The sequence below is a fragment of the Mustela lutreola genome, chromosome 13 (genome assembly GCF_030435805.1).
Source record: "Mustela lutreola isolate mMusLut2 chromosome 13, mMusLut2.pri, whole genome shotgun sequence".
NCBI classification, from domain to species: domain Eukaryota; kingdom Metazoa; phylum Chordata; class Mammalia; order Carnivora; family Mustelidae; genus Mustela; species Mustela lutreola.
This window is the reverse complement of record NC_081302.1, coordinates 79,884,361-79,943,956: the sequence shown is the minus strand read 5'-3', so window position 1 is coordinate 79,943,956 and position 59,596 is coordinate 79,884,361. Positions and strand designations below refer to the sequence as shown.

Genomic DNA, 59,596 nt, shown 5'->3' with positions numbered 1-59,596 from the left:
CATCCTGGATTGAAAACTCTTTATTATTCTCTGGAATCCATTACCTTATACCATTCTAGTGTTACCTAGAACTCTTATTTGTGTCACTAGCGTTTGCCTTACGGTCTTATTTCTCTTTATTCTTAAGTATATGTAATTTTATCTTTAGCAAGTAGTTTTTTAGGAAAAACTAGAGTGAATTTTGTCTTGGACGTAGGGCTGTCTGTTTTCGTGGTGGTGGGGAATGTTTTGTATTTTCTCCAGTGTTCTTAGAAATGATGTTTCTTTTTGAAGCCTTACCGTTTTACTTTCTATAGCATCTACAAGATTTACCCTAAATAATTTGGGTGGATCAACAGCTACAACTACTACCCCATCAACAAGCCTTTCCTTAAGGGGAGCCTTAGCTCGTTTGTTAGGTTCACTCTTCCAGAGTTCAAATACAGCCACATCAGGTAATTAATGGTATTCATTTTCCGAAATAGTAAATATTTATATTTAAATTTACTTTATCTGTATTTTGACCTTTGGAACAGACCACTTTGTCTCTTTAACCTGAATGTTTTTATTTAGTATGAAAACTGAATTATAAAATAATGGTTTTCATGCATATTTGGATATCTTAGCCATATTGTAGAAAAAAAGTTTTCTGCTTCTCAGTATTGACTGACTATTTAAAGAAACAAAGAAGGGCCTGTTTAAGGAGCCTATAAACTATTCTAGAGAAATATATCAATAAATGGTAGTTGTAGAGTCTTGGATCATTTGGTATCTAAGTTTGTTGCAAATCAACTTGACCTTTCAAGCCCTGGTTTTAAGAATGGCTTTCCATTACAGGCATCAGGAAAGGGTATTAGCGTGCTTCGAAGAAAAGGTTTTAGAACATAAGTATTAAATTTATTCTAGTCAAGCAAAATACTAAAGTATCAATTCAATTGGCAGAGAATACTTCATATTTTCTTTCTTGGATTGATTTTTCATTTCTTTCTTATTTTGAAATTAGCTTCATGTTAAGGATTCTGTCGATGTTTTGAGTATTAAAATATACTATAAATATATTTATATATAAATATAAGTGAATAAATAATATAGGAAACATGATACTATATATAATGTAATATAATACCATGTAGGAGTGAGAAGAGCTTTCCTCTGATTTGAAAACATTGTATAATTATCTCACATAGCAATATAATATCAATAATTTCTCTTTAACAATTTATGTGTTAGGAAAAACATATTTTTTGGCATTGAAACATGTGAAAATCATAGCATTCCCAGTAATACATAAGTTCATGTATAATGGCTATTTAATATCAGAAGTTTTACTCAACACCTCGTAGGTGTCTAATACTTGGTCGTGTGGGAGAGATGAAGGAGTATGACCTAGTGTTTTCTATTAAACAGCTCTTTCATGTCCTCCGTTCAGGTACTAAATTTAGTGAAGAAACTCTGGGTCAGTGGAAGGGGAAAAAAGGAGTTGGTGAAGATAATCTGTAAAAATTTGTAGCATTCAGGTTTGCATTATCTTTCAGATACTTGTCTTTGTCACTGTAGTCTCACCTTGTAGGTATTCAAAATATCTCCTAATAACTGAATCACTGGATGACTGTAACATACATTTCTTTGTAGGATAAGTGTTTAAACATCTCTCCTAAAGAGTCCTAGGAGAGCAAAACACAAAAATAACAGAAAGGGGAGGTGGAGGATTGTTTTTGTGTCTTTCTAATGAGTTTTTAGGCCTGCTACAATTTTTCTTAGGCTCTAGACACACGTCAGTGCTTGATTTATGGTTGTGCTAACTAAACATACCCCTGTTTTTTATTTTTCTTTAATGGACATTCATTTAGCTGTATTTTATTTTTCACACATTGTCAGTATTTAAATCCAGTCTTCATATATCCCGTGCTTTTATTCAGTGCCTCTACTGTTTCCTCTGTTTAAAGTAAATAGCATCTGTCCAAAAAGAACCACACTTATGTGAGCTTGGTAATGCATGGACTTAGATGATTTACCAATGCGTGGTTTAAAATTTTGCTACTTGATTTACAAGCATACCTTCATGACTTAAGATTAACTGTAGTTTAGCCCCTTCAATTCCTTTTGTCAGTGAGGTAGGATTTAAATAAATGAAGTCTATTTCTTTCATTAAATATTTCTTGAAAAAGCTTGGGAGTATGAAATTTGATGTTTGAACTATAAGGCTTCTAACTCTCAGTTCTTTAGATTTCATGAATAATGAAACTATTTGCTTTATAAGATTTATAATATTTGCTGAAATCTTATAAATCATTACCGGATTATTTTATTATGTAATTTATTTATCTGTTACCAGCTTTCCTGAGGTATAATTGAGAAGTAAAAGTATAAGATATTTAAAGTGTAGAGCATAGTGATTTCATATATACGTGCACATTGTAAATGCCCATCAAGTTAATTAACACATCCAATACTTGATAATTTAAAAAGTATCCAATTACAAAGCATGACTAGAGGACAAGAAGTATTCACCTGGAAATATACAAACTAAAACTGCTTTTTCAGGAGGATTTAAAAAAAAACAAGTAGTATGTTCACATTTATTGAATTAACAGATAAACTCTGACCTTTTTAGTAAAGACAAATTAATAGACCCATAAATACAGAGAACTGATGGTTGCCCGAAAGGGTAGGGAGGACAGGCAAAATGGCTGACGGGGAGTTGGTACAACCTTCCAGTTATGGAATCAGTCACAGGGATGGATATAATCCGTGGTATTGTAATAAGGTTGTATGGTGACAGATAGGGTAGTGACACTTGTGGTGAACACAGCATGTATAGAGTTTTCAAGTCACTGTTGTACACTAATGTGACATTGTGTGTCTACACTTTAAAAAATTACCTAAAACGTAAAGAAGTTAAAATTATATTATCCAGACTACATACACCATTAAATCCCAGCTTTAGACTTATTCCATGTTATTTGCTTAAACCAATTATGAAGAAAAATGGGATCCAGCTTGAAAGCATTTGAGAATTTTGTCCATTGATGGAAAATCATTGTAAAGACTTTGTAAATTATAATTGGTTTATTTGTAGGATTTGGACAGAATGCTTTAGGCTTGACTTTGGGAACCACAGCAGCTACTTCAACTGCAGGCAATGAAGGTCTTGGTGGTATAGATTTTCGTACCTCATCGGATAAAAAGAGTAAGTAATGTTCTGTTCTAACAGTAACTTAAATTTCTGTGTCAGTAAGATTTTTAGTTACATGTTCAGTAGTAAAGTTTTTACTTATACATTTACTTTATATCTCACAAATTTTTTGTGTATTATGTGTTTAAGATTTTATTTTCATAGAAAACTGAGTTTTGTTTATGCATACAGTTATGTAGCTATCAGTGTGTGTATTAATATATGATCTTAAGTTGGGATCATGAACACATGTATGGTATATAAGTTGATACTTGAACAACATGCTTTGAACTGGTTAGGTCCACTTATATGTGAATTTTTTCCAGTAAAAGTGGTGTCCTGTAAATGTGTTTTCCTTACGATTTTCTTAATATTTTCTTTTCTCTATCTTACTTTATTGTAAGAATGCAGTATGTAGTACATATCACATACAAAGTGTGTGTGAATAGACTTTATATTGTCAGTAAACATTCTGGTCAGCAGGAAGCTATTAGTAAAGATTTTGAGGAGTCAAATTATGTGTAGATTTTCAACTGCCTGGGTGTTTAGGACCCTTAATCCCTGCATTGTTCAAAGGTCAACTGGATTGCTTTGTAACCTGTTCTTTCTCATATGTTATATCGCCAATATTTGTCAGTTCAGTAATTCTTTAGGAGTGTTTTATTGCTGCTTAAGTCAGCTTTATGAATCGATACATCATTAATCAGCCGTCCTTCCATTAGTGTTTGTATTCAGTTCGTATATTCTAGGAAGTATCAACATATTTAGCATCTTTATGGGGAGAGGCAATGTGGTATTGTAGCTTAAGGGGATAGACTTGAGCTGAAATCTGGCTTCAGATCCCCTCCACTGTTGATAAGCTCTGCGACCTTGTTCAAGTTATTTATCCCTCTGTGTTTAGTTTCTTTATCTGTAAAGTGGGGGAAAAGAACAGTAACTACTTGACATTGTTGGTCCAAGGATTACAGTTTATAAGACTTCAGTAGAGCCAGGCACATAATAAATGCTCTCTATGTGTTTGTTTTTCTTATAAATTTTCATTCATAATTTTTAATTATTTTTTAAAGACAACCTGGAAACTGAATCACTGGCTTAAAGAGAGGGGAGAGTTTTGGAGACTCTGGTAAATATTGTAAAATTACTTTCTAGAAAGAGTTTACCAATTGATTACCCACTCGCCAGTATGAAAATGCCGTTCTTCCTGTGCTCTTGCAATGCTGAATATTCTTGTTAAAAAATTACCAATCCAGATTCATTTTGAATGATGTTTTGGTTTTGTTGATTCCCTGTGCATGATTTTTTGTTTTGTCGATTCCCTGTGCATGATTTTTTGTTTTGTCTTGCATTGCCTCTTCTGCCTCTGATGAAAGCATGTTTCACGTATTGCATTGAATCCTCTGAAGAACTTAGAATGAGTAACAGATGAAGGAGTCCATATATCTGTGTAGGAAATTTTTATTTGGATGTGGTTCTTATTATGTAGACGATTCTAGGGTGACGTACTGTTTTAAAAGCTGGCTATCCTAAAATCCTTTTAAACTTAGAAAATTTAGGATAACTTTGAATGAAAATTGATTTTTATTTTATTTTACTTTTTTTTAAAATTTTATTTGACAGAGAAGAAGAGACAGCTGGAGAGGAAATACAAGTGGGGTGTGGGAGAGGGAGAAGCAGGCTTCCTGCTGAGCCAGGAGCCTGATGCAGGGCTTGATCCCAGGACCCTGGATCATGACCTGAGCTAAAGGCAGATGCTTAACAACTGAGCCACTCAGGCACCCCGAAAATTGATTTTTAAACGTAGGGGTCTGTCTCTTGTTTTTACTTAGTTTTCTTTGTAGCCGCATCAAAATTAGAAGGAATTATCTTAGATGTTTTAGCAGCTTGTTTTTTAATCAGCTGAAGCAGTCTGGTACCCTTGAACTACTTTGATTTTAATTAGGAAACTGGTTCTCTCTTTATTGTAATTGCTTATAGGCTCCACGTGAAAGACTTGATTGAGGCAAAGGAGTAAGAGAAATATAAGGAGTTAATCTCCCTTCGCGCCCTCCCCCCCCATGCCACTCCACCTTCCCCCATTGTCTTCCTCTTGCATTGTGCCTCAGAGTTGAACCAAAGGAGTATGTAGAATAAGTGCACATGACCTGATATAGCACATCCAGTTCCTTTTAACCTGCTATACGTGTCCAGGGGTTCCTTATTCTAAAGGATTTCTCTGTTTCCCTAGCAGCTGCATCAGTAGCCTGGACCTGCTGTATTGGGTTTGATAGATGAAGAGGGGTTGGAAGCAGTGGTCTCTAAGTGGGGGCAGCATGGAGTAAGATCTAGAGACAAGGATGATCTTTACTCTTTTGAAGAACTGCTGGAAAACCGGCGAGCCGCAGCATGGGAAGATCGGATTCCAGATGTCATAAAGGGAAGGGCCGTGTATGTCATCTTAACGAGTTTTGTAATTACACGGAGGACAGTTGAGACCCACTAGGGGTTTGATGTGAATAATAGGACATGAGATACGTGTTTGAAGAAGAGCATTCTGGCAGCCATGTGGAAGATAATGTGCAGGAGGGCAGGAACAGAGGTGGAGTGCTGACAGTGAGCTTTGACAGCAGTCCACAGGTATTACAGATGCCAAGCTAGATGGACTAGTCAGGGCCCACGGTCGGCCAAAAACAGGCCTAAGTTTTCTATACGCAGGTTTGTGTGTATAGAGACTTCTGTAAATATAATAAAAATGGAATATCAAAGAGAGAGCAAAATAGGACGCTAATGAATAAAAAAGTTGAAGTCTGTGGGAAAAAAATTAAATCCCTCCTTTATCTTACGTCCAGTCAAAGGCTTGCATCGGTAGAACATGGATATCAATTTCAGAAATGTTAAACTATGAAAGACAAATATCAACATACAAAGTAAGGAAAATTAAATTGTAGTTAGATTAAAAAGGTAAACAAAAGAAACCCTATGGACAAAGGCAAAAGGTAAAGGACAGGTTGGAAGTAAAATACTTGCTGTTTCGATGCTTTTTTTTCTTCACATTTTAACATCTGAAATTGAGATGTATCTTGAAATGAAGGTCTCATTTTAGAAATAGACACATAAAGTATATGTATGAGATAATTAATATGCTTAATGTTGAAATAGCTCTGAGAAGTCAGTGAGAAACATACCTCAGATATACCTCAAATAGCCTGAATAGACCATTCACTCAAGGAGAAATAGACTTGTCTAATTAATATTTGAAATGTTTTACTTAGTACTGTCAGAAATATGAATTTAGATGATAATGAAGTGGCATTTCTCACCTATGTACTGGCAGTGATTGTTTCAGAAAAATGTCCATTGTTGTAGATGGTGTGACAGAAAAATTACTTATTCGTAGTAGGTGGGAAGATAAATTGGAACAGTTGTTTTAAAGGATCAGTTGATAATACCTAGGTTTTCCTTGATGTAATCTTTGACCTATAAATTCCTCTTTTTGTGGAATACAAATAAAGTCATGCACAAGTATTTGGAGATAAAGGCATTCACTGTAGCAGCATTGTTTATATAGTACAGGCGTATATGTTAAGAAGCGGGTTCGGCATAAAGTTTCTGATACAGCTATGTCATCAGTATTCTGTGGTCATTTAAAACCATGTTAAGTGACATGAAAAAGACTTAATTTCAACATCCTGAGAAAATATGTGCACATAACTTATGGTCATCCCGATCACGTTTAAAAAAAAAAAAAAAAAAAAAAAAAAAAAAAAAAAAAAAAAAAATGTGTGTGTAAGTGCCAAAACGGGTTGAAAGAGGAACCATTAAGGTTCTGTGATGGGATGAAGTTTTGTGTGTTCCTGTATTTTCTTCATTAAGCAGGTCTTATTTTGCAGTGTGAAGTAAATTCTGGAAAAGCAGAAAGTGAGTCACTGCATTTTGCTGACGGAGCAGTTTTACTTTTCTACTTTTAGACATACACTAATAATGATACCCACTAAATAAGTGTTCATGAGAAAGCTGTTGATCTATCTGCACACATTAAAAACATCATCTTAAAAAATTGCTGCTCTTGTAAAATATTTAGAGACATCCAGGTAGTCTGACATATTTTAGTATTCTAAACTGATAGAACCTAAGAAAGCATCCAGTAGAACTTGCAGGAGGTCAACTGTGCCAAGCAAGAATATTTTTCATAGAAGATAGTTGAAAGAGGAAGAATCTTGCCCTTGAAAGAAAGAGATACAAATCAGCTACGTAACTATCTGTTTATGTGTATACAAACATGTCCCCATAGTATGTTGTTGGAGTTTGTGAGAAGTGACCTCACATGATGTCTACGAGGCTGTCCGAAAAATGCTTAGAAGTTTCTGTTTATACCTACGTTTGTGTTAAATTAAAACTTGAATTTGGAATACATTGTTAAATGACCTGTTTTTACATAAAGCTTCTTGAATTTTCTAGGTGATAAAACAGGAACAAGACCAGAGTAAGTTTACAATTTAACTTTTAAAGTATTTTATTTGAAGAATTTTATTTGTTAATTTATAGGCAGGTGGTCTCATCGGAAGTAAAAGAAACTATATAGACATTTAGAAGAAAAATTCTTTGAATCAGTGTTTGTCTAAAGTAAAATAATAAACATATGCTCTGGAAAGATTTTGGAAGGTCAGATCTTTAATTTTTAGTCATTAGGAAAGTTTATAACCAATGCTTTCTGGAATACTTTATGCTCAGTTTTAGGTATATATACCTTTTTTATATAAACTACTATACCAGTCCCATTTATTTTCTGATGATGAAGAGGGAGAAAAGCCTCTATCTATAATATACATCAGATAGGTTTGAAGATCACTATTTTTACTAGCACTTACATTTTCTCACCTAATTTGTATTACATTAGATAAAACATTTGTAAATAAATGATCAAGTTCATGCCTCCAAAATATCTTCTGTATACTTTAGCCCTATTTCATAAATGAGAAAGCTGTAGGAGACTGAGGTTTGCTTCAGGTTCTATCAAGGAAGTAGTAGCAGATCTGTGACTGAATTTTAACTCATAATTCCATTACAGCATGCCACATTTCACCTCTTCCTATTCTCATTAAATATTTATGATTCCCTTAGTCTATCCCTAGGTTTTATTTTGTTGAAGAATAAATTGAAATTCTAAAAATCAAGTAAAATATAATCAGAATCTCATTATGAGAAGTTTGTAGACTTTCTTTAATGAATGCTTTAATATTTTTGAACGAAATAAAAGGTCAGTCATAGAGTTTTTGAGCCAGGGGAACTTAGTTCAATATTTAATCTCTTGTATTTTCTAATTTTTTTTCTTAAACATTTGGTCAGATGCATTTATGTGTACTTCTGATAGGTGCCAGTCCTTTTAGAAGAGAAATCTCCCCGTCAGATGAATTGTTAAAGCTATTTTAAAGGTCAGGAAACAACATTTTTTTATAAAGAGATTTGAAATCAACCATAAGAGCTATAAATGGGGAATATTTGTTTTACCTCCTCCCCTTTAACACTTCCATAGTGGAACTCAGCTGTCAGCTTTTTAGAACCTCAATGGCTTTAATCTATCTGTGGCGTTTTTCTCAGGGATAGTAAAGCACTGAAGGATGAAAATCTCCCTCCTGTCATCTGCCAGGATGTTGAAAACCTCCAGTAAGTGTGTCAAATGTAATTAGATATATCATGTTGAAGAATGTTAGAATCTATTTTAAGGGGAACATCTCTGTTGGTAAAAATTTTAATATTTTTATAAACAAAGCAGAATAATGGGAATTAAAATTCTTTTATTGTCAATCTGAGAAAAGCATGTGAACTGTGGATGAATTTTTAATATTTCCTTTTTAAAAAACACTAGGACTCTGACCAGCCTATAGTCAATATACATTTTTCCTTTAGGAAAAAGGTATATTTTTTTCGAATTCAGTTTTATGTATCTTTTTAGGAAATTTGTGAAGGAACAGAAACAGGTACAAGAAGAAATTAGTAGAATGTCTTCAAAAGCCATGCTTAAAGTACAAGAAGATATTAAAACTCTGAAACACCTTCTGTCACTGGCTGCCAGTGGATTACAGAGGAACACCCTCAGTATTGATAAGTTGAAAACAGAAACTGCTCAGATAAACTAACTTAAAGTAATTTTATGGTAGGGTTTTGTTTCATTTTATTTAAGTCTTATAGGTTATAAGACTTGATATAGATGTACTGTAAGAAAACTGTATAGCATGTGTGCTTTTTAAAAAAAGATTTTATTTATTTAAGAGAGAGAGAAAGAGAGCATGAGAGGGGGGAGGGTCAAAGGGAGAAGCTGACCCCTTGCTGAGCAGGGAGTGAGTTGCAGGACTCAGTCTTGGGTTTCAGGATCATGACCTGAGCTGAAGGCAGTCGCTTGACCAACTGACACCCAGGAGCCCTAGCTTGAGTACTTTTAAGTTGCTATGATACTAGTAGTCACTAGTTTGTATTGAGTTCTGATTATTTATGAGGCAGTATTTTAAGCAATTTATATTAGTCCAGTTTAGTTTTCATGACAGCTCTATGGGTTACAGCATTGAATTTTAGAATTCAGAAATCATGACCACCTCTTTTTGGCTCTCAAATGCACTCGTGTCCACAAACAGCCTGACTCTGCACTAATCCTTGGTGCTACCCTCTCCCTCTTCTCTTTAAAGAGAAAGAGCTACTCCAACAAATGAACTAGCTTCGGGCAAGATGATATTGTGTTAGAGGGCATACTGATGAGCGTGAGATGGCCAGAATTCCACTGTTCGTGTGAATTTTAGGTGTATGTGAAAATTGACCTGGATATATGACCCATACTAGTGTAAGTGGTACTTGAAGCTAAAAGAATGGATATTTAGGAGAGCAGAAATAGGCATGAATGAGAAAAGATATCTTCCAGGAACCTAACCTCAAGGATTCTTGCCTCCTCAACTTCACTGCTGGGTCCTTCCCCACGGTCTGTTGGTATTCACCCCTTCCCTTTTGCTTGCCACCTCTCTGGTCTGTGTCTTCACTGCTTCACGTCTAACCCAGTAGAATCAACACCCCGCCTTCCTACTCTGCTCTGAAATCCGGTACGACCATTGTCAGGTTAATTCATCTGTGACTCTGCTTTCCCTGGGAAGATTGGACCAGAGAATCAAGTCCATACTGATTAATCTAACAGTCTGGGTCCTCTGTGGACTCTTACACAACCTGTCCCCTCAGCCTTCACCCTTGCTTTTTCTTTCAGCTGTAGCCATCGGTGTATTACTGAAACATCATAGGCATGGTGGTCAGAGCTGAGGGTATAATTAAGAGCAAAAAGCAAGCCCTGCCCTCATAGAATGTATAATGTAGCAGAAAAGCCAGACATCGCAGTCTCCTTGCTTCCCTCCACGTTCCAGCCTGTCCCCATTGTGCTACAGCTTCCCCACCTTCATCCAGAAAGCCCTGCCCTGCCATTTTCACCCATTCAGACCTCTTCTCACACTAAGTGCTGAAGACATTCCTTCTCTTCACCACTGAATGCATAATTGGTCACAGAGAGTTATTCAAATGCAGTGTCTTCCTTTGGGGATGGCAGCCGCCATTAGTACTTATTGTGGGACAGGCTTCTCACAGAGCTGTGCCTGGAGTCGATACCCAGGACATACTTGCTGAGTCAATAAAAGAGTGGATTTGGTTATGATATCCTGTTGGGAATAGCTGTCTTCTTCATTAAAACCAAACTTAGAACCTCTAGGATTTTTAGTTCTTCAAGAGAAATGTCCACAGGGGAAGACAGACAAACTAGGCTCCAAGAGCAGCAAGGATTGACCTTTCCACTGGGGGTTCCTGGCTTTGGTTTTCACACCCATCCGTATTCTGCCTCTTGTAGTTTGTGATTTCCACTTCGACACTTGGGCCCAAAACCCCTCCTTCATTGCACTTGGCCTGGCTGACACAGACTCTCTGCTTCACCTCCATACAAGTGGGGAAAATCAATTTTTATTGAGAAGAACTCATTATCTCTGTAGTGCCCTTTTTATAAAGCACTCAGATCATTTCAAACACATCATAACTTGTGTTCTTACAGTATCCCTGTGAAGTAAAGATGGTTTTTATTAGAGAAAAAAATTTTTTCAATAAGAGCATTAAAATAGGTAAAGTAGAGGGGCACCTGGGTGACTCAGTCATTAAGCATCTGCCTTCGGCTCAGGCATGATCCCAGCGTCCTGGCATCTAGTCTCACATCGGGGCTCTCTGCTCAGCCGGGAATCTGCTTCTCCCTCTCCCACTCTCTCTGCTTGTCTTCCTTTTCTTTCTCTCTGTCAAATAAATAAATAAATAAATAAATAAATAAAATGTTTAAAAAAAGGAAACAACTTTAAAATTTTTTCTTAAAAATAAGAAAAAGTAGAAAACCATTTAGAGGAGACCTTCCAGTTCTATAACCTTCCAGAGCATTTAATGATATGGGTATCTCCTACAGTGATAGGGGTGAAACAAAGATGTGTATGGTGTTTTATTTTGTTTTGTTTTGTTTTAAGTAAGCACAAGAAAACACTCTGACATAGAGGAAACCACGCAGTAACATAATCGAGCATCAGGAATTAAAGTAGGTTGATAGTCACTGAGAAATGTGTATAGTAAACAGAATTAATAATGAAGGTTTAAGTACTGTATAAGAAAACCCAAATTTAAATCCCAGTTAAGTTACTCCTTTTCACAAATGTTTGGTTCATTATAACTATGGGAACACACACACCCGGTAGGCATCTTGCATTAGGAGGGAGATTCAGGCGTTGGTCTCTTGTTCCAGACTTGAGGTTTAAAAAAATGGGATACAGATACTTATATATGATACCAAATATAATATATTGCTCAAGTTGTTTCTTTGTGAAAAACATCTTAATGTTTTGGATTCTGAGAACAACATGTATTCCATGTCTGAAAAGGAGACTAAGGAAGGCAAAATACAGAAAATGAAGAAGGAAGTCCAAATCACTGTCAGCCTAAAGTCCGTAAGATAGTGACATTAAAGTTTTGAAGAACATCGTCATTTTTCTGTATATGCCTACAAATAAATAGGTACCTATTTACGTAGGTACTTAGACATGCAGTCAGCTTACTAATTCTGAGTTTGCCACCCTTTCTTTACATCAGCTGTATGTTGTGGACTTCTTACCCTGAAAATAGATGCACCATGATATAGCTGTATAGTAGACGTGTTGTGCTAAAACTTACGTAAACACTCCCCTGTCAACAGACTTTAATGTTTTGTTTTCAAGTTTAAGACATTTTGCTTAACTTCCCTCTAGAAAGATCATACCAGTACATACTCCCAGCAAAAGGGCATGCTACTATTTTATGAAATACAGGTATTATCATTTAGGCATCCTGCATTTTTAAAAATCTTGACTTTAACAGAATTCTTTTGTTGTGCTTGAAACCCTGAAGTGTTAGATAGGCAGTTGGCCTAAAGCCAAATGTTGGCCCATCGTTTAAAGCTTATATGTCCACTTCCATCACACACCCAGAATTTTGTCTTTTAAGAAATCAAAAAAGATCAGGGATTTGTTTGTTAATAGGTTTGCATGAGCAGGGGTCTTCCCATAAAGCTAAATTACTGGTTATAGAGTATTTGGTAGTGGTGAGGGTTAGGCAGTAAAGCAAACAATTCTTAATATTGAAATGAGATCACAGAGGGGCCTCTCATCCCTCACACCGTCTGATCTAATACTCGGAAGTGTCAGAATCTCAAATATCTGGATTGTAAGCGTTCTACTTTGGCATTTACCTGTTAGATCAAATCCCCAGACTCTGGCCACATGAGAAGTGTTATTCTTTCAGTTATTTGAAGAATTGTCTGAAACTAGTTTAATGAAATACTTGAATAAGTAAGTGACTCTAATAGGGCCTTAAAATTGGTTATCACTCAGGCACCTGGGTGGCTCCGTGGTTCAGCATCTGCCTTCGGCTCAGATCCTACATCGGGCTCTCTGCTCTGCGAGGAGTCGGCTTCTCCCTCTTCCTTTGCTCCTCCACCTTGCTCTCTCGCTTTCGCTCTCAAATAAATAAATAAAATCATTTTTTAAAAATTATGGTTTTCACTCCTTTTCCAACTTGAGAACTGAAACTGGAGTGCTTTCTTAACATTACTGACTGCAGTCATGGGGGAGGAGTGTTCTACTTTCCACCACAGCTTCTTGAAAGCAGGCTGTCAAATTTTCCCATAGAAATGATATTAAACTTGGAAAGTTGTAGTCATGACCAAGAATCAGCATCAAGTAGACCAGGCCTGTACGTTAAAAGCAAAGATAAAATAGCTTTAAAAAGTATAATAAATGTGAATCTGTGTTTCAGATCTAGATCTATAAATACAGATAATGGACCTCTAAATTTAACGTGGTTGTCATCACCTCTAAAATTACATTTATGTGTGAGTGCACATATGGCATATATACGCACACAATTTGTGATGTATATAAATACTAATCCTGTTTTACAGGACCTTTGTTATCATTCTTTTCAGGACTGTTTAAGCTGATCCCTATTTTCGATTTGAAGCTGTAGTGTGTGGAAACAGAGCTACATGTAGTTTCATTGATTATCACTCTCAAAGTAGCCATCTTGGAATTTATTTCAGAAATCACAAAGGATTGTAATCCAGTTTAGAATCCGTTCGTCCTTATATCTTCTTTGCTCTCTTTCTCTCAGTGCCAAGGCCAGTTTTGCAGGGGAGGGAAGTATAAAAAGACAGTTACCCTTCAAGAAATCATGGGGAGATCAGAACCCAGGCTTTGCTTTGGTTATATCCTTGGTATTTCCAGGATTAGGGAAGGTTTACCCAAGAGGTCTGTGTGTGGCTCTTTTACCTGCAGAAGTTTTAAAGTATTAGCTCCTGAAATGAACTCCCTCGTCTGCCCCACCCCCAGCAGGGTCCTTCAGTCCCCACTCAGGTGAGGCTCTGATACAGCGATGATAAGTGCATTGAAAATGACCCTCCCTATAATTTTTTTAAGTGAGAAGCATCATTAATGACTGGTGATTATATATGTGTGTTTTCTCCAGGCTAGTGGCGACAGGGTGGATTTAACAATTGCTAGGCCGGGGAAATCCCAGCCTGGTAACCCTGTCCAGGACACAGGAGCTCAGGGTAGCAGCCAGCACCATGCACAGCCGCTGTACCACAACAGACCCAGCTCACACAAGATGAGGCCTCGAGTTTGCATGTTTTCATTCATCTGCCCTCAGGGAATCCTTGTGACAAACTGGTAAGATTTAAATGAGGGCTGTTACTCTGTTGGAAAAGGTGAACACAAGGTGTTTGGGGGTGTGGAATGTGTGTTTGGCTACCTTGAGAGTCCCTGTACAGTCTGTTCCTCAGCCAGTAGGGGTGGTTTCTTAGTAAGAAGGTCCCTCTGCCAGATTGATGAGAAGTGTTTGATCTTCTAGAAAGACTTCTTTGTTTGGTCCTGCTTGAAGGTGGGATTTATCCTGGTTTGCTCATTCAGTTGTAACAGGAGGTTATGTAACTGAAAAAAAGACAATGACCAACAAGTCCATACTTAGCGGTTGGGCAGGTTGCCTACAACAACAGAATTCTCTATGTGAATATGAAGCAGAAATCATACTTTCTGATACGTACATGCAAAACACAGAAAGCATTTCTTTTTATGTTACAGTTCATAGAAATACTACCCTAGATCATTTTAAATTCCCGTATGTTGAGCTTTTTGCTGCATCTTTCATATTTCAGTGCTTTGATAATATATTCCTAGGTCATTTATCTGTGCCAAAAATTCTGCTGCTGTCTCACTTTGGATGCAGAAATCAGTAGAAATCAAAAAACAGTGGCACTTTACTGTGTTCTCAGTGTTATTTACTTCATTTGATCTTTCATTTGAACTCAACTTCTAGTAGGCCAGAATTTTTACAGTGATGCTATTTACCAACTGTGTGAAAATCACACATCGGAAACTTCCTATAGATTTTTTGTTTGTTTGTTTGTTTTTACTTCCTATAGTTTTTAAGTAGACCAGTAAATAAGTTTTAATTTAGCAAAGCAATTTAATTTTACTTAAGGAGAATGACTTAAGAAACACATGTTTAGCTTAAAGTGGCTTCTTAATGTAAGTACAATTTGAGATAATAACTCTGTAATGTCACAGGAGCCCAAGAAAGCATTATTTATTTATGTATTTATTTATTTTTAAGATTTTATTTATTTATTTGACACACAGAGATCACAGGTAGGCAGAGAGGCAGGCAGAGAGAGAGAGAGAGAGAGAAGCAGGCTCCCCGCTGAGCAGAGAGCCCCATGCGGGACTCGATCCCAGGAGCCCAAGATCATGACCCGAGCCGAAGGCAGTGGCTCAACACACTGAGCTACCCAGGCGCCCCAAGAAAGCATCATTTCAAGGCACAAGTATTTTTGGCCCATCAGGTTTATCTTGTTTTCTGAGCTGAAGTATAGACTTGTCAGTGGTCTTTGTTAAGTTAAAACTTTTAAAAAATTATAAGCACAAACTTCATCTTATTTTTGAACAGAAAATGAAATGTGTGAAGGGAACCTATAATTTTGCTTTCACAATGATGACTACGAAAAGCAGTTATTGTTTCGAAAAGGAATTTGAATAGGAGTTGTTCATATCGCTGGTCCTTGCTTTACAAGTTACATATATATACATATTCCTAAAGAATCATAATTAAGGCAAAAGTTGGTAACTGAATCCATGAATTCTACAGAAAGTGGAAATATGGGTGCTCAAAGACAATGCTACAAATTTAAGACTGTCTTAAGAACTACTTAACCATTTCAGCGTTCATATAGAGGACGATTTATGTCCTTTTGTTTGTTTTGGGCACAAATATTTTTCTTTTTACTAGTTCCTCTTCCTTAATTTTAAGTGGTGGTGTTTTAAATAGCAATGCTGAATTCTTACTCTAGGTGCTCTGTAAACCTGCTTGTTAGAACAGCCACATGAAATGTAATTTTAAGCATTAATTTAGCAATTTACCATTAACATACAGCATTTGTGATGTCAAATCCTACTTTAAAAAAATAAAGGTCTCCTAGGGAGAACAAATACAAATTCATCAAAACAACCTGTTCAGAGGATAATCATTGTTAAAAATTAAAGCACACATTACTCTATTACTAAGCCCCTGCGTGGCCCCTGCTTGGAAACATTCATACAGTGTTAAGCCCTTAGAAGTTTCCATGAAGTATACCAAGAGTAATCCCTGAAGTTTGGCTAAAATGCATACATCTCAGCCATATGGAGGAATAAAACAACCACCCCTAATTGACTCGATACCTGACAGACACAAGCGTTGAAGTCAATTTGCTCCCAGCTGAGTTTACCTGGATTGTCTTCATAATAACGTGGGTCTTACCCAGTTTGGAAGGATGCGAACATAGATGTCATATGCTATGATACCACCTGTGGACGTTTACAGGTTTTCTATGAGGTCAAAATTCTAGGAACTCTAGGCTATTTAAGTAGTGCCCTCAAGAAAATTTCAGAGTGTTGGTTTCAGGAGCAGAGAAGAGCAGACACCCCTGCCGGTGCAGGGCTTGACTGACACGTCGTACCTGTCCGCTCTGAAGCAGTGTCACTAAAGGAAATGTTACAGTTCTAGCAAAAGAATTCATCTAGTTCTGCTGTTGATATTGTTAGTCGTGGTAATAGTTATCTTGTTATCTACACTATGCTGTTACAGTATATGTGTTATGGAACCTTTTGAGATAGGAGCTTCCATTATTACACCTAATGGGATAGCACCCTTGTAGTGTGGATGCATATAGCATCATGCTGTATGAACATACACAACTACATATGAATACATGTTTATGTATATACACTATGTGTGTGTATGTGTATTTTTTTTAAACTTGAATCACCTCAGATCCCAGTGTGATCATGCGTAGCTATATAATTTGGAGCAAATTACATGAACTTTCCTTTTTTTTTTTTTTAAGATTTTATTTATTTATTTGACAAACAGAGATCACAAGTAAGAAGAGAGGCAGGCAGAGAGAGAGGAGGAAGCAGGCCCCCGCTGAGCAGAGAGCCCGATGCAGGGCTCAATCCCAGGACTCTGAGATCATGACCTGAGCCGAAGGCAGCGGCTTAACCCACTGAGCCACCCAGGCGCCCCTACATGACCTTTCTAATAAGGCTATTCCCTTGTTTATAAAATGGGGCCAACCATAGGATTTACACTCCGGACCATTGTAATGAAATGTAATGAAACCATGTAATGAAATAATACATGTGAAGCCATTTGCTTTACACATAGTAAATCTTCAATGTTAGTTACTATTGCTATTTTAATATTAATATTGCATAGGTACACCTTGTTTTTTATAGCATTCTAATTTTAAAAAAGGGTGGTGTTTTAAATTTTCCTTTTCTTCTAGGATGTCCCCATAAATAGAAACAATCAATATCGGTAAAAATTGCTTTTTCCTGAGAACACAGTTTGTTGGAAAATTGTTCTCTTCCTTAACTTTTTCAAAAATTCAGTTATTTCATATCCTTATAGATTTCCGTGAAGGTTGTGAAGATCAGTTTGCACCCATTTCATGACCGAGCATTCTCATGATTAAGAAACAGAAGATAGATCTATATAGCTTTTTTCTGGCAGTTAACAAAATCCGCACTTTACTTTTGTACTGTTCTGTCACCATTTCTCTCAAAGAATAGAGGAGAGAGAGAAATAAAATTAATTAGCTTCTCTTCAGAATCTTAAAACTCAAGTGCATTATTGACCTTTGTAGAATTGGCCCTATTTTGACTTCCATATGTCAACAGTCCTGAGTTTTTTCTTTTCCATACATAGTCATATGAAAATACAGCCGTCCAAAGTCTGACATTGTGATCCCCAGTGTTCGGTGTCATGTTTGTACCATGAGGAACTGTGTATTATTTCTACAGAAACTGATTTTAACAGTGACTTTATCATTGCCATGGTATTTTTTCCTTCAGTTTCCTTACTTTACTTCAGCTATGTATTATTTATTTTGCAATGAATTTTCTTTTCCTGTGTTAGGATCTTACCCAGTGTGTTACATGCCAAGAAAAACACATTACTGTAAAGAAGGAACCACCTAAGTCCCTGGGAATGACAGTGGCAGGGGGCAGAGGAAGCAAGAGTGGTGAACTGCCCATCCTTGTAACCAGTGTGCCAGCTCATGGCTGTCTGGCACGTGATGGACGCATCAAGAGAGGTAAGATAGGAAGGGCTGGGAACAGTGAAACTCTCCCATCTTCTCCCTGCATGCTACTCATGTTTGAAAAAAGTAACAAATATTCCCCAAATTTTCTATTAAATATGATTTTTTAAAAATCTTCTAAAGTGTCCCTTCCATATATATGTGTAAAACCTTTCTCTAAGGTTAGAAAAATGCCTAATGGGAAGGAAAATTGCTGCAGTTTGATGATGTTTCTGTTCTTTTTTTTTTTTTTTTTAAGAATTTATTTATTTATCTGACAGACAGAGATTACAAGTAGGCAGAGAGGCAGGCGGGGGGTGGGGGGGCGGGAAGCAGGCTTCCGGCTGAGCAGAGCCCGATGCGGGCTCGATCCTAGGACCTGGGATCATGACCTGAGCTGCAGGCAGAGGCTTTAACCCACTGAGCCACCCAGGCGCCCTTTCCCTTATTTTCTAATGTTTATTTAGATCATTGCATTATTTTATGTTGGAAAAAACCCTCCAAAAAATAGAACACTCATCTTTTCCTTCCTAACCTTTTATATAATCCTCGTGGCCCTTTTTTTTTATTATATTACTTGGCAGGGCAACAAACACTTTTTTTTCTTCCTTAAGGAAAAGATGCTCAAATCACAAGTTTCATTTCTTTGTGTAGACCCAAGGATCTCTTCTCTTTAAGTATTCTGATACATTCACGCTGAGCAAACTCTGTAGGACTATATCTATAAAACTGTGTAACTCTAAAACAGTTTATGTTAAAAATTCATTTCTAAGAGCAAAAGATCAAATAATTTTTGAGCAGGAAAGAACTACAGAAATCACTGAAGCCCAAAGAAGAGAAATGAACATGCCCAGGTCCTGCACATTAGCAAAACGAGGTCTAATGATTTGGACTTCCAGTCACATCACAGTGCCTCAAGCCACATTTTTTCCTATATATGATGAAATTATCTTAAAGTTTTGAGTTGTTTTGGAATGTTTTCCATGAATTGGATTTTTCCCTCGATATCGTAAGAATGACAGAGATGTGAAAAAATTACAAATAACAGGATGTATAGGGAAGATAATGACTTGGTAGCTCATCTCATTTTCTTGTTTATTCCTTTGGACAGGTGATATATTGCTGAATATCAATGGCATTGATTTGAACAATTGAAGTCACAGTGAGGCCATGGCTATGCTAAAAGTCAGCGCCGCGTCCCCTGCTATTGTCCTGAAAGCACTTGAGGTCCAGACTGTCGAGGAGGCAGCCCAGGCTACTGAAGAGCAGCCAGGCACCTTCAGTGAGAATGAGTAGGACTCCAGCTGGTCCCCGTCGTGGGTCATGTGGCTTGGGCTTCCAAGGTACTGACAGCGTTTTTCAGCAGTTTCGTGGAATAATCATAGTGACAACATTTCTCAGTATGGAACACAGTAAATTCATTTGTCCAGGGTGTGAGGGGGAAGGTCCTGGTCAGAGATGAAAGTGGCAATGGCATATCAAGTTATAGAAGAAAAGGGTAATTTTTTCCTTAGGTTATTATATTTTAAAAGATAAATTTAAGGGGCCTCTAGGTGGCTCAGTCGGTTAAGCATCCAACTCTGGATCTCAGCTCAGGTCTTGTACTCCGGGCCATGAGTTTGTAAAAAAGATTTTTTGTAATTTTTAAAAAATTAACATTCTTAAAAAATAAACCCTTTACCTTATTAAAGGTAAATTTAATATGTAAGAACTCAGCTAAAAAGACTTGGTGTATCTGTTTATAAAAATGAATAAAGCCACTCTGTTCATGACTATTAAGAAGGTTCTCAAGTGGGCCAGCCATGAGATTTGGATGTTCATGCTCTTGCTTTAGAAAAGCTGTCATTTACCACACGTGTACATGCTTAGATCGTGTGCATTTTTCACCAGAAAAAACAGGTCAAAGTGTGGGGCCTTTTGAAAAGCTTTACTAAATCCCCTTTCTTAATCTTGTTAACTCTGTCTAAAAAGGCAGGATGTCAGAACTCAGTTTTCATTGAACATGAGAGACTCCTTCAGCCAAACCACGGGTGTCCGAGAGTAGGTCTTCTCACCACCTTCGGGACTGTAACCCACCAGGACATTCTGTAGTTGGTCATTGTCTGCTCATGAAAGTGTTTCAGCTCCTGGTGAGTGTTGTATATACTTCGGTATTGAAGTTGGAAGAATGTGTATTACTGTCTTTGTTTCTAGATCACTTTAGAGGAATCCTAAAACTGAACTATGATGAAACTTTCTGATTCTGAGCCAAGTAGGAAAATGACTGATTTTTTTAAATAAAAATAAACAATAAGAATGCCAGTTTCTGAGACATCTAGCTTCATTTGGATGTAATTTGTAATAACTAGCATTTGTATAGTGCTATGTGAGATATATATATATATATATATATTTTAAAAGTACTTTCACGTAAAGAATAGCAGAAAAATCCAGGATGAATGGAATTCATTTGTCTATCATCAAACTTACTGACTTGTCCTTGTGGTAGTGAAAAAGACCAAAAAGGCCTGAAACAGTAACAGAATTCGTATCTCAAGGCCCTGTAGGCATAGATTGGAATGGTTGCTATGAAACCATGGCCGTTCTACCTAATGGTGAGGGCTCAGCCAGCAGAGGGAACTCATTTATCCTCTTGAGTACTCAGCCCGATACACTGACCTGTCACTTGAAACCCAGCACGTCAGAAAGGCCTGGTACCACACCAATGGGGGAGAAGTGGTCTCCTCGGCGGCGCAGGAGCCGAGCGTGTGCACACCACTGCCGGTGGCCAGGCCATGCTGGCGCTCCTTTAGTTCTTGTTACCTGGTGTTCTGGGTGTCCAGCTCCCCTAAGAAGTCCAGAAATGCTCACCGCATTGATCAAGGACTCCCACTCCTAGTGGCTTTTGGCCAGCCTGCCGTGTGGGAGCAGGCCTGTCTTGGGCAGGACTGCCAGGTAGCAGGTGGACAAGGAGTCTCACTGGGCTCGGACAGGAGCTGGCAGCCCAGGACCCAGGTTCCCACTTGGGTTCCTTGGGATTTTGGTTTGGATGCGTACCCTGTCCTCTGACTTCTCTGCCTCCATGTCTGTCCCCAGGGCGGAGCATTTTCAGGTGAATCACAAAGAACAATGATATTTCAGATGAACAGTACACGGGATAATGAAATCTATTTGGGGGGTCTGCCTGTATTGAAAGGGTGTCTATCAGTCCAAGGTCACTATTCTGTGGACTCCTGGGGGTTGTGTGTTGTGTGCAGACCAGTATACACAACCAGGTATTGGGAGGGCCACTGCTCTGTGGGTACCAGCGGCTCTTTCCAGCACGTCGCACACCACACAGGGTAGCAGCTCTGCTCTTTCTCAAAAGGGAAGGTCATTCTCTGCAGTTAGCTGGCGGTGTACCAGAGAAAAGAGTCATTTGTTTTGTGTTGTGCTGTTTCATTGTTTCTTTTAGCAGAAGATTCAGAAAAACGAAAATACCTATATCGTCTCTAAAAAAGTTTGAAAAGAGGGGAATCACTCTTATGTTCTGCAGACACACACAGAAGGCCATATTGTAGTTTTCCAGGCAGAGGAAAATCCAAGTTGAGGTGAAGTGGCCAAGACAGAGAGAAGAGCAGTGGTTGCAGGGACTGGGGGAGGGACAGAGCAGTGAGCGATGAGGAGCGCGGGTGTCTCTGTGAGGAAACGTCGTAGAATGACATGGTTGTGCAACACTCTGGATGGACCTAATGAGACCTCCATATCCCACTGCAAAGGATGCGAGTAAAATGTTATATAAACTCAAATTCTACTTTATTTAATAAATAACATCTATGAAGTAATTATAGAGGTGAACACAGAAAACAAATACGATAAAGAAGGAAATGATGTCATGCTCCAGTCATGCTCTGGAGCTGCAGCAAGCACAAGCTGCTGCTCGGGGGCCGAGCCTGCTTGCTCCATGGAGGCAGGGGGCGGCAGCTTGGGGGCCTAGCCTGCTTGCTCCACGGAGGCAGGGGGCGGCAGCTCGGGGGCCGAGCCTGCTTGCTCCACGGAGGCAGGGGGCGGCAGCTCGGTGGCAGGACCCTGCTGGTCATCCAGGAAATTCAAAAGGCCTGGTGGCTCTTCCGTGGCAGAGAAGTGAACGAGGGCCCTGACGACCATCTGCCCTGGCCCCAATGGGTCAGGGGGGGTCACTGGTTTTCCTAACCCATAGTGAGCAGCCATAGCAGGGATGGCGGGGGCCAGCTCAGGCCCTAGAGGTGCCGCAGGTGCCAGAGTGGCTGCTGGAACAACTTCCCGAGACACATCCTGATCTCGCTCTGGGGCCGGTGCTGTAGCTCCGAGAAGAGAAAGCATCATCAGCTTGATTGACTTCTCTTTTGCCTTTCCCTTTCCCCACCACTCAGCGTGGCCTGCGTTCAAGACCCAGCCCCCGGAAGGTGTCCCCGACGGAAGCCCATGGGGACAGGGATCTGAGACGATTCACTCTCTTCAGCCCAATTACAATCTACAGAGGCTTCCTCAGGGTGGCCCACCCTGCCTCTGCCTCAGGCCCACACCAGTCACCCCCAGTCCTCCTCACCCCCAGCCTCTGGCTCCGTGGTCTTTTCAGGAGCGCATTGCCTTTCTGGAAGCAGAAGCTGGGCACGGCGCTGCAGGTCCGAGCCCGGCACATTGACCTGCAGGTAGGCCAGCAGCGTATGCAAGCTGGGAAACTCCGGAGGCTGCACAAAATCCCCTGGATACTTTTCCACCCAGGTGTTAAGGATGGCATAGACGGCCCTGGGGACAGACATGGAGGCAGAGAAGTCAGAGGACAGGGTACGCATCCAAACCAAAATCCCAGGGAACCTATGTGGGAACCTGGGCCCCTGGGCTGTCAGCTCCTGTCTAAGACCAGTCGGACTCCTTGTCCACGTGCGACCAGGCAGTCCTGCCCGAGAAAGGCTTACTCCCACACTGCAGGCTGGCCAAAAGCCGCTAGGAGTGGGAGTCCTTGGTCAATGGCGTGGGCATTTCTGGACTTCTTAGGGGAGCTGGTCACACTCCTCAGTCTGTCTCCTTGCCCACGAGCCACTTGAATTCAACTGCTTGTGCCTGGGGAGGGCTGGTGTCTGACCTCTTAATTACCCTCACTGCACTCGCCTCTGCTCGGTGAAGATCCAACCGAGGAGGGAACAAAGGGACTCTGTCTCTAGCCAGGCCTTCCCAGGACCCTTCCCATACCTCCACCGTTACCTCCTCTGCCCAGTCACTAGGTGCCATGAGAGTGGATCTGTTTCCACTGACACTCACCTCCCACAGGGTGTGGGATGCCTGCTTCTCCCTGGGCTCTACTGGGTCACCAGTCTCCCTGAGCCCCCTCTGAGCACCCAGCATGTAGGTGCCAACAGAATGCTATGCGATGGTTCCTCAATCCTGCGTTCTGGGTCCCAGAATTGGGGCAGAGAGAGGGCTGGGAGGGGTCAGGGATGGAGCATGACCCTCTCAGGGGTTGAAGCTGTACACCATCCCCTTCTGCTCTCCCACAGTGCTCACACACCTACCCCAGCCCCCCAGGGCACCTTCCCAGTTTCCAGTAGAAGCTCTCAGACATTGACCATAAAGCAAGAATAACGAGGTGAGTCTGAAGGTCCGGCAGCCCCTCGAACTCACAGGACCCTCACTACCCTGGTGGACAGGGAAGGCCCTCCTAAAGCAGCCAAAGCTTACTCACATGTTGCGCTGCTCCTGGGGTCCGCCGACCTCATCATAGCTGGAATAAACACATCCGAATCTAGAGGAGGCCAGGGGGCATCGCATGAGATATCTGTGGATGTTGGCTCTCACCGCCTGACCCTCGACTAGCCTGCAGCCCTGGGGTGCTCTCTGTTCTGTGCAGGGATCCCATTCAGCTCCTAGATAATCGCCTCCACCTACTGGGGCTTCCTGAATGCTTGCTGAATAAAAGGGCCCCAACCAGCCCATCACCGACGTCTGAGTGGGCCTGGCCCCTGCTCACCCCCAGGGATGCTTGCTCTGGATTCAGCCAGACACAGGCCCCAGAAGGAGTCTCAGATCTCCCTTTCAGTGGCAAAGGAGCCCAGCTCAAAATCATAGTGAGAGTCAGGGATGAGGCAGTGGCTTCATCATGAGGGGCACAGGAATGAGCAAAGAGCATGCCCACAGGCCCTCCAGCAGAATTTTCCACTGGCGCAGGCTCCCAGGTGTCCTTTCCCTACAAGACCCCACTGAGTCCCTATAATACCTCTGCCCCAGTTAGGAGCAAGGAAAGCTTGGGGAAGCTTAGGGACCTGCCAGAGTCTCACAACAGGAATTGGCCAAATCTCACAGAGCAGTTAGGGGCAGGGGAGGGTGCTCACCTTGCAAAGAGGAGGTCCAGCACCTCCTGGGTGGTGGCCAAGTGACGGTATGTGTCCAGAAAGGTGTGGACACAGTGTAGATCTTGTCTGATGACGGCAGGCACCAGGTGATCTATTGCAGCCTGCAGCTTGTTGGCCTGCTTGGCCATCAGCACCGAGGTCTTCCTCCTCTTCCTGGTTGAACGATTTTTCCCCTGAGGTGAATCAGAGGAGACATGAGTCAGTGCTGTGGCCAACAGGAGGGTTGGGGCTTGGAGGGCAGAATGAGCCCCCAGATCTCAGGGACTTCTGCAAGAGGTGGGACAAGAGAGCCCAGAGTCCGAAAAAGAATCGGGTGACTCAGTGTCTCATTGGGTTCAGCCTAAGGCTCTTGGTTTTGCTTCACGTCATGGTCTCTGTTTCTGAGCCTGTGCTCCTCGTAGGGCTGTGTCCATAGGGGCAGTGTCTGCTTGAGGATTCAGTCTCTCTGTCTGCTTCTCCCCACTCTCCCCCTGTCTCTCTCTCAAATCCATCAATCAGCCATTCAGTTAAGAAGCCTTTAAGGCAATGAGAAAATGTTCTTGGTATCCATACAAAGAATTGAAAAAAATGATGTCTGAACTTGCTAGTATCTGAGGTCCCTTTGTGAGCGGAGTATGGATAGCACGTCCCTGCATGAGTGGCATGGATCCTGTGATTTCTGATAACATAGCCCATTCTTTTTATTTTTTTGAAAGACTTGTTATTTATTTATTTGATAGAGAGAGAGGTCACAAGTAGGCAGAGAGGCAGCCAGACATAAAGGGGGAAGCAGGCTCCCTGCTGAGCAGAGGACCCCACGCCCCCGACGTGGGCCTCGATCCCAGGACTGTGATACCCACGACCCATGACCTGAGCTGCAGGTAGAGGCTGAAACCCCTGTGCCACCCCGGCACCCAACATATCCCATTCTTGAGACGAGTACACAGAAATGTTTAAGGCGAGGGGGCTTAGGATAAGAAGGAACAGAGGCTGTAGGATGCAGCACTGTGCCTTGGCCAGAGAAGGGGATTACATCCAGTCCTGCCGCAGTAAAGGGCTCCATGGCTGTGATCAATGACTGGCCTTCAGGACTGCCGTGCAGTGCAGTGCAGTGAGGCCTCTGTTCCTATTCCTGGGGGGGGGGGGGGGGCGCAACAATGTGTTCAATCAATACCAAAGCGCAGAGCAAGAGACAGAGTACCATGGGACCCATGTCCCTTTGGATCAAAGTCTCCCATTTGCAAGACTTGCAGAAGCTGAGGAAGGACTGTTGGGCCAGTGGGGGCACTTGGGAGCACGAGTTAGAAAAATGCCTTTGCCAGGGCAAAAGGAGTCTAAATCAACGGGATGAGACCTGGTCTAAAGTCTCTTTAATGATACTCCTATAAGTATGTGGACAATGGCAGTGCTTCTGTCCAAGGCGTGGGCAGGACCATGTGGGCCAGTTTGGGGAAGAGATGGGATGCAGATTCACGGGAGTACAGGACTCTAGGAGGCCAGGCTGGCTTCTAGGAAGTGGGGCCCTTGGTGCTGCATGGGCGCCCCGGGGTCGGGTCTCCCCAGCACCTGCACTCACCCTGAGCCAGCGCCAAACTCTCTTGGCCGTGTGAGGCTTCTTTTCCTTGGAGGAAGGAGAGCAGGCAATCTCCTCGGTCACCTCCTGCACCATGTCCTCTGGGGCGTTCTGTAAAGACAGTGCCCGGCAGCCAGGCAGGAGGCCTTAGAGCCCTGTCTGGAGGCGTTTGCTAGTGTTCAGACCCCGGGCGCTCCATTCCAGACACACCACAGCCCAGGTGGCAGAGCCCTCCCCCAAGGAGAGAAACGTGGCCCAGCTTCAGGGCCTTGGATGTGCTCTGGCACAGCTCAAGAGTCACCTCAGGAATCCCCTGTGCACCCTGCCCACCCTGACATTGGTGTGAACAAGAAGGGATCACCAGGGTATCCACTGTGCTCACCCTCCTCCAGCCCATGGGCAGGAACCCCCACATATCCCTCCTCCCCTCAAACTCCAGAGGAATGGATGGGGCTTCCCTAGGATGGTTGGGGGGGGGGGGGCATCGCCTAGTCTCCTCAGTAGTAAGTACCTTATGGCGTCTCCCTTGAAAGGTCCTGTGGCATTGGGGGGGTGGTTTTAGCCAATGTCTGCAGCATGGGAACAAGTCATTTACCTGGGGGTTCTGGTACCCAGAGCCCCGGAAACTACGTACACAACAGGAAAACATCTTTCTGTGTCAAGGTCCTGAGTCCAGTAACCCTGCTACTGGACTAGACTGGCTGCCTGGTTGCAGGGGTTCCAAGTTCTGAAGGCCTTTGTGAGCCAGGCAGTGACATCACTTCCTGAGATGCCCTATCGGGGCCCACTCCTGGTTGGACCCCTACACGAACAGTGCTCCTGTCTGCCATCTCCTCATCTCCCTTCTGCATGCAAGGACACATCTTATCTGTACACAGTAACCCCAACACACCCCTCTCCACAGGCCCCCAGGGAAGGTCTGGGAGCAGCCAGGGACGCAGCTTGCAAACACACCTGGTTTCAGACACAAGTCTCTATTCTTACCTGGTTCAGATCCTAGATAAGCCATTGTGGCACACAGGGATGGTCTTCTTGCCAAATATGGATGAATCCAGCATGTCTTTCTATCAGATGTCCAAAGGCATAGGTTGGATAATAGCTATGATGTTAGAAGAGTGCTGTCACATGGAGGAAATACCTCCTACCCAATTTCCACCCTCCTGTCAACTTCTTGGAATCTGCTACTAATCAGATCCCACCCCACAGTCCCTCTTGGGGTGTGTGTGTTTGTGTGCACCAGCACACAAGCTCCTGTGTGCACACATGTGTTCATTGGTGCTCACATTCTGGAGTCCCAGAAGAGGACAGCCCCACTTACAGAGGGCTGGGTAATAGTTCCCAAGGTCTTAGGCTTTGCATTATCAATGCAAACCCTAATGAAGGGACTGGATTCTTGGCCCTTGATGGTCAGAATGTACCCTTAGCCCTAGAGACCGCCTGTCCCGGGATGCAGGCCATTCTCTCCTATCCAAAGGGTGTGATGCAGATGGTGGTCCATCCAGTGGGTCGTCATGACCCGGGATCCTCCTCAGACAAGAACCTGGGCATATGTCTCCTATCTAGGAGACCATGATCACCCTCAGCTCGATAACATTTCCAGGCCAACAGCCACTTCCTTCCAGAAAAACTTTTCCAGAGCCCCTAGTGAATGGCTAGGTTGCATCCAGGACCCCAACTTTGAGGACACTCAAAGAGCTGGGTTCAAGCCTGCTAAGCATCCCTACCAGTCTGATTCTGGGCAAGGCCCGGACACTTCAGGGATCTTCACAGTCTCCCTTCGGGGGCTCCATTGGTTCCCCAACTCCTCTGTAGACATGTTTGTGTGACCCCTCCCCAGAGTGTGGTCCGGACTTGGTGATTCACTTCCATGTCACAGAACGTGGCCACGTGACCCAAAGGCCCTTCTGAGATTTCGTTCGAAAACTCATTGCCCAGCCCCATGTTGACTCGGATCCATGTTCTCTCTCCAATCTTCATACTGGAGCACAAGCTCCTAGGTTGAACCATGACCCAGACATACGCCCATGGCCCAGCCCTGTGGGCCCAGAGCAGACGGAAGTCAGGTCATTGAGATGGGCTGTATCTGGCCCATGCCCCTGATTGCGCTCAGGTTCTCAGTGAAGCAGATCCTCCCTTGGTGTTGTCAGCAGCCCAGTTTAAGGAGAGACTCTGGAAGGAGCCCCCAGCGGAGCACTGCTGGATTCCTGATCCCCTGAGACCACGAGGCATCGTTTGTGGGTTCAGCCACTGAGTGTGGGGAAGTGCGGTCACAAGCCCTGGGAGAAGGGCACTGATACTGACCAACTTCCCGGGCCCTGGCCCTCCTCCCCTCCCACTCTGGTCCTTCCTCAGCTTCTCTGGCCACCCTGGCCCCCTTTCTAACCTCCAGTCTTCTGCTCCATGGTGCCCTCCGCCAGGTGGAATGCACTCGCATTTCTGCAGGGCTGTCTCCTTCTTTTCCTCCCACAGGAATTCTCCGTGTCATCTCAGCACAGCCTTGTCATACCCCTCACCGGGTGGAGTTCGGGCCTTAGTTGTGTCCCTTGCTCTTTTGCTGTGGAGCAATCGCTTTTCCCGTTCACATTTTGGTTTCTCGTCTGTCCATCTTCTGCTCTAGACCCGGAGCTCTCACGAGGAGAACCAGCTGGGCTGATAAGCCCTGGCACCATCTGAGTGTGCAGTGCCCAGTGGCTGAATGAACGGGAGACAGGATCTATCCCAGCACAGACCAGCTCCGTTGTTTGAGCCTCACTGATTTTAGTCCTGTGTAAGCCTTTTGTTTTGTTTTTTAAGTTAACTGTGCCTGATGTGGGCCTCGAACTCATAACCCTGTGATCAAGTTTCCTAGTGCCTGAGGAAGCCAGGTGCCTCTTAGGTCCCCTTTAAAGGTTTTAGGTTGATCACTATTCAAGTGAACTTGGTCATTTCAACATGCTGTATGGAGCTATATTACATTACGCTGAATGACCATGTATCTCCCCAGGTTTTGGTAGCCTGTCACCACAGAGGTCCCCCCCCTTGACAGTGCTGAGTGGATCTTCAGATTGGAGACTGATATCCTTTCTGTGTTCTTCAGGAGCCCAGAGTCTCTCCACCATCGGCCCTCTCCCTCCTTGGGATGACATGCACCTCTGATGCCATCAGCACAAGAGGAAAGATGACAAGGAAATACACACAGGAGGGTGTTTCTGGCCAGGTCTTGAAGGCCTCAAGGTTCACTTTGATGCTCAAGCTTTTATGTATTATTTTAGGATTTTATTTATCTATTAGAGGGAAAAGAGCACAAGCAGGGGGAGGTGTAGAGGGAGGAGAACCAGAGAGATGCTGATCTGAGGAGGACAGGGGGTGGCTGATATAGACCTGTGCAGGGAACAGCGGAGGCCGCCCAGAGCTGGCCTGCGTTATCTGGTGGGCCGGGAGTAAGGAGTAGCCTCAGATCCCTGTGCCCATGACCTGCTATCAGGGGAGACCCTCTAGGGATTGCTTCCTGGACTCAGAGAACATTGAATGGTGGGGAAATTTTCCTTGATTTAGGAGGGACATGAAAAGTCAATCATTGGATTGATACTTTCTCTTCTTGGACCGACAGCCCCAACCTCAGAAGAAGATGCTGAACCACCTCAAGAGCTACCTCTAGCTCCCACTGTGGTGCCTGCCGCAGCTTCAGAGCCCGAGGGGCCTGGATGGGAACCAGTTGTGAGTGTGATACAGCTATGGATACAGCCGAGGGGAGGCACCTACCTGAAGGGGCCTACTGCAAAGTTTCTATGGACAACCAGGTGCATGATTGAAAGACTTAGTGGGGGACATTCCTGGCTTAAAAGTGTTCAAGCGGTGAAGCGGGGCGATATCCCAGGTGTGACAGCATGATCTCAGGATCCTGGGGGTCCCCAGAAGACCAGCTAGGGCCCGAATGCTTCTGAGTTCCCAGACATCAGTTAGGGAGGATGGCTGAAAACCAGGAAGCTAGGTCCCGGCTTTCTGCTCTGGGAAGCAAGCTGGGCCCAGACACCACCTTATTCCATCCACAAGGTCTCACACATCTCGCCATTCTGGTTGCAATGAAGAAATGGATTGTACACCAGAATTTCGTACCTGTGGATTATGCCCAGGATTTAAGGTGCTAGAGAAACATTTTTTGACATAAGGATGGAGAAATGGTTCCTCCACAACAGCTACTGGAAGGACAACTGAAGGATTATTTCAGCACAGGAAGTCAGACCTGCAGGAGTGAATGGGAAACAAAGAGCCCGGTGGGTAAGTAGTTATCCAACATGTCGGGAAATCTGAATTACCATTAGCTGTAAAACACACGAAAAAGCCATTTCGGGAGATGTTAGTGACAAGTTGGAATGACATGATAATGCACATTGTTAGAACAACTGAAGGTACTTAGCATTAAAGGATTCTGAGATTCTCATTTTGTGCTCTAAGAGGAGTAATAGACTCAGTTCAGACGTAAGTTACACGTGCTTAAGAGTTTGGGTTTTTCAAAGATTTTATATATTTATTTATTTATTTATTTGTCAGCAAGAGTGTGAGAGTGCACAAGGAGGGGGAGCAGCAGGCAGAGGAAGAAGTGGGCTCTGGGCTGAGCAAGCATCTTGATGCAGGACTCAATCCCAGGTCCCCAGTATCATGGCCTGAGCTGAAGGCAGATGCCTAAGAGACTGAGCTAGGTAGGCGTCCCTACGTGGGCTTAAGAGTTTTAAAGGTGGGGCACCTGGGTGTCTCAGTTGGTTAAGGAACTGTCTTTGGCTCAAGTCATGATCCTGGAGTCCCAGGTCCCACATCAGAGCCCTGCTCGGCAGGGAGTCTGCTGCTCCCTCTGACCTCTCCCCACTCATACTCTCTCTTTTGCTCTCTCATTCTCTGTCTCTCTAATAAATAAATAAAATCTTTTTTTAAAAAAAGAGTTTTACTGGTAACCCTAAAACACAGAAATCGAGTATATGTTTTTTCAAAGTAAAAGATGAAATAAGAGAATAAAGAAAGTATGTCAACTCCTTGACAGGGAACAAATGAGAAGAAAGAAACATTAAAAATGCATGATCAGGACACCTGGGTGGCTCAGAGGGTTGAGCCTCTGTCTTCGGCTCTGGACATGGTCTCAGGGTCCTGGGATCGAGCCCCACATCGGGATCCTTGCTCAGCAGGAAGCCTGCTTCTCCGTCTGCCTCTGCCTGCCTCTGCTCACTCTCTCTGACAAAAAAAAAAAAAAAAAAAAAAAAAAAAAAAAGCATGATCAATAGAAAAGTAAAAATCATACGGTAGAAATAAGTCTACCTATATAAGCCATCACAACAAATGTGGGTAGTTAAATCATAAGTCAAATCATATATGAATGGACAGTACTCTTAAATTGAATTAGGAAATTAACAAAATCTGTTTCTCTGCTGGTTTTTAAAAAAGATCAAATGCAAGAGGACAGAAACCAGTGAACAAACTAAAACCAAAGCAGATGCACTGGGTTTTGCCTGGAGGTGGAAATACCCCAGGCTGATGGCCTTGGGAGTCACGAGGGTGGGGGGTGGAGGGATAGCTAAGGGAGGACTAAATGGAAGAAGTGATGTGAGATTTGAGGCGGAAATGGTAAGAATGAGCCACATGGGTGCCGTACTTCAGGCAGAACATCCTAAGGTTTTTAGGATGTTTGAGGAACAGAAAGGTTGGTGTCCTTTGACAGATGGTACAGGAAATAGATCATGAAGGATCTTGAAGGATATTTTCATTTTATTTTTAGTGCAGTGAGGAAACATTGGAGCATTTGTAGCAGACGAGTTCCATGATGTGTCTTTAAAAAGATCCCGCCAGCTTCTGTGGGGAAATGCAGTAGAGAGGATTATAGAGAATCAAGAGGGGAAGAGGGAAAGCCATTGGGTGGCTAGTACAGTTGTTCAAGTGAGAGGAGAGTGTGCCTTGATCCAGAGGGGTTGTAGGGGACACCAGGAGGCAGCGATGGGCTGGAAATATGTTTTGGCGGTTGAGCCAAAGGGACTTCTTGATTGACTGGACACAGACTACGGGATGGGGAGGAATCAAGGCTGACGCTCTCCTTAGGGGCTTGAGCAACTGGGTCGATGTCAGTGCCATTCACCGAGATGGGGAAGGGTGAGGAGCAACAGCTTGGGGGGGTGGGGAGGGGTTGCAAATCAACAATTCTGATTGGGTCTGAGATGACTCTCAGCGGTAAAAGTGGAGTTATCAAGTAGGTAGTCCAGTGTTTTGGTGTGGAGATTGGTAGAGATTTCTGAACTGGAGATAAAAGTTTCAGAGTTGTCAGGATAAAGCTTGGACTGGGTTGACTCCCCTAAGTAGTGTGTGTGGGTAGAGAAAAGGTCCAGGGTGGAGACTCAAGGTAAGTGTTCCTGGAATTAGCAAATAAAAATAAAGGAGTGCCAACTGAATTTGAACTTCAGATAAACAAATAGTTTTATGAGACTGATGCACTGCCTACTGTGCTAAGGAGGTACCTACAATAAATATTTTTAAAAGATATGTTACATGAAATACTGGGGACATTTGTGCCAAAAGAATCACTTATTATTTTTCTGAAATTCAGATTTAATGGGACATCGCATTTAATTTGACAATCCTACCTAAGGTACTACTTCCTTGTTTAGATGAGATGTAGAGAAGGATCAGGAGCAAAGAGAATGTTCCATTTAGTGTACCTATATAACCTATCTTGCCAGAATGCAATTTCATAAAAAAAATTTATATTGCTCACAAAATCTATGGGTCAGGGATTTGGACAGGGGATAGTGGACATGGCTTTCCTCTACACCTTACTCTAATCCTGGGATTCTTGCCAGCGTGGTGTCTGGGTTCCAATGGTGAGAAAGAAAATGCATGTGCATGTAAGCAAAAGAGAAAGAGAGATTCAGATAGAGAGAGGGAGACAGACAGAGAAAGAGAGACTTTACGACTCCAATGTCCTGATTCCAGGTAACTTTGATTCATTCTACAAGAAGCTCCCCCATGCCTTGCCCTATGTTCTGGACTGTACAGTAGGGATAGGAGGAAAGCCCTTGTTCATTTTTCAAGCATTTATGGATCAGACACTGTGCAGGGCCTTGGGAACACAAAGGGGCTTAGCCCTGGCCCCTGCTGTCCAAGCACTTAAAGTATGGGTGGGTATGTGCTGGTGAAGACAGACATATCGGGAGAATCAGGGCTCGGCATCCCCATCAAACCCTATCCTGGCTTTTGGGGGAGAAGATGTGAAAATGTAAGCTATTTTTAAATAATCTAGCAGGTGACTTAGGATCAGACAGGCTGAAACAGATAGCAGGAACAGGTGGAACCTGGGAGAGGGAGTGATTGTTCTGGGTTGGATTAGTTTGGAACGATTTTCTACAAGAGAAGCAGTTTGAGCTAGACCTTCCAGAGGAGGAGAATTTGATCACTTCCCTTAGCTCAGTAACATCCTAGACATCATCACATTAAATAAGTCTGATCTTCCACACCCAGAGCCCTAGTGACCTCATTTAGTTGACGTTGAAAGAGAACTCATACCTTCAAAGTACATATTACGTATGTTTCCATTCAACTTTAAGCAAGTGTTTAAAGCTTCTTGATCTATGTTCTTCTATCGTCTCTTCTCTCATGGAGAGATTCCAGGAGTTAACTTATCTTTTCTTTTTAGTAGAGGTGCAATATTTATTCCAGCAGTTAACAGAACCGTTCACGTGTATTTGCTCAACAGCATCGTGGTGGGGAGAAGTGAAGGATGGTGGGCGGAGCCCGAAGCCCTTTAGGTCACAGAGTAGGATACAAAGGCCTCTCTAGGGACATGCACGTGTCCTGTCCCCTGAAGGAGTAGCCATGGAAAGGGGTGGCTCCTTGCCATAAGAGATAATCTCACCAAAGGCCAGAAGACTCTCTGAAGACTGCCTCCAAACCAGAAGAGCCATCACCACTCACATGGCAGTCACTGTTTTCCACATTTTTATTCTTGGACATTTCAGAAGGACAGAAGTGTTGAAAGCCTAGCATAATAAATATCAGTGAATTCTTTCTGCAGAATTAAACCATTGATAACTTTATGCTGTCTTTGCTTTCTCTTTCTACATGTCCTCATATAGCTTCTGGTATAGCAATTAATGACCCTTCTCTCCTAAATAATTCAACAAGTATCTTCTAACAATAAGAACATTACCCCACCAGAAAGCAGAAGAAAAATTTTTTAAATTTCTCAGGTTGATCTAGCATCCAGTTTGCCTCAATTCTCTGCATTATCCCCAAAATGTCTTTCTTAGCTGTCCCCTTTTTCTTCAAGCCCAGATCTAGCTGAACTTCTCTTATTATATCTGGTTGTAATGGGTCTTTAGACAATTTAAATACTGTGTCAAGACAATAAAGACAACCCATGGCTTCACTTTTTTCTGTGACACTGATAATTTGTTTTTGTTTTAAAAATCATCTGCATCAATGCTTAACTTGACCTAAGAAATTCAGCTGTAAGTGTACTGTTCATTAATTTTGACAACTGTATGCACCGATGTAACTGTCCCATCAAATCAAATAAAAAACAATCAAAATGCAGATTTCTGTTGGCCCAGAAAGATCCTTTGTGTCTCTCTGCAGTCATATCCCCTCTGCTCCTTGTTCCAGGCAAGCATTGATCTGCTTTCCATGATCAGATTGATTTTCTGGAGAGACGAGGCCAGTTTGTCTTGTAAAATGTCCCACAAGTCTAACTGTTTCCCTGTAGTGTCATTACCTCCACATTCCAGCTATCGACTTTCCTATGCACTGGAAGTTAGGTCTAAAACCTTGGTTAAGTGCAGGTTAAACATATCAGGAACAAATACTCTCGGTGATACTGGATACTTCCTGCTGCTTCGAGTCGGGGGTACAACACCAGGGTGTGCATACTATTGAGTTTTCATCCTTGGTTGAGTTGTCAGCCACCAATACTGGCCTTTGTGATAGTATATTGTTCTCTTAAAATTGGCAAGTCACCAGTGGGGTGATACTTTGGTAATGTCCAAAGATCCTACTCCCCACAATCTTCTACCCAATGCTTGTAGCATTCATTGATGGCTCTTACCTGAATCAGTTTTTCCATGCAGAGTTGCAAAATGGTGACTTCCTAATTCTACCATTTTTTCTATCTTTGGAAGCTGTCATTCTTTGGTAAAGAAGTTTTTTTTTTTAAATATTTTATTTATTTGACAGAGAGAAATCACAAGTAGGCAGAGAGGCAGGCAGAGAGAGAGAGAGGAGGAAGCAGGCTCCCTGCTGAGCAGAGAGCCCGATGCAGGAATCGATCCCAGGACCCTGAGATCATGACCTGAGCCAAAGGCAGCGGCTTAACCACTGAGCCACCCAGGCGCCCAAGAAGATTTTTTTTTAAAAAAAAACAGGAATTTATTTATTTGACAGAGAGAAATCACAAGTAGGCAGAGAGGCAGGCAGAGAGAGAGAGAGGAGGAAGCAGGCTCCCCAATGAACAGGGAACCTGATGTGAGGCTCCATCCCAGGACCCTGGGATCATGACCTGAGTTGAACACAGACACATAACTGACTGAGCCACCCGGTTGTCTTGAAGAAGACTTCTCTGTAAGGAACCAGGGACTGCATCTCCTAAACAGGCAGAGTAAAGCCTAATTGCTTTACCCTTAGTTACAGTCCGGGACAATGTGATGGTGCGGGAAGGAAAGAAGGCAGGAGGCAGGGCGGGCGGGAGGGAGGGAAGGAAGGAAGGCGAGAAGGACACAAGTAAAGGCAGGAAGGAAGGAAACAAGCCGGAACTGAAAGTGAAATACTGAACAAATACAATTCTGCCTGATGAATTGTCTTTTTGGATATGTAATAAAAGCATCCAAGACGACAATGCAAAGTGTTGTAATGGTACTGGTCATTCATTGTCGGGCTCCTTATCATCCCAACCTTCACGTAATGTGTAGGTACGAGGCTGGCACAGACACACTGCATTTCCCTCTCTAGTGACGTGGGTGGCGGGAGGGACATGAACTTTGGAACCAGGTGGCTCTGGGCTGAGTCCTGGCTCTGCCACTTGCTTGCTGGGTGGATTGAACCCCTTTGAGCCTTGGTTCTTTTCTCTGAAGGGAGAGTTATGTTGAGAATGAACAGAGGTACCATATGTGAAATTTCTGTCCCAGGGGGAGGGACTGATCCCTACCTTGGATCTTTTCAGTCCCCTGGAGAAGTAAGGCCACAGCAAGAGGAACTGCCTGAACTTTCAGAGCCAACAGGGATTTGGGGCTGTTCAGACACTCTTAAATGTGCCCATGAACACAAAGTCACAATTCGCTGCTGGCTTATTCTTCCTTCATGTACTTTTCCAGTGTTTGTTGAATGGTGTCTTTATTGAAGGAAGCACGCTAGAGACTAAGCAGTTAAGGAGGCCACCCAGGTGTATGTTGGTGACCGTGGTGCTAACCTAACCATCCTTGGGCACAGGTGCTTCTCCTATCCTGGGACTCTGGTGCAAATTCCCGTTCAGTCTGTCCCAGGATTTCTGAAGCCAGAGAAAGCAAGCAGTGGAGGGAGGGAGGGGCCAGTGGGCTGGACTTCAAAGGAGAGAAGCAGGAGGGAAAGGAAGGCGTGGCGTAGCACAACTTCCATAAGCCATCACTGTGAGAGAGACCACTCTGACCATGAATGACAGAGCGACTGATGAATGCAGTAGGAAATGTGTGCATTGCATGACGCGGATCGGGGCTAGAGCTGACAAAAACAAACCTGACTGTGTGGCCAGGTGGGCAGACACCAGCCCAGCAGAGATGGGCTCTGAAATGTCATCCTGAAAAGAGACATGCCAAAGAGGTCATAGTTTTCCCCCATCTGAATTTCTCTCTCTCTCTCTATTCCTGTCTTGATGAAAAGTTTGCAACTCTTACGCTGTTACAGAGGGAACAATTCGACTTATCATGCCCTAATTTATAGAGCTGACTAATGTTGTTTTTCTCCAAAATACTAGGATTTAATAGAATTATTTATTCTATATTTGGAATTATAAACTCATAAAATATACATGCCCCTAAGTGATGTAAAATGCAGACACTTTTTCAAATAATTAGAAGTTTTTTGATTTTTAAAATACATAGGAACATTGATTTTAGAGGTTCTGTGAGTAATAGGATTTCACAAAATCTGTTGTGAAGCTATCGCTTAATGGGATTAAGAAAAAACACCTCAAGATATTTGAACTTAAATAATGCTGCATTGATCTCATACCAATTAAAGAAAGACACAAGATAGAATGCTATGTAGATTATTTTTAAAAGTACCTTACTAATATATCACAGGGGTATTTCTAATGGAATTATAATCTACTCAAACACCAGAAATTCTGTCGCTGAAATCTTGTCTTCAAGAGATCAACAGCTAAGCAATTAATATAACCACCTGAGCTGTTCAGAGGACCATATCAAATGTGGGTAATCCCAACTGCTTAATTAAAATGGACCCTCTGTCCCCAGTATGAACTTTATAACAGGTTTGATACACCCAAGGATCATAACATTTAAAGCACAAAATTTTAGACGAAGCCACCACAACCATCAACACCAGCTGTGCCAGGAGTAGAGGAAACCTTTGGCACCATTTTCAAGAAAAAAACCCAAATATATCTGAAGAACTTCAAATTTCCAAATTCATTTTCAGAAGGACTTATTGCTATGTCCCGAGGAACTCACTGTCCCAAATAAGATTGGGCAACGCTTCAGGAGTAATGTAATCCGTTTTGGGAAGCAGTCATGAGGAAGCTGAGGGGTCCTTCCAAAGAGACCTTCTGCTCAACAGTGACTTGGAAATCCATTTACAATCTTTTCTTTGACATCAGTGAGAGACACAGCTGGTTGGCGGCTTTCACCTTGCTCTATTGGGATATCACGTGACCAAAGAACCCCCCTCCCCACCACCACCAAATTCTCAGGCTCTGAGGAGATACCCAACAAAGGAAAGGACTGTGTGTGTACAGATGTGTGTGTGTGTGTGTGTGTGTGTGTGTGTGAAAAGACGCAGATCCTGAAGGCATCAAAAGGGCATGATGCTGTCTGTTGGAACTCATAATTTTATTCATTTATTTTTGCAAGAGACAGCGAGAATGAGAGAGCACACAAGTTGGGGAGAGGGGCAGGGGGAGAAGCAGACTCCCCATTCAGCAGGGAGCCCGATACGTGTCTTGATCTTAGGACCCTGAGATCATGACCTGAGCTGAAGGCAGACACTTAAGGTTTTTTGCTTTATTTTAAGCTTTTACTTATCTGTTTGTTTGCTGTTATAATTTTTTTTATTATGTTAGTCACCATACAGTACGTCATGGGTTTCTGATGCAGTGTTCCATGATTCATTGTTTGCGTATAACATCCAGTGCTCCTTGCAATCCGTGCCCTCCTTAATACCCATCACCGGGCCGACCCATCCCCCCACCCCCTCCCCTCTAAAACCCTTGGTTTGTTTCTCAGATCCCATAGTCTCTCCTAGTTTATCTTCCCTCTGATTTCCCCCTTTTCATTTTTCCCTTCCTTCTCCTAATGTCCTCCATGCTATTCCTTATGTGCCACAAATAAGTGAAACTATGTGATAATTGTCTTTCTCTGTTTGACTTATTTCACTGAGCACAATTTCCTCCAGTTTCATCCATACTGATGTAAATCAGTAATATTCCACTGCATATTTTTATTTATTTGTTTGTTTGTTTGTTTGTTTTTGCAAGAGAGGGCAAGAGCAAGAGAGAGGACAAGTGGGGAGGGAGGGACAGAGGGAGAAACGGTGTTAGGACTTATTAATCTGCATGCATTGGTCCTAACACATTACTAACTTCTGCTTATTATGACTTTTTTTCTCCCTCTGAGAATATTGGAGGCTCCGGATCTCCTCATTGTATTGATGTAAGTCACTAACTTAGGTGCTGTGAGGACATAAAGACAAAGCAGACATAGACCCTCCCTTTGAGGGGTTACAGAGTAAAACTTGTTCTCAACTTTGGTCACATATTGAAATCGCCTGGGGAGCTTTAACAAAAGCTGGAGCCAGTTTCCCTCGCAGAGATTCTGACTTCATTAGTCTAGGATATGGCGTTGGCATCGAGATTTGAATGTCCCCATTGATTCTAGCGAGCATCCAAGGCTGAGAACCATTGCAATAAGGAAAGACAAAGCCTTCTGAAGCCCACAAGCTTCAGCATAATAAGAATTTTGAGCCTCTAGGGGTGATTATACTACTATAGGACTTTTGCAGAAGTATAATAAAATTTAAAGTTACTGTTCTCTTTTATACACATATGTATCCATGTTTGCCGATGTGTGTCAGCATGTGTACGCACGTGGATTACATGAGTATCGCATTTTTCTTAGGACAGATCCAGTGACATAGCAGTAATCCAAGTCACATCTCACTCACTTCCCCGCCACCTTATTTTCTTCCAGCTTAAACAACAGAAGTCTTCCCACTTTGGTAGCCGTAGTCTGGGATCAAGGGGATGGCTGGATCGGTTCGTTCCGAGGGCTGTGGAGGAGAATCTCCTTGTTTCTCTCCTGGCTTCAGTGACCTCAGCTGTTCCTGGCTTCTAGAAGGCTTTTTCTGTGTCTTCCCTGGTCCTCCCTCTGTGCCTGCCTCTGTGTGCAGGTGCCCTCCTTTTCATTTCCTCTTCGTCTTTTTTACTGATGTACAGTTGACACAGAGTGATATGTTAGTTCAACATAGGGATTCAATGGACATTACACCATGCTCACCATAGGCAGAGGTCCCATCTGTCCCCATACAACACTATGACAGTATGGTTGACTCCATTCCCTACGTTGTACCTTTCGTCCTCGTGACTTACTCCCACCGTAACTAGAAGCCTGTATCTCCCGCTCCCCTTCAATGATTTTGCCCTCCCTCCCACCCCCCACACCGCCACCGTGGAGACAACCACCAGTTTATTCTCTATATTTATGGGTCTCTTCCTGCTTTTTTAGTTTGTTCACTTGTTTTGCTCTTTAGATGCTATACATAAATAAAATCGTATGGTATTTCTCGTTCTCTGTCTGACTTATTTCACTTAGTATAATGCCCTCTCGGTCCGTCACTGTTGTTGTAAATGGCAAGATTTCATTTTTTAAATGGCCGATATATACCACTTAATGTATGACTTCTTCTTTATCCGTTCATCTATCAGTGGACATTTAGGTTGTTCCCACATTGTGGCTATTGTAAATAATGCTGTCATAAGCATAGGGGGCGTACATGTTTTTGAACTAGTATTTTTGTCTTTTGAGGGTAAATACCCTGTAGTGCAATTACTGGCCCATGTGGTATTTTTATTTTTATTTTTTAGATGACCATGACTCCCTTTTAGTTCCTGCCCCCACACTGGCTCCCAATCTCTTACTAGTGTCAGTTACTCCTGAGCAATTCCCCAGGCTCCCTTTCTATGCATTTTAAGCACATTTTCATATCCATGACCGATATACCTACAACAGAGAGTTCAGGTTATCTAATTTCGTTTTTTAAAAATTTTAATAATTTGTTGTAGCCACACTTAAAAAAACCTTTATTTACTGTTTGTTTGTTTGTTGTGAGCAGGGTGAGGGGCAGAGGGGGAGGTAGAGAGAGAATCCCAAGCCTACTCCCCACAGAGCCTGAGACCAATCCCAAGACCCTGTGATCAGGACCTGAGCAGAAATCAAGAGCGGGTTGCTTAGCCAACTGAGTCACCCACACACCCCTAGAGCCGCACTTTTGACTGGCTCTTCAGTGCTATTTGCTGTTTGGTTCAGATAGTCTCTGCTTGACTTACTCTGTCTCCTACATGAACTGTCTCTTACATGGACTGTTTCTGGTTACCCTCCTTTGGACGTATTTGAAAACTCTTAGAGCAGTAACAAAACAACACAAGTGGTTAAACAAGCAAAATTAAAACTATGATTCAGAATCTCATTAAGATCTAGTGAAGAATTTAGCTTTGAATGCCCATGAAAACCAGAAACCTCTGTTTTTAACACGAGAACCACTTCTGACTCTATTAAAAAGTCAGGCCTTAGTGCAAAAAAAATTTGGAGAAATGTCCTGGAAAATGAGTATGGTTTCTATTGGAAACTATAAAAACAACAACAACAACAACAACAAAACCAAACAAAACAAAAATCCCCACACATAAGCATGAGCATTTTTGAGTGGGAGGAAAGGAAAGACAAACAATTCATTAGACGGAAGGGAGAAGGAACAGGAAGGGGTGTGGCAGCGAGCAGAGGACACCGCAACACCCTTCAGATTCCCTTCCTTATTTTATCTGGAGACAAGGGTGGTCTCGCCTATATAAATCACTTGGGGTGACTAAGCTGAAAGTGGGGTGGGAGGCACCACCGGGTCTGTCCACCGTCACTGGTGGGATGAGCAAGTGATGCTTAGGGGGGAATCGAATCAGGGGATGCAATTTCATGCCATCGAGCTCTTCTCTTGTAAAGCGCTACTTGCTTCTGGAACACCCACCTGGCTGGGGGTGAAACGATCAGGTAGATTGTCCAGGACCGGCTGCAATTGTGTAAACTTTCCATCAGACACTTGTTCCATCTGAAATAATGTTGCTCCTCGTACCCTGGCTTGCACTCTACCAGCTGCCTCGAGCTCCGCGTGGGAGGGACTGGTTCAGAACCCGAGGAGGTGAAATGCTGAAGTTACCCTGGAGGTGACAGCAAGCACAACAGATGCTGGGATTGGAGAGGTTCTGAGAGAAAGTCTCAGGCTCAAGGCTGCTACTTTGCCTGAGGCTAGTTAGTGAGCGTGTAATACTATAGTTAATCAGGCTTATTATACTGGATGTTCTGGGATTTTTTTTTTTTTTAAGAATTTTTTTTCCTAAGAAACAGATCAAAGGAAAGAAAACCGCCAGCTTTCCTAGTCAGGTAGCTTGATTTCCCCGGTACTTTTTCTCTTCCATGAGATAACTGTATCACAACATTTGCGGGAGGCGGTGGGGGGCGGTTTCTGGGAATACACCCACCATACATCATAGGATACTGGAATGGAGCGGGAGTTCCTAAAGCCTCTGCCTGCCCTCCGCTCCCACCTGTCCAGGGCTGTATTCACACAGGCAGAGGGCTTTCGAGGAATTCAACCAGGAAAATATGGGTCATTATCATTAAAGAGGTTGTTCCAAAACCTCATTGAGGCAATTTTTAACTTTGAACTTTTTCTAAACACTTACCAGGGGTGCTCCTAGAAAATAAAATTGTTTTCTTGCTCCCTTCTAGGAAACCAGCCTGGCAGCAGTGGCAAAGTCGGGGCAGGGGGGAAGAGGGAGAAGTCAAAAGGCAAAACGTGCACAGGTAACCTGTAAATTATCTGCCTCTGAAATATCCTGCCTTGTTTTATCCCATGTCATCTGTTTAACTCTCATGCCGCCCCTGCCAGATGATGCTAAGCTCTGGGGTTGGAGTGACAGCAAGCCGGTTATGAGGTCCCTGTTTTGGCAGCTGGAACCTGACTGGTGAGAGCTTAGTGGTGTTCCAGAAAGGCCAGTCCTATTACCAAGGCCCTTTATCTTAGCATTCACGTTCAAGGTGTCAAGAGCGTCATCCAGATTTGTGATTTCATTAACATCCGGGGTTTGACCATGACTCATTGTTGAGCGCATGGCAGTGGGCATCTGGCGAGTTGGAATTGACCGTGACTTATTGTTGAGGGCACGGCAGTGGGCATCTGGCTAGTTTCATAGCAGCCAAGTGAGCTTCCCTCGTCAATTAGGACTGTCTTGAAACTGGCCAGTCTTGACGGGGGCAATTAATTCCTGGTCCAGAAGCAGCCCAGCATCCACACAGCTGGCTAACAGTCTGGTACTTGCTGAATGAACCATGTACTTTCCGAACATCACCTAGCAAGTGCAGGGTTGTCTTCCTGGGAGTCCCCCAGCATTCAGAGATACGAAGAGAGCACATACAATGAGAAGGTCCTGGTGTAGGCAACAGGAAATCTCCAGGGAGAGGATACTTTACCCTGGTCAGTAAGCTAGTGTCCCAGTCGGAGGGCGGAGTGGAATGTGAGGAGGGGCAGTGAAGAGATAGGAGGATCCCAGTCTCAGGAGCGGGGGAGTCTGATCTCTGTCCACTGTACCCTCCCTGAGGACAGATACCAGGTGTATTGTGCTCACAGCTAGATTCTCAACACTTAGCCCATTGTAAGTGCTCATGAAATGCTTGTTGAGTGAATGAAGAGCTTAGAGAAGGACAAGGAAGCATCTGCGCCGGCATGATCAATGGGGAAAACAGCCAATATTCTCACAGAAGAAATGCTATGATACAGTGCAGCCCAACATTTCCACAAATCTCCCTTCTAGGAGAAGAGAAAAGAAAATTCTTGCCCCGGGGGATCTGGAGTAAAGTCTTGGGACAATAAAGCACACTTAGCAATATACACTGATAGTCTGGTTTATGACATAAAGCCATCACCTGTTTGTCCTGAGGTCCTTCGCATGGACGCCTCTTGACCTAGCTCCTGGACTGCCCCCATGGGAGAGACCTTTGGATAACCCTTACCTTCTGGGAGTCCGTTAAGTATCTGTAGAGGCTTCGAGGTCTATTCCTGAGGGATTGTGGCCCCGAGAGCCAGAGCTGTCTCCCCACCCTCCATGTTCTTCTTTCCTGCTGAAGATCTTGGGATTACCTCTTCTCTCCAGAGATGTTGACCTCCTGCCTCAGAGGCATGGCCCCTACCTGGGGCAGCAACAAGAGGGATATCCCAACTCAGCACAGTGAGTCCAACAAGGGTACCAGGGATGCCCAACGACGCTAGAAGAGGTCGTTCAAGGGATGCAATCTGTGGAAATTAAGACAGCATCGGGAGGCATTTCTTAAGATGTGGACTTTCAAAATAGACTAACGGCAGTGTGAATTCTTCTTGGAAGCACTATAAAATGAGAATAGCCCCTCCTCTGCTTGGACCACATAAGCATGTGCTTATCTGTAAATGGAGGGTGAACCAAATGCTCTTGTCAGCCTTCTGAGAGTCCATGATTCTACAGCTCCGTGTTTATATGACACCTTTCAATATGTTATTGTGGCCCAGTTTCAAACAAGTCATCGTATATTCTTATTTTATAGCTGAGGAATATAGGCCACAGCATGTTGGACCATTTACCAAAAGTAAAGCTGAAAGCTAGCCTTTGTCAGCTTTCTGTTATCCTCTGAGGAGATTCCAAAATTGGCAATGTTCTGGTGTCGGGCTTATAATTAGCTTCCAGAAAATGATGACAGATCATCCTGCTACATTAAAGCCCATCATTTTCCCCTAAAACCTGACACAAAGTCCCTACACCAGCAGCGATGACCCAGTTTATTTTTCTTATGTATGGAGTTCTGAGGCGTGAGAAGAACAGGCTGTAGTTAACAGGTGTCTGGAGCTCCTGCCCCTTGCTCTTTTCTAAAGAACACAGTTGCCTGTGGTGGGTGGGGGAGATGTCCCACCTGGCTGGAGCCTCAGCTCTTAGAGGTCACTAAACCTCAGCTTGCACCCCTGAATTCTGAGGGAGTTCAGAATTCACTATGGGTAGTTACTGGCTGCAAGTGTCTTAGGAGACCTGACAGGTCAGTACAGGAGCTTCCAGTGATTTCTCTCTTTATCTTGGGTACTCTCCCTCGTTTCAAAATATTTAAGGCCATCTGAATGGCCCTGGATTTTCTGAGGGAACCCTTGGATTTGGAGTTATCTCATGCCCCAAAGTAGTCAAGACCATTCACTATTCACTGTAATCCCAATTCTGGCAATCCCTCCTTACAACACACACACACACATAAACACACACACACACACACCACCACCACCACAACCACCAACTCCACATTCTCAAATTTTTTAGATCTTTTCAGAACCGGTGCAAGGCCTTGACTTCTGGCAAGCACCGGGTTCTCGCCAATGTTTCAAGTGCCACTCTTTAGCAAAAATCAATAGAGGTGTCATCATTGTTGGTGTCTTGGCTAGAGGAAGGGAGGGTCCATTTTGAAGATGTAGTTTGATCAATATAGTGATTATTTAAGAAGTTATGTATCTTTAAAATACTGTGATTTGTATTTTCAGTAGCCATTTTCCTATTGTATTTATTTAATATCGTATCAGGTAATATCATATCATATAAATAAACACAGAGGAAAAGAGCACAACCTGGTTTAAATCCTGATTCTGCCATTTACAAGTCAGCTAACTTTAGATAAGTAACCTAACTTCCCTGGAGCCTCATTCTCCTCATCTGTAAAATTAGAAATAATTATATCCATCTTAAAGGGTGATAGTGAAGGTAAGAGCTAGCAAGTATAAAGCACCTAGATTTTTGGCTAGCCTGTGATGGGTGCCTACGACATGGCAGTGTGGGTATGGGCAGTCAGGTTGTTGCATGAGTGTCCTTTCGTGGCTACACCTCTCCCAATGGGTTAAGCTGCACCCACTGTCAATTTTCAGTTGCACTGGGGCCCCCAAGTTCCTCAGGAACCAGCAGTCCTCTGAATATCTGGCACCCAAGCTTGCTCTGCTTGGCACTGGAGTCCTTGAGAAAGGCTGCTGTCCATGTTCCCTCCCATGGCATTGGAATCCAACCTCTATGAAGGAACCCAACCCTATGGTCAAGTCCATTCTTAGCCCCCTGTCCAGCAGGCCTTCCTCTGAAGGATGCAGAGAGAACAGGGACCCACGTAATCTTGCTCCCTCTTCTGCCTCTGATTCCAAAGCACCTCAACTAGGTGTGACTGGGTTTGTTGATCTTCGCCCGTGAATAGTTGCAGCATTATTAATACTAGTTGAAGTATCTAATTACTTCTGAGGCTATGTGAACTAGAATTGCATCTCCTCATTTGGAATAGATATATGCCTTTAACAGTGACACGTAAAGTGAATTTTGGAGTGTCACATCTTATTTTTCCATTGATTTGCATCATTAAATAGAAATGTGTTTCTTTGGGAAAAACTGGATTTTAATAAAATTCCATGAAGAAATATAGGAACCACACATATTACAAAAGTATTTCTATAAAATCCTAATAATGATACTGAAAATCACTTACACAATACAAACAAAAACCTCTGAGTGTATTTTCATGTTTAACACAATTGCCTAATATTCTACGAAAGGAAAAACAATGATCATTGCAAAGAACATTCTGGAACAGAAAGTCAATTTTATAAATTCATTTCTCATCCACATAGCTGCATCAGGTGCTATTTTTTCTCTCTGTTGCTCAGATCTTAGAACTCTGAGAAGGCAATCTGTGACATAATTGCCTTTGATTTTCTTAAAACATTGGGCTTGATTAAATCTGAAAGGTGAAACAAAACTATAGATGTGACCAAGAGCATCCTATCAGTCAAGATAGACTAGGTTTTGTGGTGACAACAAACAGTTCCAACAAAAGTTTCTTTCTTTCTTTCTTTCTTTCTTTTTAATATTTTATTTATTTGTCAGAGAGAGAGAAAGAAAACACAAGTAGGGGGAATAGCAGGCAGAGGGAGAAGCAGGCTCCCCACTGAGCAAGGAGCCCAGTGCAGAACTCAATCCCAGGACCCTGGAATCATGACGTGAGCCGAAGGCAGTGGCTTAACTGACTCAGCCACCCAAGTGTCCCCAAAAGTTTATTTCTTGGTCTTACTACATGTCCATTGCAAAATGACAGGGAATTCTGTTCATTAAAGCCACTGAGGAACACAGGCTGGAAAGCTTCATTTACCTTCCATGTTCCCTGTCACTAAAGAGGGAAAATGAGATCTCTAAAGGCTCGCACTAACAATTAAATGCTCAGCCATAAGAAACATAAAATTTCTACTCGTCACTCATTGCTAGAACTAGTTCCATGGCCCGATCCGTCCAAACAAAGTCAGATATACAGTCCATATCCTGTGTATAGATAGAGAGAAAGTATTTGAGGAATAGTGTTAATGTACAAGGAGGTATTTGCTGATGCATATTCAGCAAGGAAAGAGGCTGTGTGGAAGCAAATTGCTAGAACCCATCCCGAAGAAGGTCAGCAAACCAAGTTAAGAAAGTCTCCAGGAGATGTATGTTAAACCAGTTCTCTAATTTGTGAGGGGCATGGAAATTTTTTCCTAACAAACAGACACTGAGAAAAATCTTGTTAGATTTTCTTTTTTTTTTTAATGTGTTGTATGGGGCACCTGGGCAGCTCTGTTGATTAAGCACCAACTCTTGGTTTTGGCTAAGGTCATGATTGGGTGGTGAGATTAAGCTTTATGTAGGGTTCCCTGCTTAGCATGGGGTCTGTTTAGGTGTCTGTTCCTCTCCCTATGCCTCTGCCCCTCCTCCAACTCATGCACGTGCACATCCTCTCTGTCCTAAAATTAAGAAAAGAAAATCTTTTGAAAAATGTGGTTTTTTTCCATTTTTGAGATTTTGTACATCTGCATTTTCATGTAAAATTGGCAATTTTATTTTATTTTATTTTATTTTTTTCAGGGAAAAGCGCGAACGCAGTCCCCCACTACCACAAATTATGCAGTCGAGTTTCCCACATTTGGGGAAATCGCAGGGGTCAGCACATCCGGAGTGCAAAGGATAAGCCTTGCCCTGGGAAAACCACCTTCATGATCATGGTATCTCCCCTGTAAAATTGGCAATTTTAAATGTTGGGAAGTAGTTAACATAAAGTATGTTGAAGGCACAGAAAGGGGTCTATGCACTGAGACCCAGCACCTCATTGGTAAACTCTGGCCTGCACAGAGTGATGAAGAGCAGAGTAACAAGTCTCATTACACACCAGCTAAGGTTGGATAACAAAAATGTTTAGTGCAGCCAGTCAGTTTGGTCCCAAAGAGCAGTATGGGACTGGAGGAAAGGAAGGAGATCACCCTAACCAACCTGGAGGTTTTGTTCTGTGGGTCTGGCAGGCAGTCAAGAGATGGGAAAGAAATCTGTGTATGAAAAGAAGGACATTCATGAACCTGCTGTTGGCAAGCTGACATAGCCTGGACATGCACTCTTTTCTCTTCCAAGGACAAGTTTATAGAAAGAACAAATAATAGATAAACTAACAGAGATGCCAGAATGGGACAAGGGAGGCCCCTAGGGTACAAAATTTAAGGAGGCACTCGCTCAGGGTCATGAAGGTTCATGGATGAGGCTTGCGCAAACCTAGGCGTGAGTGTCTCCTGACATCGTGTGCTCTGGGGGCATCAATTGCCTCACCTTCGTGCTGGTTCACGAGTTTACACTACATCAGAAACAACTGTTTATTCTTTTCCCAGATGATACGGCTATGTTTTGGGAATAGCAAATCTTAGTGAAAAATAGTAATGAGAAAGCAGTAAAAAAAAAATAATCTGGACACTAATGGCCCATTTTGTGATGACAAATTGGCAACCATTTGCTCCAATGAATCAATTTTTATTTGCATTTATACATTTTCGATTACACTTCGATTACACTTCCAAACTCTGTGATAGGATTTCACTTTCTTGGTTTATATATTTATTCATTCAAAGGTATTTATTGAGTTCCTACCTCATGTGTCATTGTGCTAGGCAATTGATTATATATTGGTGAATAAAACAGAAAAGGTGACTGCCCTTTTGGAGTTGATAAGTGAGACAGAAAGAGACACTTAATATGTACATAAGAAAATTAATAAGTACTTTTCACTGTGGCAAGGACAATAACAGAAACAAACACGATGCAGGAATGTCGACTATTACTGGTTCATGTTCGAGAACACAGTCAAGGATCACCTCCAAGACCTTTGGCGATGCAGCGTGGTTGAGGAGGATTCCTGCCAGAAGTCCTAAGACATTTGAGAAAATAAATTATATAACACCCTTTCTTTAAATATTAAAACTAAAATTGAAATAATTCATGCATGCTTTAAATAATAGGAAGACATTTTGTCAAGTATGTATTATAAAAACAAAGCACATTTGGTCATACCACAGAGATACTACTAATAAAGTTCTTTCTTTCTTTCTTTCTTTCTTTCTAGTTTTGTCTCATGCCACACTTTAGTAAAATTCATATTACTCCTTGACTACTCTCTCGCTGCTCTTGGCTTTCTTCTTTCTCTTCCTTCTCCTACTCTTTTTAAAAATTCATGCATATTTAGGATTGATCTAATTTTAATTTCTTCTGACTTAAGGCTACTCTTGGAGGGGAGCCTGGGTGGCTCAGTTGTTGAGTTTCAGCTCAGGTCTTGATCTTTTGAGTCCTGGGATCCTGCCCTGAGTTGGACTCTGTGCTCAGCAGGGGGTCTGCTTGAAGATTCTCTGCCGCTGGGGCGCCTGGGTGGCTCAGTGGGTTAGGCCGCTGCCTTCGGCTCGGGTCATGATCTCAGGGTCCTGGGATTGAGTCCCGAGTCGGGCTCTCTGCTCAGCGGGGAGCCTGCTTCCTCCGCTCTCTCTCTGCCTGCCTCTCTGCCTGCTTGTGATCTCTCTCTGTCAAATAAATAAATAAAATCTTAAAAAGATAAAGAAATAAAAAAGATTCTCTGCCTCTGCCCAACCACACCCCCCCACACATTCTCTTTCAAATAAGAATTCTTTAAAAGGAGATGAAAGTAAGAAAAACCTGAAAAAAATAAACAAAAGCCTACAAAATAAAAATACAAAGAATGCTACCTAGTGATTTCCCTGAGCTCTGCAGCTTTGCAGCCCTCTCTGATCAGTGAACTTGAGAGGGGTGAGCTGTTCGTGATGGCCTTCTAGGGGAGGGGCTCTTGCCCTGATCCTCAGGGGGACTTCCCCTGGTGCAACTGCAGCTGGCCCAAGCAGCAGAGACGGGCCCTGGGTTCCAGCAAGTGCCGCTGTTTTACTCCCTGAAGGCTTGCAGCACCAATGGCTGAGGTGACTGTCACCGCACCCTGCTCCCTACCGTGGAGCTGAAAATTCACACCCAGCTCTTCAGTGAGCCCGCACAGAAAAAAACGTTCCACCGGTCTTATCTCCTCGGATTCTGTCAGAACTCTGCGTTCACCCTGCCAGGGACGAGGCATTTTTATCGTAGGCGCGTGACTGAGTTCCAATTCCAATTGTTTTGTTTTGTTTTATTTTTAAAGATTTTATTTATTTGAGTGAGGGAGTGCATGAGAGCGGAGAAGGTCAGATGGAGAAGCAGACTCCCCATGGAGCTGAAGCCCTATGTGGGATTCGATCCCAGGAATCCGGGATCATGACCTGAGCTGAAGGCAGTTGCTTAACCAGCAGAGCCACCCAGGAGGTGGGAACCACCCACTCCAGGTTCTATGGATTCCAGTGACACAGACCAACACCAGACCTGCGAGGTGTCAGAGGTCTCACCAAGCTCCTGCTTCTTCTGGACCTCTCCCAGGAAAGTGATCACCCAACTATGCTGTGATTCGGAGTACAGGGCTTTACAGAGTAGAAAGCCAGGACATAGCTTCATGGTTTTCAGCCATTTTCCCTAACTGATGTCTGGGAACTCTGAAGCATTCGGGCCCCACCTGGTCTTCTGGGGACCACCGGGATCCTGAGATCATGCTGTCACCCCTGGGATATCACCCCACTTCACCCCTTGAACACTTTTAAGCCAGGATTGTCCCAGACAGGGGTAGACACCTAAGTGTTTCAATCATGCACCTGGCTGTCGATGGAAACTTTGCAGTAGGCTCCTTCAGGTAGGTGCCTCCCCTTGGATGTATCCATAGCCCTATCATCTGCATAACTTGTTCCCACCCAAGGGCCAAGGGCCAAGGGCCAAGGGCCAAGGGCCAAGGTCAGTCCCTTACTAAGGGATTTCATTGAAAATTCGAAGCCTAAGTTCTTGAGAAGCTACTACCCAGCCCTTTGTAGGTGGGGCTGTCGTCTTCTGGGACTCCAGAATATGAGCACTGATGAACACATGTGTGCACACAGGAGCGAGTGTGCTTGTGCACACAAACACACACACCCCAGGAGGGACTGTGGGGTGGGATCTGATTAGTAGCAGATTCCAAGAAGTTGATAGGAGGGAGGAAATTGGGTGGGAGGTATTTCCTACCTGTGACAGCACTCCTCTAACATCATAGCTATTATCCAACCTATGCCTGTGGACATCTGATAGAAAGACATGCTGGAATCATCCGTATTTTGCAGAGAAGGGACCATCCCTGTCAGGCACAACGGCTTATCTAAGGTCCAAACCAGGTAAGTATAGAGACTTGTGTCTGAAACCAGGTGTGTTTGCAAGCTGGGGACCTAGCTTCTCCCAGACCTTCCCTGGGGGCCTGTTCCGAGGGGTGTGTTGGGGTCACTGTGTACAGATGAGATGTGTCCTTGCATGCAGAAGGGGGAAGAGGAGATGGCAGACGGGAGCACTGTTTGTGTAGGGGTCCAACCAGGAGTGGGCCCCGGTAGGGGATCACAGGCAGTGATGTCACTGCCTGGATCACAAAGGCCCACAACTTGTAACCCCTGCAACCAGGACCCACACTCTAGTCCGGTATCAGGGCTATTTGGACAGAAACGTCTGACACAGAAAGATGTTTTCGTCCTGTCTACGTACATCCCGGGGCTCTGGGTACCAGAACCCCCAGGAAAATGACTTGTTCCCATGCTGCAGAAGTTGGCTGAAACCACCCCCGCGATGCCTCAGGATGTTTCGAGGGAGACGCCATAAGGTACTTACTACTGAGGAGACTAGGCGATGCCCACCCCTCTGAACCGTCCTAGGGAAGCCCCATTCCTTCCTCTGGACTTTGAGGGGAGGAGGGATATGTGGGGGTTCCCGCCCATGGGCTGGAGGAGGGTGAGCACAGTGGATACCCTGGTGATCCCTTCTTGTTCACACCAATGTCATGGTGGGCTAGGTGCACCGGGGATTCCTGAGGTGCCTCTTAGCTGTGCCAGAGCACATCCAAGGCCCTGAAGCTGGGCCACGTTTCTCTCCTTGGGGGAGGGCTCTGCCACCTGGGCTGTGGTGTGTCTGGAATGGAGCGCCCTGGGTCTAAAGACTAGCAAACGCCTCCAGACAGGGCTCTAAGGTCTCCTGCCTGGCTGCTGGGCACTGTCTTTACAGAACGCTCCAGAGGACATGGTGCAGGAGCTGAATGTCGACATCCGCTGCTCTCCTTCCCCGAAGAACAAGAAGCCACACAGGGCCAACAGAGTCTGGCGCTGGCTCAGGGTGAGTGCAGGTGCTCGGGAGACCCGACCCCTGAGGCGCCCATGCAGCACCAAGGGCCCCACTTCCTAGAAGCCAGCCTGGCCTCCTAGAGTCCTGTACTCCCGTGAATCTGCATCCCATCACTTCCCCAAACTGGCCCTCATGGTCCGGTTCACGCCTTGGACAGAAGCACAGCCATTGTCCACATACTTATAGGAGTATCATTAAAGAGACTTTAGACCAGGTCTCATCCCGTTGATCTAGACTCCTTTTGCCCTGGCCTAGGCATTTTCCTAACTCGTGTTCCCAGGTGTCTGCATTGGCCCAACAGTCCTTCCTCAGGTTATACAAATCTTGCAAATGATCATTTGCTAGAGTGAGTTGGGAGATTCTGATCCAAAGGGACATGGGGCCCATGGTACTCTGTCTCTTGCTCTGTGCTTTTGTTTTGATGGAACACATCTTTGGGGCCCCTAGGGTGAGGATCAGGGGCCTCACTGCCCTGCATGGCAGTCCAGAAGGCCAGTCATTTATCACCGGCATCTAGCCCTTTACAGGGGCAGGACTGGATATAATCCCCTTCTGTGGCTAATGAACAGTGCTGCATCCTACAGCCTCCGTGCCCTCCTATCCTAAGCCCTCTCACCTAAAACGTCTGTGTTCTTGTCTCAAGAATGAGATATGTTGGGTGCCGGGGTGGCTCAGGGGGTTCAGCCTCTGCCTGCAGCTCAGGTCATGGTCTCAGGATCCTGGGATCAAGGCCCACGTTGAGGGGGGGGTCTCTGTTCAGCGAGGAGTCTGCTTCCCCCTCTCTGTCTGGCTGCCTCTCTGCCTACTTGTGACCTCTCTTTCTCTGTCAAAAAAATAAATAAAAAATCTTTCAAAAAAATAAAAACAATGGGGCTATGTCATCAGAAATCACAGGATCCATGCCACTCATGCAGGGACGTACTATCCATACTCCGCTCACAAAAGGACCTGAGATACTAGCAAGTTCAGACATCATTTTTTTCAATTCTTTGTATGGATACCAGAACATTTTCTCTTTTCCTTTAAGGTTTCTTTCTTTCTTTCTTTCTTTCTTTCTTTCTTTCTTTCTTTCTTTCTTTCTTTTAATTTTATTTCTTTATTTGACAGACAGTGATCACAAGTAGGCAGAGAGGCAGGCTGAGACAGAGAGGGGAAGTAGGCTCCCCACCGAGTAGAGAGCCCAATGCGGGGCTCGATCCCAGGACCCTGAGATCATGACCTAAGCCAAAGGCAGAGGCTTTAACCCACTGAATCACCCAGATATCCCTTCCTTAAAGAGTTCTTAATTGATTGATTGATTGATTGATTGATGGATTGAGAGGGAGGCAGGGGGAGTGTGGGGAGAAGCAGAGGGAGAGACAGAATCCTCAAGCAGACACTGCCCTATGGACACAGCCCTACGAGGAACGCAGCCTCAGGACACGGAGAGCATGACCTGAAGCAAAACCAAGTCTTAGGCTAAACCCAATGAGACACTGAGTCACCTGATTCTTTTCCAGACTCTGGGCTCTCTTGTCCCACCTCTTGCTTAAGTCCCTGAGATCTGGGGGCTCATTCTGCCCTCCAAGCCCCAACCCTCCTGGTGGCCACAGCACTGACTCATGTCTCCTCTGATTCACCTCAGGGGGAAAATGGCTCAACGAGGAAGAGGAATAAGACCTTGATAGTATGGAACACTCGTGCCAGTTCATTGGGGGCCGGAATAGATTACCTGGTGACTGCCGTCCTAAAACAAGATCTAAACTATGTTCACACGTTTCTGGAAATATACCGCAGCTTTGCTACCACCCAGGAGGTGCTGGGCCTCCTCTTTGCAAGGTGAGCACCCTCCCCTGCCCCTAACTGCTCCGTGGGATTTGGCCAATGCCTGGTTGTGAGACTTGGCAGGACCCCAAGCTTCCCCAAGCTTCCCTTGCTCCTAACTGGGGCAGAGGTATTATAGGGACTCAGTGGGGTCTTGTAGGGAAAGAACACTCGGTAGCCTGCGCCAGTGGAAAAGTCTGCTGTTGGGCCTGTGGGCATGCTCTTTGCTCATTCCTGTGCCCCTCATGATGAAACCTCTGCCTCATTCCTGACTCTCACTGTGATCTTGAGCTGGGCTCCTCTGCCACTGAAAGGGAGAGCTGAGATTCCTTCTGGGGTCTGTGTGTGGGTGAATCCAGAGCAGGCATCCCTGAGGGTGAGCAGGGGCCAGGGCAACTCAGATGTCGGTGATGGGCTGGTTGGGGCCCTTTCATTCAGCAAGCATTCAGGAAGCCCCAGTAGGTGGAGGCGATTGTCTCAGAGCTGAATGGGATCCCTGCACAGAACAGAGAGCACCCCAGGGCTGCAGGCTAGTCAAGGGTCAGATGGTGAGAGCCAACATCCGCAGACATCTCATGTGATGCCCCCTGGCCTCCTCTAGATTCGGATGTGTTTCTTCCAGCTATGATGAGGTCGGCGGACCCCAGGACCAGCGCAACATGTGAGTAAGCTTTGGCTGCTCCAGGAGGGCCTTCCCTCTCCAGCAGGGCAGTAAGGGTACTGTGAGTTCGAGGGGCTGCCGGACCTTCACGCACACCTCTGTGATTCCTGCTTTAGAGTAAACGTCTGAGAGCTTCTACTGGAAACTGGGAAGGTGCCCTGGGTAACTGGGGTAGGTGTGTGAGCACTGTGGGAGAGCAGAAGGGGATGGTGTACAGCTTCAACCCCTGAGAGGGTCATGCTCCATCCCTGCCCCCTCCCAGCCCTCTCTCTGCCCCAATTCTGGGACCCAGAACGCAGGATTTAGGAACCATCGCACAGCAGTCTGTTGGCACCTGCACGCTGGGTGCTCAGAGGGGGCTCCGGGAGAGTGGTGACCCAGTAGAGCCCAGGGAGCAGCAGGCATCCCACACCCTGTGGGAGGTGAGTGTCAGTGGAAACAGACCCACTCTCATGGCACCTAGTGAACGGGCAGAGGAGGTAACGGTGGAGGTACGGGGAGGGTCCTGGGAAGGCCTGGCTAGAGACAGAGTCCCTTTGTTCCCTCCTCGGTTGGATCTTCACGGAGCAGAGGCGAGTGCAGTGAGGGTAATTAAGAGGCCAGACACCACCCCTCCCTGGGCACATGCAGTTGAATTGAAGTGGCTCGTGGGCAAGGAGACAGACTGAGGAGTGTGTCCAGCTCCCCTAAGAAGTCCAGAAAGGCTCCCCCCATTGATCAAGGACTCCCACTCCCAGAGGCTTTTGGCCAGCCTGCCGTGTGGGAGCAGGCCTGTCTCAGGCAGGACTGCCAGGTTGCAGGTGGACAAGGAGTCCGACTGGTCTCGGACAGGAGCTGGAAGCCCAGGAACCCAGGTTCCCACAGGGTATCCCTGGGATATTGGTTTGGATGCATACCCTGTCCTCTGACTTCTCTGCCTCCATGTCTGTCCCCAGGGCCGTCTATGCCATCCTGGATATGTGGGTGGAAAGGTATCCAGGGGATTTTGTGCAGCCTCCAGAGTATCCCAACTTGCATGCTGTACTGGCCTACCTGCAGGTCAATGTGCCGGGCTCGGACCTGCAGCGCCGTGCCCAGCTTCTGCTGCCAGAAAGGCAGCGCGCTGAGACCACAGAGCCAGAGGCTGGGGGTGAGGAGAACTGGGGTTGACTGATGTGGGCCTGAGGAGGAGGCAGGGTGGGCCACCCTGAGGAAGCCTCCATAGATTGTAGTTGGGCTGAGAGTAGTGAGTCGTCTCAGATCCCTGTCCCCATGGGCTTCCACTGGGGACACCTTCCAGGGGCTGGGTCTTGAGCGCAGGCCACGCTGAGTGGTGGGGAAAGGGAAAGGCGAGAGGGAAGTCAACCAAGCTGATGATGCTTTCTCTTCTTGGAGCTACATCACCGGCCCCAGAGCCAGATCAGGATGTGTCTCGGGAAGTTGTTCCAGCAGCCACTCTGGCACCCGCTGCACCTCTGGAGCCTGAGCTGGCCCCCGCCATCCCTGCTGCGGCAGCTCACTATGGATTGGGAAGACCAGTGACCCCCCCTGACCCGTTGGGGCCAGGGCAGATGGTCGTCAGGGCCCTCGTTCACTTCTCTGTCACGGAAGAGCCACCTGACCTTTTGACTTTCCTGGATGACCAGCAGGGTCCTGCCCACGAGCTGCCGCCCCCTGCCTCCGTGGAGCAAGCAGGCTCCGCTCCTGAGCAGCACCTCGTGCTTGCTACAACCAGAAAGCATGTCTTTCCCATCGCCCTCGTTGCTTTATTTGTATTTCTTCTGTTTTGTGTATATGTATATAATTACATACTAGATTTAATTAAATAAAGTAGAATTTGAGTTTACATAACATTTTACTTGCATCCTTTGCAGTGGGATATGGAGGTCTCATTAGGTCCATCCAGAGTGTTGCACAACCATGTCGTTCTACGACGTTTCCGTCACAGAGACACCCGCACTCTTCATCGCTCACTGCTCTGTCCCTCCCCCAGTCCCTGCAACCGCTGCTCTGCTCTCTGTCTCGGCCACTTCACCTCCACTTGGATTTTCCTCTGCCTGGAATCCTACCATATGGCCTTCTGTGTGTGTCTGCAGAACATAAGTGTGATTCCCCTCTTTTCAAACTTGGTTATACAAATAACATTTTATTAGATAGGAATGTTCCTGAAAGAACAGAGATCACGGGAAGCCCCCAAATGAACTGTTTTCATTCTGAGCTAGGTTTCCCATTTAGAAGCATGCCTTGAAAAGCAGAAACCATGAGAGAAATGTCTGGGTCCATGAGACACCTTTACATGCTTTCATTTTTCTGGATAGTCTGTTTCAACTATTCTAATGGGCATGTTATCAAGTATTAAAATTATATCTAAATTTTCTCCTCTTGCTAACAAGTTACGTCATAAAAGAGTTCTTTAGGCTTTATCCAGACTATGTTTATTTAGTAAATAATGATTTAAAGATGAAAAAAGGAAGGCATGTTCCTTCTACCGATGAACAATCCCCTATAATACACGGCATCCTTCTTCTCCGCCTTACCCTCAGTGTAGTGTGTGTGTGTGTGTGTGTGTGTGTGTGTGTGTGTGTGTGCGTGTGTGCACATGTGCGCACATGTATGTGACAGAGTGGGCCGGGGAAGGTTCCGGGGCTGTGCTCTTGTTCTTCCTTATGTCCCCTCAGTGGACAGACACTGTCGCTCTGTCCCCTTGGGCATTCTCAGTGACAGCATTCAGGAAACCCCTCTGTTGAACAACTAATTCATTTCCAGTTATTTGACTCTCAAAGTCTAAGCGATAAGCACGTCTGTGCCATAAATGTCTGTTTCTTTAGGAATGATTCCTGTAAACACCAACACGGGGACACGCTTTACCCACATTTTTAGGGGACTGGCTGCTGGCTCCTGTATGCTGTCTTCATTAGGGAGAAGCATTGCTTTGGAAAGGAGGGATCCAGGATTCTATAGATGAGACCTGAAATCATGAGGAGGACAAGCCAGCAGTGATGACGTCGGGGCCCTGGGAGTGACCATAGAGCATTGGGGAGGCTGCCCACAGCGCCCTCATAGGTCCTCTCCCAGATGCTCCCCTGGCCCGTGTCCTGGAACCCACCTCACCCATGCCCTGTCCGGTGACACGCTCCCGCCACTCCAGCCCCCCGGGCTCAATCACCCAGACTCTCCCTGGAGCAACCAGAGCCTGCTCCAGGCCAGCAGAGGGGCACAGGCCAGGCCACTCCTCTCGGCTTGCTCCCTGTCCTTCCTGGCTGAACCCCATCCTCTCAGGGACGAACCTCCAAGGACAGTGCCGGTCAGCGGGTGACAGACAAGTGTTCATGCAGATGGAGTTTTAGTGGCAACAGCAAGAGCCACATGATCTGTGTGAGCAAGGGAGGCCCTTGCAATGCACATCGGCTGCTCATGGAAGCTGCAGGATGGACAGAGCCTCAACCAGGGCCTTTGGCACTGGACAGAGCTCATCCACACCCTCAGGATCTTCTGGCTGTGACCCCCTGACCCTGCCAACCCCAACCTTGGTATCCCTCAAGTTAAGCTTGTGTGAGAGAGGGGGCCGGGCTTCCTGCTGACACCCCTCCTCTCCCACAGAGTCGGGTAAGGGGGAGTCCCCTTGATCTGACGCTCTAATAGAGGTCGTCGTCAGTAACTCCGGTCTTGCCCGCCAGAAGATGGAGCTAACCAGGCACACAAGATAGGTCCTCAGAGAGAGGGCATTTGGGGCTCTCCCTGCAGGAAGAGAGAGAAACACCAGCGAGTGGGACTCCGTGAGAAAGGGGAGCTCTGAGCACTAGGGGAGGGCGGCCGTGGGCTGTGCGCTGCCTTACTGGTCAGGGGCTCAGGCTTCGTGTTGGCTTGCAGGGAGTGCCCAGGCTTCATCCCACCAGCAGGTCCATCAAAAACCAAATTGACCTCCATCAAACATTTTCAACTCCAGCCACGAAAAGGCTCTGGGGCCCTGGCAGTCAGGGAGGCCTAAGGCGCGATGTACCAATGGTTCCACAGTGGGGGAAAAGTGGGACAGGCGTGATGGAACTGGGGGGCAGCTCATTTCCCTGCTTTGGGGAGAAAGAGCCCCATCACAAGGCACCCCAATATTTGTTCTAAAAACAGGTGGCAGCACAGCGGGCTCCAGCTTGCCAGTCTCCACACGGAGGACTGTCCATGTCCAGGACACTAGCTCTGGGGGACGTCCTGCCCCAGGGCTGGCCTGGGTCTGATGGGTGAGCACCAGTGTAGTGGGATCCCATACTGGCGGGCAGGAAGGCTTTCTGGAAGGACGACTGGGTCAGGGGAGTCTGGATTGGCAGGCTGAAGGGACACAGTAGGGCAGAGGCCCAGAGCCCAGGACGGCAACGTGCTCCCAGGGGGCTACTCTGAGCAGGTCAAGCTGAGGATTACTGAGTATCTTTTGAGAGCATGAATCATGACAGTCAATCCCCCTATCAAGCCCATGAGGAAGGGCAAAATGCTGTCTCTGTTGGACTCCGAAGGAAACCAAGGCTTTAAGAACCTGCCCCTCTCCATGCTCCCCATTGAGTCATAGGCAGGATTTGAACGCAGGGCTTGCCAGGCTTGTGGGCCCGACCTCACAAGAAGGTTGCGTCCAGATGCTTCAGAAGGGACTTCTCAACTCTGAGGTTCCATGAGCCTTTGTACCCAGGGAGAAACCTCCTCCTGCCCAGACACAGGCTGGCTGGGACTGGGAGAGTCCTCAGTGCCAAGGCACAGCATCGTCAGAAAACAGACCCAGGCCAAGCCCCAGTCAGAGGTGGCACCACTGCCCCTTGAGTTCAGGGAGGTCTCCAGGCCAGGGGTTGGATGTGGAATTTTGTTTCCAGCGAAACAGAC

General features: G+C 44.5%; 1 protein-coding gene and 1 non-coding gene across 4 annotated transcripts; one reads left to right on the top strand and one right to left on the bottom strand.

Moving 5' to 3' along the window:
- The first annotated feature begins 30,298 nt into the window (after nt 1-30,298).
- On the top strand, nt 30,299-56,587 carry LOC131813797 (ral guanine nucleotide dissociation stimulator-like). Of its 3 annotated transcripts, XM_059144283.1 has the most exons (10): nt 30,299-30,482; nt 42,437-42,511; nt 47,635-47,771; nt 51,188-51,305; nt 51,721-51,778; nt 52,177-52,284; nt 53,918-54,111; nt 54,698-54,757; nt 55,693-55,728; nt 56,132-56,587. In XM_059144283.1, the coding sequence occupies exons 4-10, from the start codon at nt 51,229-51,231 to the stop codon at nt 56,220-56,222; spliced, it is 624 nt and encodes a 207-aa protein (XP_059000266.1). In that variant the 5' UTR covers nt 30,299-30,482; nt 42,437-42,511; nt 47,635-47,771; nt 51,188-51,228; the 3' UTR covers nt 56,223-56,587. The 3 variants fall into 3 exon arrangements, with proteins under 3 accessions (XP_059000266.1, XP_059000264.1, XP_059000265.1); XM_059144281.1 differs by lacking the exons at nt 30,299-30,482; nt 42,437-42,511; nt 47,635-47,771 and adding an exon at nt 47,779-50,797; XM_059144282.1 differs by lacking the exons at nt 30,299-30,482; nt 42,437-42,511; nt 47,635-47,771 and adding an exon at nt 50,219-50,379.
- LOC131814238 (U1 spliceosomal RNA) lies at nt 47,632-47,795 on the bottom strand. The gene has a single exon (XR_009347226.1). It is a non-coding gene; the product is annotated as a U1 spliceosomal RNA (small nuclear RNA).
- Nucleotides 56,588-59,596: the final 3,009 nt, after the last annotated feature.

Bases quoted from the DNA above. Each gene is read 5' to 3' on its own strand.
- LOC131813797 (XM_059144283.1), top strand. From the start codon at position 51,229: ATGCTGGAATCATCCGTATTTTGCAGAGAAGGGACCATCCCTGTCAGG. The intron at 54,112-54,697 runs GTGAGCACCCTC...GGCCTCCTCTAG, and splicing joins CTGGGCCTCCTCTTTGCAAG to ATTCGGATGTGTTTCTTCCA. The intron at 54,758-55,692 runs GTGAGTAAGCTT...GTCTGTCCCCAG, and splicing joins CCCCAGGACCAGCGCAACAT to GGCCGTCTATGCCATCCTGG.